Source organism: Crocuta crocuta, unplaced genomic scaffold, assembly GCF_008692635.1.
Source record: "Crocuta crocuta isolate KB4526 unplaced genomic scaffold, BGI_CrCroc_1.0 scaffold317, whole genome shotgun sequence".
NCBI classification, from domain to species: Eukaryota; Metazoa; Chordata; class Mammalia; order Carnivora; family Hyaenidae; genus Crocuta; species Crocuta crocuta.
The window spans coordinates 5,123,693-5,195,781 of record NW_027530984.1 but is presented as its reverse complement, the minus strand read 5'-3'; the positions used below and the strand labels follow the sequence as shown (position 1 = coordinate 5,195,781).

General features: G+C 41.1%; 1 protein-coding gene and 1 long non-coding RNA gene across 2 annotated transcripts; one reads left to right on the top strand and one right to left on the bottom strand.

Moving 5' to 3' along the window:
• Positions 1-18,775: 18,775 nt before the first annotated feature.
• E2F7 (E2F transcription factor 7) lies at positions 18,776-56,359 on the bottom strand. The gene is made up of 13 exons (XM_077770209.1): positions 56,163-56,359; positions 55,352-55,444; positions 48,313-48,588; positions 43,287-43,455; positions 39,167-39,457; positions 37,630-37,788; positions 36,025-36,159; positions 27,678-27,863; positions 27,112-27,184; positions 23,899-24,400; positions 22,105-22,360; positions 20,242-20,663; positions 18,776-18,946 (listed from the first exon to the last, which is right to left on the bottom strand). Exons 2-13 carry the CDS (start codon positions 55,442-55,444, stop codon positions 18,779-18,781), a joined length of 2,730 nt encoding a protein of 909 aa, XP_077626335.1. The 5' UTR covers positions 56,163-56,359; the 3' UTR covers positions 18,776-18,778.
• Positions 56,360-57,224: 865 nt separating this feature from the next.
• On the top strand, positions 57,225-69,163 carry LOC144236601 (uncharacterized). The gene is made up of 3 exons (XR_013336622.1): positions 57,225-57,329; positions 60,295-60,360; positions 69,009-69,163. It is a non-coding gene; the product is annotated as an uncharacterized LOC144236601 (long non-coding RNA).
• The last annotated feature ends 2,926 nt before the right edge of the window (positions 69,164-72,089 follow it).

Below are 72,089 nucleotides of genomic sequence, written 5' to 3'. Positions count from 1 at the left end.
GCATAAGATAACTGAGTTCCTTATGCTCTTGTTAAATGTTTTCAATATTAACTAGATTAACTAGTCTCTTCTAGATCTAGAGTGTAACTCTCAAATTAGTCTCCTTTTTCCATCCACTCTAGGTCTAAAGAAAGGCCAACTACCTTCAGTAAATTGTATGGCATCAATAGCCTGCTGGCCAACAGCATGTGGAAATACTTGCTGACACAGAACAAACATGAACTTGAATAACTTTTCTTTTTTTAATTTCTAAAAGAGACCTTTTAAAATACTTCCGTTTAGAGAGTAACTACCATAAAAGATTCTACTTAAAGAAAACAAGTTTGGATGGAGAAGATAAAGTTTTTAAAAAAATATTATTTTACTTTTTATGAGTTAGAAACCATATGGAATTTCCACTTTCACATAGCTCATGAATGACTTTGCCTGGTTTTCTTGAAACTTGATTCTCCACACTCCAAACTCGGCAAAGTCTGAAGATAAGTTGGTGTCTGGAACTGATATTCCAAAGGCTGGTTTGTGATACAGGACGGATTGTTCGGGAAGGAAGGGAGACCTCTAGATTACAGAGAATGAAACATTTTTTTTCAACTATCAAGTTTTGACCTCATCTTACCTCTCAAAGTCCTAACAACTTTTCTATTTCTGGACTAAAAAAGTACTCTGCTTGTCATTAACTTCTGACATTTCCAGGGAAATGAGAACAATTAGTACACTACTCTGAAAGCACTTGTATGCCATGTTCTATATACAAAGCATGTTCTATATACAAAGTTGAATGAATATAGAGGCTCCCTGGCAATCTAATTATTTGGTGCCTTTTGGATTAATATTTTTTAGTTATTCAGCGTTTGTTTAATGGGGGTGTTGTGGCTGAGAAAAGTAATTTTTGTTTTTTCACAGCATGTACATTTTGCCAGTTACATAGCAAAGATGTGAAACTAGAGGTTGGCACATATTTCCAATGGATTGCTATAATGTTTGGGTGAATCTTTATGGATTGTTGGGTTAGCCAGGTCCTCAATATTATTCTGAATACAAACCTTCTCTTGTATCAGTTAGCAAGTGCTTAGTAACAAACTATCCCCAAATGTGATGAATTAAACACCCATTTGTTATTACTGTCCACTGGGCAGATTGGCTGACCCAGGCTCAGCCTGACTGACATTGACTGGGCTTGTGTATGTGTTTTCTGTGGACTGGTGGAATGGTTGGGAGTTGCCTGGTTTAGAAAGATCTCTGCTGGCATGAATCAACTCTTCACCAAATGGTCTCTCATTTTACACCTGGGTAGCCCAGATTTTTTCTCTCATGGTGGAAGCAGAAGTCCAAAGTAGAAAAAGATCATGCATACAAAGTCTCTTGAGGTATGGCTTCACATGTCACCATTTCTACTTCATTCTTTTAGCCAGAGTAAGTCACAGGCTAACCAAATCTAAGGAGTGGGGAAATGGGCTTTACCAGATGCTACAAAGAACTGCAAAGTCACATTGCAGTGAGCATGGATAAATAAGGGTGAATGGAGAAGTGGGGCTATATTTATAATCCACCTACCATAACCTCTAACAGTAATATTGTAAAGCAAAAGAAGTTTGTCTTTGGTAACTCACTGTTCCCTTTCCTATGGCATATGTTAGTTGAAACCTTAGTGGATTTGAAGTCAAAAGATTCAAGTTCTATTTCTTTTCACAAGTCATTCTGGTTTCTGAGCATTAATTTGTTCATCTTTAAATTGGTACGATGATGGGGTGCCTGGGTGGCTCAGCTGGTTGAGTGTCAGACTCTTGATTTTGGCTTAGATCATGATCTCATGGTCGTGAGATCCAAAGGTCATGAGATCAAGCCCCGTATCAGACTCTGTGCTGAGCATGGAGTCTACTTGGGATTTTCTCTCTCTCTCTCTCTCTCTCTCTCCTGCTCTCTGCCCCTCCCTCACTCTTTCTTTCTCTCAAAATAAATAAACAAATGGTTAAAAAAATGATGTGATGACATAGGTCCACCTGCATTCTGGGTTTTTGCTTTTTCTATATAAACTCTCATGTGTTGAATAAATAATGTTAAAAAGAGACCTTTTCAGGGTGTCTGGGTTGCTCAGTCAGTTGAGTGTCTAATTCTTGATTTTACCTCAGGTCATGATCCCAGGGTCATAGGATCAATCCTCGTACTGGCCTTTGTACTGAGCCTGCTTAAGATTCTTTCTCTTTCTCCCTCTGCCCCTCTTCCCTGCTTGCTTTCTTCTTCTCTCTCTAAAAAAAGAAGTGAGACCCTTTCTCTTAGATATTCAGAAACTTTATGCTGGTTCTTGGCCTCTGAAACATCTCCACCACCACCACCACCCCACTACCCTGTCCCTACTCCATGCAAATATGTTCGCTCTACTTAATTTTGTCTTTCCAAATGCCTCCCACCCTGTTCTGGACCTTCCAAAATTCTGACGTTATTCCTTCATTAAAGTTAACTCTCCTCATGTCTTTTTCTTGCCTCGAAATTGTTTAGCTTGAAACTGATCAACGACTTCAGCCAAAAATGATATTGATTCTATATAAAATTGCCATTTGAACCTCGGCCTTCTGAGGAGAACAGGACTATTTCCACACTTCTGTTAAGCTCCACTGGCTTCTCAAAGCACTTTGCACACACTTCTTCAGTAGTTATAATCATTTCTTGAGCACTGATAAGTACTTTAGGTACATTTTTTCCTCTTCATGTTGACTGGATGTCAAGAGTTCAGCCCTGCCATTGACTAGCTGTGTGATTTTGGGTTCAGTCTTCACTTACATTTTATTTTTCTCACTTCTAAACTGAAGAAATTTGACCAATTGACCTTAAGAGACCCTTCCAACTCTGAGAACTTAGGATATTCTAGAATATTTACAAAGTGAACTGTGGAAAATCCAGTATTGTTTTGAATACTTCTTTATTTTGTGGTTTAGTAAATCAAGTATTCTGTAGCCAGTGATGACTTAGAAAAGAGGAAATCATAATCAAAACTAAAATAGCTAATGATTTAGTGAGTAGACTTAGATTCTTGCTTGGCAAGAAGTTGTTTGCTATAAAAATGATTTCACCTCTGTTTTATAGTCCAGTGTCAATAGAAAAGTTGTCATGCTGTCACATAATCAACGGTTAGGTCTAATATGAGAAGTGCTTTCTCTATAGAGGTGGGATGACGGGAAGAAGGAGAGGGAGGAATGGAAGAAACTAATATTTGCTGAACTCTTACTAGGTATGTGGTAAGAAACAGTTATGTAAACATGATCTTGGCGGAGACAGATAGGTGTTGTCCAAATTCTAGGCCCTCTTCTTCTTGGGCGCTCAGCCAGATTACATCTCCCAGCCTCTTGCAGATGGCTCTATCTGTGTGCCTGAGTTCCAGTCGACAGGATGTGGAAGTGATGTGTTCCGCCTCCAGCTCTGACTTTAAAAACGCCTTGCAAACAGCCTTCTCCCACCCTTCCCCACTTCCAGCTTACTTGGATGGAGATCGTGTTCACAGTGATCTTGAAAGTCATTAGTCTAAGAACTGCTGTTAACCTCTTGCCCTGAATGTTTGAGACACTGTACATTTGGGAGTCCATTTGTTGCAACAGTTTAACATATCCTTGCCCATATATAACATTAAATTTCAAATAATCTCTATGAGGTGGAGACTATTTTTATTTTTATAGAAGAGGAACTGAGGCAAAAAGTGAGAAGGTAACTTTCTTCGGTTATGCAAGTGGCAGAGCAAGGTTTCAACTCCAGTTACATCCAACTCTGTTCACACAGAAGACTGCAAACATTCCATTCATGCATACAGAAAAGCCTAATAGAGTTCTACAGTAGCTATTCCCTTCATACTTCTATATGTTGGAAAGAACATCTTTTTATGAATTAATGAGCTAAGATAGTAATTCCTACAACATTCTGAACTCAAGATGAACAAGAGGCAATGTGCCACAATGGTGTTGGTCTGACATAATCTAAATCTGCCATTTGCTGACTCTCTAACATTAGCAAAGCATTTAATTTCTGTGGGTCACAGCTTTCCTATCTGGAAAGTTAAAGTAAAAATTAAAATGAAAAAACAGTCATTTGTCTGAGAATCAATGAAGAATGGTAATCTATCAAAGTTTTATGTTCCTACTTCCCTTTTATCAATAGCTTTTTCTAAAAAATACAGCATAACTTGTACTCAACTGAATCATAGAAAGTTGCTCTGTCTCGGGATGTAAAAAAACCTTCAAAAAGTAGGGTTGAGTATTAAATAATATTTTGAAGTTAAAAGAAATAATAAATGTGAAGTACCTACAACAGTGCCTTGCATGTAATAGGCGCTCAGTTATATGGTCTTTTTCATAAGGCAGAAATGAATCTTTGTTAGTACGGTGTCTGGTACCGTGTTCAGAGCTGCTTGAACATTCCGGTTTCCTTTTCCTGAATGTATCTATTGGGATATGATTTGCCTTGCTATTAGCATAAGTCATAAGCATCCTGCTCTGTGTTTCAGGAAAAGGAGGTAATTTGGGCTGCAGCCATGTTCTTATTAGAGAAAATGAGGGCAGTTAATGGTTAGTCTTCAGGAACAACAAAGCTCTTTTAGTTGCTTAGCAACCGAAGCTGGGGGTTGGGCAGAGACTATGTTAGCGGTGGAGGAGAAAAACAGAGAGGAGTGTAAAAAGTGAATTTAATCTACAGGTCATTCCCAGGTGGAGGAAAAAAGGTGTATGTGTATGGCTATGGTATTTACAGCTCTAGCTATTTGTTACATGACTGGAAAACGTAATGAAATATTTTGAAATTCAGCAGTGGGTAAGTTAGAGTGGACATTTATTTTTCCAATGCAATATGTAAACTGTTTATTTAACATGCTGATTACAAAGGAAATATGGGAATGATTTAGAAATCATCTAGAGTTGGAAATTTGTCCTTCTCAATAGACACTACTGCCACCGTGTGGACAATGCTGGGAGCGTACGGGGAGCTAAAGGAATGAGGGAGAGGCGGGAGAGGGTCCACTCTGGGGAATGTGGGAGTGGTCGGCAGACGACAGGCTCACGTACCCCTTAGAACAATTTTGAAATACTCTGGTGCATTTTTAAGTTGGAATGTAAACATTTTAATTATAAGTTGAAGTTATTGTTAAGAATATAATCTCCTATGGTTGTAAATATTGCCGTTTAAAAATAAAACTGCTATATCACTCCTTTTAATGTATATCCCATGGACCCTAAATGCCATAGGGATTTGATATATAGCCTCAGCCATTTTAAAATTTCATGAGCAAGCTCTTTTAAGTGAGTAATATTCACATAATTCCTTTTCTCCCTTAAACTTCTATTTGAATTCTACTTTCCCAATAAACTAATGTCCTAATGTTTTATACAAGTATATATACAAATACAAATATATATGTTTTATATATTTTATATATATTATATATATATACAAGTATAGAAGTTTATGCATATAATGCTTTATATATTAAGTATATTTTTTCTTAACAAAACTAAGTATATAAATTAGAATTTAAGTTATAAAATTTTTCTGTGACTCCAAGGCTTTAGTAATCTATATAATTTTTAGTACACAATTGATTAAAAACAAATATATTACAGGTGTTGATCAAGAACTATTAAGCATTAAAAGGTAGAGCTGTATTTGTAAATCTGCATCTCACATAGATGAAATTTTAAAAGCACTAGGTCACTTAACTATGGTGGATATTTGTTATTGCTAGAATGAGGAAAGGATCAGCATCAATATTATATGTATTTATCATGCTTTTTTTTCCAGGTGTAAGCCTCAAGAAACTTCATTCACAGAAATACATAATGGGACTGGAAGAAATTTTATTAGGCAATGTAACCCAATTCTTTAAATGCTTTCTGAGTTGCTTGCCAAAAATGACCTAGTACCCTTCCTATAAATATTTCTATATATATTTATTTATTTTCACAATCAGTGGACAACTGGCTTAGCTTTGCTCCAGCAAAAGAATTGGAAGCTCTCTGACCAGCAAAAGGATTTGGTACCCAGTCATTAGAATTATTTACTTTCTCGGCACTGATAACAATATTTAAAATAATCTCTGTGATGGACGTCCCATAGATTTCTGTACTCCAGATTTCTGTACTCCAAACAGTGCATCTTGGTAATCTTTGGGTAGGATGTAAACTCTTCTTATGGGAGATAGGGCTTAGAAAGGGAAGATGGGAACAGAGTATTATAAAAACACAACACGGAACATCTGGGTGGCCCAGTCAGTTAAACATTGGACTTCACCCTGGGTCATGATCTCATGGTTCATGAGTTCAAGCCGTGCATTGGGCTCTCTGCTATTACCAAAGAGCCTGCTTCAGATCCTCTGTCCCCCTTTCTCTGCCCCTCTCCTGCTTGTGCATGTGCTCGCTCGCTCTCTTTATCTCTCTCTCTCTCTCAAAAATAAAAAATTAACCGCCCCCAATCTCCATAGTACAACCTAGTGTAACATGTCATGCCAGAGTAACAATTGGCCAGAGATCACCAATATTAAGTTTAGAAATTCCCAAGATTATCAGTTATGATATGATTTAAAAATGAATACAAAAGGAATTTGAAGATAGGAGGGAAGTTGATTCCCTTAAAAATTATCTGGATATATACCTATCCCTTGAAAACACTTTCTACATCCCAGTTCAAAATCCCTGGTTTATCTCAAAAGCCACTCTGTGATGACACTTGCCTGAAGTCTTATACCAAATTGGGCTGTGACAGCAGGAGGTCAGGTGGTGTTTTCAGAGTGTTGATTTTGTTGAGTTTAAATAACTCTTTCTTAGTTTGCTTAGTCTTCTGCATTAAAAAGAAGAGAGAGAGAAATGTTAATAGTGATTTTGAAAGCCCATGCTATGTCAATTCCCCATTTATTATGCTTTTTAAATTGTGACAAGAGAGCCTAAATGAAGCTGAGGTAGTAAATGGCCCCAATTCTCAGTGATTTGAGAACGAGTTTTGTTCATGTTCATGCTGCATGGTCATTGCAGGTTGGCTCTGGCTCTGCTCCTTGCTGAGGACCATGACAGAGCAGCTCCCCCTTGGGACGCGTGATTTCTTGGCAGAAGGAAAAACAGAAATAGAAGCACTGTCTTAAAACCTGCTCTAAAGGGATACTCATCACTTTCATCTGCATTTTCTTGGAAAAGTAAGTGTATATCGTCTGCTGACTTCAACATGGTAAAGGTGTACAAACTCCCTCCAGGACAGGGCAGCAGGTTCTCCGACTCATGCTACAACTTCCTGCATCCATGCAGGAGCCATTGACTTATAATAAAGAGATACTAATCATTTTCTAAAATTGCTATATCAAAATATTAAATATTTTACATATTCTCATATTTTATATAAATTTTAAATGTTCTCATATATAAATTTTACAAATCCTCATATTTTATATAAATGTATATATATCACATAAATATAGAAAATATTTATAAAATATTCTAAATATATATTAACATAAATAGTTATTAAAATATTTTATTTTAAAAGTTACAAAGTATTTCCAACATACAAAAGAGATTAATATAATAAAAACATGAGTAGTTATATACTAAAATTACCAATGGTTAAAATTTGCAACATTGACTTCGGATTCCTTTGTTAAAAAAGAAATAAAACATCGTAGATGCAGTTGGAGTACTCCACCAACCCCATCTTATTCTTCTTTTAAGCCTCTACCTTTCTAGAAGAAACTACCCTGATGCAAGAGTATAATCTTTGTATCTATTCTTTTTTATATTTATTACAAAAGTGCTTTAAAAATCTACATAATGTAGAATGTACATGTCTCTTTACATATGACCTTTTCCACTTAATATTCTATATTTTAGACATATCCATGTTGGTGCATGTAGGTCTAAATTATTTCACTGGAAGTATTTAATAGTAGTATGTGATATGAATCCATCACTATCCGTGTTGTATGAACCGTACAGCTTTTTTGTTGTTACAAAAAGGGAAAGATAAGCTTTGTATGTGTTTCTGTATATAAGACAAGAGTTTTTCCAAGATTTATGTCCTCAAAATGATTGAAACGCTTCACTAGAGTGGCCTTGCAGGGTTGAAAAAGCTATTTGCTTTTGCATACCAAGTTGAAGCTTTATAAATGGCAGCTTCAAAGGGCAGACTTTCACAGGAAATGGGGCCCCGTGGTACCTGAAACCATCTGGGCAGGGTCAGAGACAGCGTCACAAGACTTTTCTGGGCCCCCGAGGCATGCACAAAGCAGTGAAAGGCCATCGCCCTAGAAAACCAGCAGTTTTCCTTGGGGTTGCAAGCGGTATGGCGAACGTAGGACCGAGAACCTGCAGACTTGATTGGATGAGGCTGACCCAGCAGGAGATCCCAGGGAGGTGGTAGAAGTGGTAGATACCACGGGTGTCAAAAGCGACACAAGGAAGGGCGCCTGGGCGCTTCAGTTGGTTGAGCGTCCAGCTCTTGGTTTCGGCTCAGGTTATGTTCCTGAGATCGGGCCCTGAGGCGGGCTCTGCGTTGACAGTGTGGAACCTGCTTGGGATTCTCTCTCTCCCTCTCTCTGCTCCTCCCTTGCTCTCTCACTCTCAAAAAAAATAATAAATATTTAAGAAAAAAAAAAGGATACAAGGCACCACAGAGCAAAGGGCAAAATGTACTCAGCTGATGTCAGTTTGAACTGATAAGGACTGAGAAGCAGTTTGTCCTTCCTCATGCAGTGATGTCGTGTGACTGTAGGGAGAAGGGGCGGATGGTAGTGAAATTGCCAGCCCGCATGTATTTCCTGCTTATGATTCTCTAACAGAACCCAAGTTCTGTTCAAGTGTCAACCCCTCCCCCGCTGAGTCCATGTGCATGTGTTGCAGGGACAGGTCTAAATGGAGTAGAGGTAATCCTGCACCCCTTGCTGATAAGTGGTCTGGAAATGCACCTGTTACACAATTTGGGCCAGTAACAAGGAAGGATTTTCGGGGGAACTCTGAGAAAGTTCTTCCTTACTCCTCTGGAAGGACTCTCAAAGCTTTGTTTCCTCTCTTCCTTTGAACTTGGCTGGTGTGGAACTGTAATTGCTGCAGTCTGATAAAACTGGAATACGGAATAAGGCAGAACAAAAGGGATTGGAGTAAAAATGAGCTAGAGTCGTCCTACCTCTGTGCCTCCAGTGGTCGTAAGCCCTGGTCCTTTTTTTTTTTTTTTTTAAATATTTTTATTTATTTCTAGGAGAGAGAGACAGCGTGAGCAGGGGAGGGTCAGAGAGAGAGGGAGTGACAGACTCTGAAACAGGCTCCAGGCTCTGAGCTGGCAGTCAGCACAGAGCCCGACGCGGGGCTCGAACCCACGAACCGCGAGATCATGACCTAAGCGAAAGTCGGACGCTTAACCGACTAAGCCACCCAGGCGCCCCAAGCCCTGGTCTTACAACCAGGTCTTACAACAAGGTCTCTGGTTGTTGAAGCCTGTCTGAAATATGCTTTCAAATACTTGCCCCTAACAATACTGACTCTAGAGAGCAGCAGGAAGTGTGTGGTGGGGGAGAGGGACTGAACTGACTGATATTATTCTCAATTCACTAAAATTAATTTTTGTTACAAGGTGGAATGAAGGTTTAAACTAGGAACTAATTTCAATCACAGAACATATACAAGCAGTCCTTGCTTTGCACAGTTCTGATACGCGCACTTGCCAGTTACCTGGTTTAGTTAAATAACACCGGCCGCCCCGTAACATGGCTCAAATTTCAGTCAGTCTGATATGATATATTAACCATGAGTAATTGCATAGAATTCAAACTTTGCTGCTTCAGCCCACAAATCAGTACATAAAAAGCAGTTGCTCGCCAGGACCAATGTCACTCCTTTCAAAGTTTGTTGTTCACTCACAAAGTCTCTCTGTTCACGCAGACAGCAAAGCATGGAGTCGTGGTGCGTTTTTTTCGCCATGAGAAGAACTTATGACATATTAATAAAATGAATGCTCAAAACAGAGAATTAGCAAAGATGAAAGTGAGGCAAAGAAACAAACAGTGATAATGCTTGAATTGAAATCTAAATTGCATAACCATGCAGTTAGGAAGAAATAGCGGATGGTGTGGATGTTGACACTGCTGCCTTTCAAAAGTCGCTAGATATGTGGTTAGGGGCACATAATGAAGGTGAATTCATCATCATAAGTGACGATTATGATGAAAAGAATGATGATACCCCAGATCAAGTGATGCCTGCAAAAACTTTACCTTAGGTGAACTCTTAGAGATGTTTTATGGAATTAAAAGTACAAAGTATAAAATTGAGAAGCTGACCCAAACTAGAAAGGAGTATTAACAATTCATGAAGACATGGAAAAAGATGATCAGTACTTATCTCATTTATATGATGAGGTGAGTGCTGTTCAACGTATTCTTGATATGCTTTTTATGGAGAAATAAGACAATTCTCAATGTTTCTGAGGTTTTAAATTACATAGTAAACAAATACTAGTTTTACTATTTTTTCATCTGCCTAAATATTTATAGTCAACAGTAGGGGAGTTTAGATGTTTTGATAGAGATTTCTTTTTTTTTTTTTTTAACATTTGTTTATATTTTTAAGGGAGAGAGCATGAGTGGGGGAGGGGCAGAGCAAGAGGGAGTCACAGATTCCAAAGCAGGCTCCAGGCTCTGAGCTGTCAGCACAGAGCCTGACACAAGGCTCGAACTCACCAACTGCAAGATAGTGACCTGAACTGAAATCAGATGCTTAACCAAATAAGCCACCTGGGAGCCCCTTGATAGAGATTTTTAAAGATGGTGCCTGGGTGGCTCAGTTGGTTGAGCATCCCACTTTTGATATCGGCTTGATATGTGGTCATGAGATCGAGCCCCACTTGTGGCTCTGCACTGAGCATGGAGCCTGCTTGGATTCTCTTTCCCTCTGTCTCTGCCCCTTCCCAACTGTGTTCTCAATCTCTCTAAAATAAATAAATAAATGTTAAAAAATAATGATGACATCCATGCCTTTGCACCTCTGCCTAAAATGGTCTTCTCCCACCCCCATGTTTTTGTTCACATGCATCTTCTGAAACCCAGAGCAGATGTTAAGTTCACTTTGCACAGTGTCCACTTACTGTGTGTAAAGAGGGGACTCATTGTGTAATAAAGCCTCAACTTTCTGCACACTCAAGTTTTTGATCTGTAAAATTCACACATCCTGAAAACTGGATAGGTTCATGTGAACGACTCCTTCCACATTTTGTTAAAAGACTTTGTCTCAGCTTGGTAAGTGGCATGACAGAGGGACACGGGTGCTGGATGGGGATTGGGAGTCTTGTGTTCTGCTCTTGCCCTTGTGGTTAAGTAGCTGTGTAATCCAGGGCAAGTCGTTTAACTTGCTTCTATTTCTTCTCTGTAAAATAGGGGACTGAATAAGATGATGTTCAAGATTCCCTTGGGCACTACATTTCTATATTTCTCTACCATTATCAAAGAGAGATACAAGGGTTGATCCCCACCCCCTCACACCCACTCAAGACGACCCCCTTTTGCGTAGTAATGACAAATGTTTATTGACTGACTTAGTGATTCGCAGGACATTGGTGGGGTAGAGTTATTCATGATCTGATGCTGGTTAGAAGCTGTTTTTTGTATTCACCGTTTTCATGTTGCCATTGCACATTAAGCTACCCCAATCACAGGTGCGCTGTTATGTTTCCTTCAGTTTCATTGACCACTTATTCACATATTCATTGAACAGGGCACTATTATGTAGGTGAGAAGAACTTAACTGCTGTCTTAGCTGGCCTCAGTGTGTAGTGGGGGGAACCAGCTTATTCTTCCTGAGGGAGGGACATTTGAACTGGATTTTGGAAGATGCATATGAAACAGCCTGATAGAGGAAGAGAAGTGAGGGTGGAAGGAGGGCTTTTTAGGAAGAGAGGGCAGCTGGGGCAAAGGCATAGATGCAAAAGGCAGTATGAGGAGTATGAGCACAGAGAGGGGCACGACTGACAGAGGATGGGTGGAAGAGAAGGAAGGTGAAGTGGTGGAGACTGCTGAGGTCTGTGTAGAAATTGGAAAACATTCTTGGTATTTCTAGCAGAAAGTCTTTAATACAGGGAATTTGGTGCTTACAAAATTGCTGGAAGGCAGGGAAAGTGGCAGTCAGGGGGTTGTTGTGAAGTGTTTAGTCACCATGGTTACTATCCAGAGGTTGGGGTGAGGCTGTTTCCTCCTGCTGATTGGGAACAGCATGAAACTCTGGCCAGTATCACAGCAGCTACATGGTCCAATCAAATATGGCTGCTGCAAAATCTCAGTTTTGCAGTCTTGAGGAGTAACAGCCCCAGCTTCCTTGCTCTCTACCAAATCCTGCAGGAGAGTAATTAAGTGACAGAATCACAGCTAGCACCTGGTAGCAAGGGGATCTGGGAAATGTAGTTCCCAGGCTCCAGACCCTATGACAAAGAACTTGGAAGAGAGAAAATGAATGGAATCTCTAGCATAGGTGTGAGGGCAGGTTGGGTCCAGACTGTGAAGGGGCTGAAAAGCCCTGCTTACAGGGTCGGGAAAATGCTGCATAGGGTACCCCTTGAAAACCTAAAAGCATGGTTATGGCCACTTTGTTGTGGAAACATTGGTGGTACAGTAAAGGCCATTTTTAAAAACTTGTTTGTTTTTAAGTATTTGTGGTAACTTTTTCCCCCCAATTTTGTATTGTGTGCACGTTTTGTGGCAGGTACTGTGAATATGGCTATAAATCATTTATGGGCTCTAACTTTAAGAAGCTAATATTGATCCCTTTGTTTCTCAGTGAAGACTAAAAAAGTTTTAGAGAGTTATTTGGTGGATTAATTTATTGCTTCTCAAAGTAACTTTTGCCAAACCCTAGTTTTGCACAACACTCTAAGAAAAAAAAATAGTCCCATTCTCAAACCAGTTAAAAAATTTGGTGTATCTATTTCTTCTTGCAAATTTAAGTCTAATAAATCCTGTAGTAAAAATAAATTTACTGTTTAATTTTGTTTTATCAGGATTACCCTCTTATATGTGACTCTAAATAGCTATTGGGGTGCCTGGGTGGCTCAGTCAGTTAAGCGTCCGACTTTGGCTCAGGTCATGATCTTGCGGTTCATGGGTTTGAGCCCTGCATTGGGCTCTGTGTTGACAGTTCAGAGCCTGGAGCCTTCTTCGGGTTCTGTCTCTCTCTCTCTGCCCCTCCCCCGCTCAGACTCTGTCTCTCAAAACTAAACATCAAAAAATGTAAAACAAAAAGTCATTAATAGTTGAGTTTTCAAGGCACAGTTGGGGAAAGAATGAATGCTTGTGCAGAAGAGCCAGTTCACCTGAAGACTACCAGTAGGCTATTTACAAAATGGAATGGAAGGAAGAAAACTATTTTAGCTTTATTGTTTCTTAATTTCTTAAGCATTTCAAAATGCTTAAAAAAGTACACTGACCTGGGGCACCTGGGTGGCTCAGTCAGTTAAGCGTCTGACTTCTGCTCAAGTCATGATCTCACGGTTTGTGGGTTCAAGCCCCGCACTGGGCTCTGTGCAGACAGCCAGCTCAGAGCCTGGAGCCTGTTTTGGATTCTGTGTCTCCCTCTCTCTCTGACCCTCCCCTGCTCACACTGTCTCTCTCTCGCACTCAGAAATAAATAAAACATTAAAAATTTTTTTTTTAAAGTACATTGACCTAATCAGACTGATCTTCACACTAAAAAATTAGCAGCTATCAAAAATTACTTTTATGAGATAGTAAATGCCGTATAAATCATCTAGGAAAATAGAAATCTTGGACAATGGAAGTTTATAACTATAATGACAGGATACTAAATAATGGGCTTGGCTGCAGGACCAAATTGTAATAAAGGCTGCATTCCAAAGGATTGATAGAAGAGGTTTTGTAAATCAGTTATGCAACTATTGAATCACTTCACCCATAGGTCTTGAAAGGGATGAGTAAGTGGAAATAAAAATGGATCTTGTGATTTCTTTGGAGAATTATGCTGTAGCTTCACACCTCTGCCTCCCTAGAACCACTAAGGGGAGGTGTGGGAGGTGTTGCTTGCCTCTCACCCTTTTCTGGTGTCTGACACTGGCCTAGGGGATGTAGGGGAGGTGGGTGAGGCCAGCAGCTTTGGCAGCAAAAGAAAGGAGAGGCGGCTGTGAGTTTGGCTGGACCTCCTCTCTAAGAATCAGGGCAAAGAGCACCAGCCTGGGGCTTTTCTAAATCCCCCCTGCGAGCCCCTGTGGTGCGGACCACCGGAGACTGAAGGTGACTAGCAGCTGGAGGAAACCGTATTCCTGGATCGCAGGAAGTTCAGGCAAATGTTCGCATGCTTTGACTTTGCCGGGGTTAGTAATCTAGGCAAGCACACTGAGGAAGGGGAAATGCTCAGTAGAAACAAAGATCCATGCCTTCCTTGCTCATCTTGAGCCCCAGGTGCAGATGTTTTAAATGCATATCTGCATAAATTGAGACTGTAACCTAAAATGGCTATAGAACTTCTCTTATTGCCAGTAACCAGAGAAATCACAGCACCTGACCTGTTCATACAGATAATATAGGTTACCTTCGTTAACCAGACTTAAAAGGAGCATGGAGAGACCAAACAAAATGGCTTTCATGACTACCTCATGAGTCTTGCACTTACCCCGTGAAAAACAAAAAGGAGGGGCTTCTAGGAAGAAGAGATTGGTAAATGCCTACAATACAACACGACCCCATTATAACATAATATACTGCTAAATATATACTAGTAAAACCCTAACTAATCCTGGTGTATGTGTAGAAGCACACTTAATCCTGCTTTATACAGCTAGCTCTTGAATGACATGGGTTTGGGCTGTGCAGGTCCACTTCCGTGGATTTTTTTTTCGATACATACAGTACTGTAAATGTATTTTCTCAGTAACATTTTCTTTTCTCTAGCTTTATGTTAAGAATACAATGTACAGGGGCGCCTGGGTGGCTTAGTCGGTTGAGCGTCTGACTTTCGCTTAGGTCATGATCTCGCGATTCGTGGGTTCGAGCCCCGCATCGGTCTCTGTGCTGACTGCCAGCTCAGAGCCTGGAGCCTGTTTCAGTCTGTGACTCCCTCTTTCTCTGACCCTCCCCTGCTCACGCTGTCTCTCTCTCTCTCCTAGAAATAAATAAAACATTTAAAAAAATTAAAAAAAAAAGAATACAATGTACAGTACCTATACAAAATGTTTATGTTATTGGTAAAGCTTCTGGTCAGCAGCAGGCTGTTAGTGTTTTGGGGGAGTCAGAAGTTACGCTGGATTTTTTACTGCACGGGGGCAGGCATCTCCTAAACCCCATGTCGTTCAAGGGTCAACCGTATGTATATGTGTTGTGAGAAGGAAGGCTGGAGACTGGGACAGGAAGTGATGTGTCGGAAGAGGCCACAGTAAAATAAGAGAGGAAGGAGCTGACTCTAACAGGCTCGCCAAGGGGCAAGCTCTGTTGGGTGAGATCCTATAGTTCCTCCTTTCACCATTTTGGGGCTTCAGAATACCAAGTCTGGGCTTAATACTGGGGTTTCAACGCTGTGGTTTCCCCCAGTAACTTACAATTTAGCAGAGGTGGGGGGAATGACATAAATGACTGGAGAGATAACAAAGTAGGGAAAATCTGATTAGGTCTGTTTGGAGGTTAATTTGAAAGTGAGGGTTAACAATGGAATTTGGCTTTGAACTCAAAGTAGGCATTTGCTAGGAGGAGGATCATTTAACCTTGCAGATGTCACGAGAAGCTGGGGAAGGGGTCTGCATTCACCGGCGCTTGTTTTAAGTGGATAGGCATCAGAATCATCCGGAAGCTCCAAACCTACCAAGATTCTCCCTCTGTAGAAATCAGACGCTCAAGAGCATAGTCCTCCTACCTTCTCAAGCTCCTGTGTAATTCTGACATATTAAGGTTCGGTGTTTGGGAACCTCCATCAAAAGATCCAATTTGGGTTTTATAGGGGTCTGGTTGGCTGAGCTGCAGCTATTAACGGTTTTGCTGAAATTGGTACACACAGCCCACCAACAAATACAACCAACATCTCATTAAATGAATTGATTTTTATTGCTATTTTATAAAGCTTAATAGTTTTCTAAAAGAAAAACAGATCAGTTTACATGTAGTAAAGTTACAAGCAGACAGCTATAGATAATATAGCCGTTAGGAAAAAGAGCAGAGCTAAATAGGATGAAAACAAAAGCAGTAAGCAGCAATAAAATTAATACCTACACAAAACTAGCAGTGCAATAAGATTAGCTCAAAGCAGCTTTACGTTGAAAAAAAAAAAGTTACTTAAATACAGAAATAGCACCTTACAAAAAAGAATTGAGAAATGTAAACTTGGTAGGTAGATTCAAGTATAAAAGTTCTACTCCCAACTCTTGTACCAGAATGGAAGGGTTTCACAAACCCTGGGTAGTATAGGGCACACACGTCCCTCAGTGCCAACTCACAGCTGCGTGTCTTTAGCAGGGTCCTCAACAATTATTTTTTTCTTTTACTAAGTTATACAACAATAGACTCAAGATTGCCATTACTTCTCTGCTTCCTCAAATATCCAAGTCTAGCTTAGCAGTTCATTCTCATCAGTTGCTCCGTAAGGAACATACGTTCTCCCAACAGAAACAACCCCTGCATCAGCATCATTTTATTTTTATTTTTTATGTATCGCAAAGCCACATGAAAAAGTGGGTACCGGATACATAAGGGATTTGTTCTTAGTTTTCTGCTGCTGAGTATGATCATGGAGTCCTAATATTCTCATTTAGGGGGTTGTTTGCTCCTTAACACCCCTCAAGAACCGTGAATTCTCTGAGGTTTATATGGTCATCGTGTGAACAGGAAAAAAAAAAAAGGAAAGTAAAGAAGTTAAATGAATAAGTGGCGAGCATCCAAAAACAGTGAGGGGAAAATCAGAGTTGGACTTCTTCCAAATGTAGACCTCTCAAGTGAAAATATTTTGTGGAAGTTCTTAAGCAAGGTATATTTAAAAATGCACGAACCCTGTGCAGGTATAGATACTGTGTGTCCTGAAAAGGGCATGTTTATATTTGTGTCAGTAAAAGTATAAAATAATTATTAGCTCATATTAGCTCAGGGTAATCATTACCAGGTGATTGTTGATGATTAGAACCATAATTTTATCCATTTAACACTAGGAAAGGTTGTAAAAAAGAGAAAAAAATGCCATCTTGTAAACTTTAAAAGTTTAGTGTTGATAAAAACTTTATATAATAACAAATTTATTTAATCTGGCTTTCTATGTCAAGTTTTCAAAAATCTTGTGGGGGTAATAAGGCTAATATTATCATCCTGTGGTTAATATAAAGCTACTTTCCTCAGACTCCCAGAGTCTCTTAAATTAATATTTTTATTTCATAGAACATTTTATTGGGTCCAAAAATAAAAATAAAATAGAACCCTACACCAAGATTCTAAATCTTAAGACAGAAGCTTAAAAAAGAAAGGAAAAAAGGAAGGAAGGGAGGAAGGTAGCCATTTACTGGACAAGACTAGAATGAGGTACATATCGATAAATCTAGGGATAAAAGAGCCAGTTTGGCTACTTGATGAAATCCTAAAGCAATATAGTTTAACAAACGAGAATTACATAACTGTTTCCAGAATTGTATTCATGCTAGCACAATGAAACCCCTGCACTCACCACTCTTATTTTCCAGAAAAACTCTGAAAAATAACTGGTTTGCATACTTTTGGATACTGAACATAATGTGTCCATTTTCCCTCTTACCTTTCCAAAAATAAAGAAAAAAAAACACAAAAGAAAAACAATCACCTATCTTCCTACATCAAGTTCCACATCATTATTCTTCAGAATTCTACCACAAGGTCCCACCCAGGTTCCAATTTCCATATAATCACTTGCTACCATCCTGATTTATTTAACAAACAGCAATTCTTTGAAGGCGTCCATACCTGATACTCTATGGTTAACGTTTAAGTAAAACACCCACGGGGCATGTAGTGAAGGGAACTGCACACAGTGGGCTTTTACAAATGAACAGTAACACCTCACTGCTCACACGGGTCGGCTCTCGGGCTGCTGGCGTTCCCCGTGGTTTTTGTGCCCAGACAGGGTTAGCACAGTTCATGACAGCAAGGTGTGCCATTCACAGTTATTTTGGTCTTGACATTCTGTCATGCATATACATTTATCCACATTATTAGCAGGTTGTAAAGTAAGTGCAGGGCAAATCATAGGAAAAAAGTATAAACATTCAAGTCGTCATACCCTGAAAAACATGTGTTTTGCTGTAGTTGTAAACTTTTTGCACTAAATCCCATTTCAGGAACAAAATAAATAATACCATAGGATTCACAACTGGAGTTGGCTTCCTGCTGAAGCCTAAGGAAGCAGTAGCTTTTTGAAACTGCAGAAAGGACGTTCCTCTCCCCACAGATCTCTGGTCAGGGTGAGGGGAAACACATGCCCAGAACGCTCACCCTGGATAAGTGCTAGACGGCTCCCCCTTCCCCCGGCAGAAAAACCACAAGGCTCCAGTAGCCTGTTCAGATCTGCTTCCAGCAATAAGAGGAGTCTTGAAGCAAAACCACAGAAGTCAGTCGGTGCTTTCACTGTGACACATGCGTAGTCTGGACTGTAACTGGTACTGAGTGCACAATTAGTAACCATTACTTTCAGGAAAAGAGAGGATGCATGATGGTGGGAAGGTAACTAGAACCATTGGGTGAAAGAAAGGTGAAAGGAAGGCCGGATGGCCTGCGTTCCCTTTGCATTCGGCATCAGGGCATCGCATGTGACACGGACATTCCGGTGGNGGGTTAGTCAGCCCCGCCGCTGGGGATTTCGAGTCTCCTCTGTGCCGAGCTGGTGTTTCGTGCCGGATTCCTCTCTCTCCTAAGGACCGGCTCTCCTAGGCTGCCAGGCGTCTTGAAAAATGTCTCACGATGTGTGCGTCGGATGCTCTTGGGGGTCACTGGAACTGGTGACTGAAAGAGCAAATAAAAACAGCAGTGAGGTCAAAATCGTCTTCAGTGTCTAAACTAGGTAAGCCCCGTCCTGGCCTGTGTTGTCACTGTGATCTTCATGTAAGTGTCCTCTCCTTTGTGCTTTTCCGTCACACTCATCTGGGTTGATCTTTCCCAGAAATAACTGTTATTTCGCGTGCAGAAAGGCGTCCTAGCAAAGAGGTTAGAAGGATGCCACGGACACAACCATCTGTGTGATCTTGGGCAAATTACTTAACCCGTCTGTCCCTCAATTTTTTCATCCATACAATGGGGGATGATAAAAACGACAACACTAAAGAGCTGCATGAATTAAACAAGAGCATATTTATAAAGCACTTTAGAGCACACGGGGCAAATAGCAAGTGTCTGTGTCTGTCTTGCCTCTTTTTATTTACATGCTAATATGTATCCTCCTGTGTTAAATGTTAAATATTGATCTCTTTAAAGTGCCCTCAAAGGGCAGGGGCCTTTATCCTGTTGACCGGCATAGCTTTATTGCCTAGGTCAGTGCCTGGCACATAACTGGTGATTAGAAAGCATGTTACATTATAATCACCTTGATTAGAAACTAACATGTTTATTTCAATGTCTAGCAAACTTGTAAGCCTCTGATGGGCTTGTCTAAAATATTTTTGCCCACAGCATAACTCTTCCTCTGTGAGAGAAATGTAACCACTCTGAACAGTGCCTAAGGCATAAGAGGAAATCAACACATACTTACTGATTGCTACCAATAGGAGTTTGGGGGGAAATAGGGTACTGATAAATTTATATCAATTATAATACTTATACATGTACATATGTATATATTATATATACCTTCTGTTTTCTAAACACTGCATTTTAAGAAATGACAGATGCTAAGAATCTTTGCATTAGTATCCAGACCTCTATTTCTCTCGATTATTTCTATAGCTGTACAATGAAAATTCAGGGTGGTCTCTTTTATTGAACTAATGAAATGAAAGCCTGGAGAAATCATCTGAATATTCAGCATTCATCACAAATCCCCCTGAACCATCACTAAAAGAAGTCCCTCTAATTTTAAAGAACAGATTGACAGCTGAAAAATATTTTTGTCTTTAAAGCACAACATTTCCTGCCTTAATATCTCCATGCTTTAAAAAATGAGCAGATAACTCTGGGTCTACAGTGGAATCTAGGAAGACCCTGACCTAGAGCCTCTGTCCTACAGTCATGTGACTTAAAGCTAATGAAAGGCAGGCAGACCCCTTCACAGAGTGGTGACCTTCCTGGGTCACTGCAGTACTTACCTGGTTTAATTTTACCACAGGAGCCGGATGCCCCCCATACATGGAGGATTCAGGCTGGACGGCGCTGTGTGATCTCGACATCACAGGGCTCAGGGTGAGTGAGCCCGAACCCTGAAGCTGAGGGTCTGCAGCGGGGAGTGTCGACGATTTTGGAGTAACCATGTTTGCAGGACCGATGAGAAGATGAGCCGTTGATCCGAGGCCAGGCAAGCCAAAATTCACAGGTCCCGCATTTGGGACCGCACCAGAGGCAGAAGAAACTGGCCTGGGCATTGTGGGGGAATAGAGAACGGGAAAAGTGCCCAGCGTTGGGGATGGTAAGACCATGCAAGGAATGCTGAGGGGTGGCAGCTGACCTGAAGATGGCCCCACGGCATGGGGGGTCTGACTGCCAGATAAGAGCACATTGAAACCATTTAATCCTGAAACAGAAGCAGAACAAGGTTAAGAGAACACAACAGGAAGATACCATTCCAGCTCACATCCCACACAGCCCTTCCAAATGAGAACCCACAATGAATGCATCCTGTCTGACCAGCCAACCCTCTTCCAGTGTTCTCTCCACCCTGCACTGCTTCTCCTTAGCAATGGCTGAGAATGAGATCCCACATCCACCTGTGTGATAATGTGGTAGATGCCCGTGGCTCCTGAGAGGGTTGATTCACTTGAGTTCCACGTCAAGGAGGAAAATGAACTTGGATGGGAAAAGTTTTATTCTTACAAACTTCTAGCAAATTTGTATTTCCCTCAACTTGGATCACAGGCAACAAATCCAGCACTGGCAATAGCACCTTGAGTTTGTCACTAGAAAAAATTACTTTTTTTGTTTCCGTATAATTGGTTTCCCTTATAATCTTACGCATTTAATAATTTTACGCATTTGTAAACATTGTGAGGAGGAATCCACAGGCTTTAGCAAAGTGGCAATGGGTCCCTGGCCTAGGAAAAGCTAATAATCCCCGTGCTGGGCTGTCATTTTCATTCAGCAGGGAGCAAATCTGTTTCTTGTTCATCAAGATATCTGCACCACTGAGTACCATGCTTACGTCAAACCCTCAAAAAATATCTGCTAGTGTAATAAAGAACATTTTCTAGATAAGAGAATTTAAAAAAGCCCACTTATCTAACCTGCGAAGTGAATGGAAAACTGAGGAAAATCAATTTAAGTCTCTCTGCATCAAGAGCAGCTTTATGTATACTGTGGATATCTTAAAAATTAGGTATCTATTATATTTCAGCTTTATTTTGAAATACTAACAGCATTTGAGTCTTTCTGCCAGGCACTATAATTGAAGTGCTTTTGATGTATTATCTTATAAAATTTAGTTCAAGTTTGAGACCACCCCCACAGCATAGTGGCCATGGTTAGTGCTGCTTCACCGGTGAGGATGGCCAACTACTTCATGAAGACTGTAAGTGGCTTCAGTGTCCAGCCCTCTTTCTCCAGACCTGGCCCTCGACCACAGTGACTGCTTAGTACCTCTGGATATGCAAGACATGGGTCTGCCTAAATACCTAGTGGCCACGAGGTTCGTGTTGTTCAGTAAACTGAACCAAAGCCACATTTTATAAAAACAGAATGATCTTTTGAATTGTGCTTTTTTAGCAAATAAAGTTTAACTCATTAAAAAAAAATCACTTGCCCTAATTATTTTCCTAGTACCCTTCCAGTTGGTGAGAATGAAGATAGCCTTTGCCTTCAGTTCATAGACGGAGGAAACAAGAGGCTTGAAGTAAAATGACTCAGGCTGTACACAGCGGCTCACTGGTGGGCTCCTTTGGTCAGGGGATATGGACAAAAATTTAATCTAATTCATGATCTGACTACCCCAAGGGGCTCCAAGATGGGGTGACATCCCTTACCGGCCGGCGACTGTACATAAAGATACTGCAGCAAAGAGGGCTCTTTGGTGCTTTCATTTTCTTTTGAAGCCTTTTCCATCTCTACATCTCTTGAAGGATTTCCCCGCTCAGAAGAAACGCGGCAGTTTGCTGAAGCCTTTCCTGAAGCCTCTTCTGTAGCAGAGAGTTGGCTCCCCTTGTGAATGTCTTCGATGGGCGCAGATCCCCGGGGACCCAGGGTCTTGGGAGAAGCGATGTCTGTGGAATCTGAGGGTTTCTAAACACAACCAACCAGGAACCAGAAAAGCATGTAAAAATCCCAGCGGTACATCTCAAGAACAGCTTTCTCAAAACAAATAAGACATAAACCAAAAGGTCAGAGGTCGCTGGGTACCACACTGCCTCGTGTATGTGAGTTGTTTTGGTCACACTTCTGGGAATGGTCTGAAAATCAAGGATGTGTCAGGTGCTTCTGGAGGTTTAGGATTCTGTAGCACAGAAATGATGGGGTTTTAATGAAAATCTGGCAAACGTGTTTAGACCATGAAATAAATGTCTGAGCTGCTAACATTCAGGGTGTGGATGTGTCTTTTGGTGGCCCACTACGAACTGCAGGACTGACCCAAAGCTGCTCTTGATGGTTAAAGACACACCCGGGTCAGCCTTCCTTGCTGTTCTGTGACCCTAGGCTCTATACACAATTAGAAAAATTCACTCTGGCAAGAGAAAGGAAGAGAAGAGAAGGGGTCTTAATTAAGGTACTGATCTCCATGAGTGCCTGGCTGACCCACCACAGACTGTATGGATCATATAGTTCTTCTGCTCTTGGAGTGTTTTACTGGTCATATCTCATTAACCTCGGAGTGGCTACGGAGATGTGAACAGCTCACATTTTTGTTCTCTTCACTTTGTAGCTGGGGAGACAGGATCTCTGAACAGCGATGAGAACAGACATAGACACTAAAAGCCAAATAGCACCCGTATTCCTGACTCTGGGACTCTGGTGCCTCCTGGATTAAGATCGTTATTTCAGTGATCTCAACTTGTTTGAAAAAAAAAAGAAAGTATAGAAAAAGGAAGGAGATCTACAAACATGTTAACAGTGATTGCCTCTGTGGTAGCATTATGGGCCTTTCTTTTTTATTTTTCATATATTGTTTAGCATTTTGTGCAAAGTAGGTATTTTATAGAAATCAGTTTTTTTTTTTTTTAATATTTTTATTTATTTCTAGGAGAGAGAGAGAGAGCGTGAGCAGGGGAGGGTCAGAGAGAGAGGGAGTCACAGACTGAAACAGGCTCCAGGCTCTGAGCTGGCAGTCAGCACAGAGCCTGACGCGGGGCCCAAACCCACGAACCGCGAGATCATGACCTAAGCGAAAGTCGGACGCTTAACCGACTAAGCCACCCAGGCGCCCCTAGAAATCAGTTTTTTAAATAAATTTTTGAGTGAGTCTATGTGCATGCACGCATGCACTGTGGGGAGGAGCAGAGGGAGAGAGAGGGAGAGAATTTAAGCAGGATCCATGTTCAGTGCAGAGCCTGATATGGGGCTCGATCCCACAAACCCTGAGCCAAAATCAAGAGCTGGATGCTTAACTGACTAAGCCACCTAGGCGCCCCCAAAATCACTTTTCTTATGTTACTGATTTATGGCACGACTTTATGGGAAAGCCCGTCCCAGGCTTAGTTATTTAAGTGATACATGAAATACCTTACATTCCAGACTCAATCGCTTACTAGTATTGTGTGTCTTTATTGAGAAGGAATTCTGGGTTAATGGGATGTCACTAAGTACGCCCACCCGAACTCTCTTACCTTGGGCATGACAAGGGCTAGAGGGCTGTCTTCATAGTCCCTGCTCTGTCTTTTAGTGGCTGGCTCCTCCTCCTGAGGTCTCCTCTCCTCGCTTAGGCGCTTCTGAATTGAGGGTGTAGGTGACTGTTCTGCTGCTGTGACTTCCAAGCTTCCGCCATCCCTCTCCGATCCCAAGCCTGACCCTGGGGCCGGTCCCTCCTGTACGTTCCCATACAGCATGAACAGGGAGGTGGAGGGCACGTACACCACGGGCTGGCCGGTCAACAGGGCTGGCTTCGGGGTCTCCCTGTCTGAGGCTGCAGAAGACAGTGAGACACCCGCTTGTGCAGTCAGACTATTCTGCATGGAGAATGCCTGCAGGTCCGTTTGGGCCACGGAAAATACTTGGTGTGTTAACGGATTAACACGACATTCTGAGTCAAGAGATGGGGTAGGGGAAGGAGCAGCGGGGTCCAGGCTGCTTGATGGAGGCATCACTCTCTTACTGGCAAAGGCTTTCCCCCTGAAATGAAAAGAAACATAATGGGTCTCAACAAGTTATCATGTTCCACCAGCTCCTGATGCTTTGCCTTCCTCAAGAGAGATGTACCAAAGCGGAAATGAGATAATGCTGCTCAAGCTGATACTAAAGTGGGCCCCCTGCACTATTAGCTAATCCCAGAGGCAGAGGACCTTGTAACCTGGATGGATGGTTAGGGATGGGGTGGGCAGCCCTTGGGGGATCTCAAGTTAGAGCTCAGCCTGGCTCCTCCCCTGCCTCTTCTACATCTAATAGTTATCAGTTACATAGTACTGTATACCAGACACACAAATGCTGTATGACTGGCATATTGTAATTGGGTTACATACTTATAATGATTACTGTCCACCACCAGTTTATGAGACTGAAGGTCAGAGACTAATCAGCCTCCTGAGGGTCACCGAGCTCTGATGTGATGAAGCTGGGCCTCACACTAGGCACTCTATGCCATCTGGATAGATAACAAAGACTGGACCAGAGTTTCATTCAATTATTATTTTTTTTATTAATTTGTTTAGTTTTTAGAAGTTTATTTATTTTGAGAGAGAGAGAGAGCAGGGAAAGGGCAGAGAGAGAATCTCAAGCAGGCTCTGCGCCTATATAACAGAGCCCAACACAAAGCTCAATGTCACAAACTACAAGATCATGACCTGGGCTGAAATCAAGAGTTGGACACCTAACTGACTTTAGCCACCTAAGCGCCCCTGGATCAGAGTTTCATTTAAAGGATACATCTGGTTTGTCTCACATTTTCTACTGTAACATAAATGAAATGGGCAGTGAGGAAATAAAGTGACCTACTAAGTTATTTTCTACCATTCTTGTCCCATTCTGCTCAATATCACAATTTTTAGGCAGAACACATTCAAAATTAACCCCCATTTAACATAAGAGATTATAAGCAATGTCTGGGCCTTCTCTATGGAAAAATTTCTAAATATTAAAAAAAATTTATATGGGGCACCTGGGTGGCTCAGTCGGTTAAGCCTCTGACTTTGGCCCAGGTCATGATCTCACAGTTAGTGGGTTCGAGCCCCGTGTCAGGCTCTGTGTTGGCAGCTAGCTTAGAGCTTGGAGCCTGTTCAGATTCTGTGTCTCCCTCCCTCTGACCCTCCCCTGCTCATGCTGTCTCTCTCTCTCTCTCAGAAATAAATAAAACATTAAAAAAATTTTTTTTAATTTATATTTCTAGTGTATTTTTGGAAACAGATGAGGAAAATCCTTTTAAGACTCCTCTAAGAACTAATCAGCATGACCCATTTTGCCCAGTCTTGTTGTCCATGTGCTGCTGAAGATAAAATAAAGGCACTGAGCACACCTGTCCAACCACAGCCTCTCTGAAAGAGTGACCGCTACTACTCGGCTGTGTGCAGCTCAACATGGCCATGCTGAGTCACCGTCCTCCCTCTGGTCATCCATCTGCAGTCTCTCTGTCTCCACCGATAACAGCACCACCATCGGAGACCCAGCGTTCTTTGTGATGTCTCCCTACTTTGGGGAGTCTTGCTGACTCACCGTCTTACACTGATTTCTACTCTTCTGTCTGCAGCTGACACAGCTCAGATCTGCAGGATGACATAGCAGAAAGCTTGCAGATGCTGGATCCCACCTGTTACTAGAAGCAGCCAGAGTGCTCTTCTCCACGGAGTCTACATAGTTCGTTATCCTCTGTCTCATAAACCCAAACTCTCCTACCTGGCTTTCAAGGCTTTTTGCCAACTTGACCTATTCACCTCCAACACCCCAAGTTCTTTTTACGAATGATATTTCCCTGTGCTATCCTATTTGGACAAATCATAATAGCTAATCAGTTTAATGTCCCAGTACTCCCTGGCCCCACGTCACAATCTATTTCTCCCCAAATCTGTCCTTAAAAACCACTCTTGTTCCCTCATTAGCATTTCCTCTGCTTCTTTTGATAATATGTGATTTCCTTCAAAATCAGACCCAAAATTTGAACCAAGAGCCTGGGTTTGAATCCTGGCTCTGTCACTTATGATCACTGTGACTTTGGGCAAATTGTCGAACCTCTTTGGGTTTCCATTTCCTTTCTGTAAAATGAAGAAAATAGTACCCACCTTAAACGTTTGGTATGATTAGATGAGTTAATGTATATAAAACTTTTGGAATAGGATCTGGTGGTTCATAAACAAAGTTAGCTATGGTGAACATGAAGGGATTCCTGGAGCTCCAATCATCAGTTCTCAGTGCCATGTTAGTAGTGAGTTGTCTTTTTTCAGGGTATCTGTTTTTATTTTTTTGCCTGTAAGTTTTTACTAGTAAGGGGATACATTCTTCCTGCTTTTGTGTCCTTGATGCTATATCCAGGACAGTGTTAGTCACAAAGGGAAAGAGAAAATTCTTTGAGAGACAGAGAGAGAGAGTGTGTGTGTGTGTGTGTGTGAGTAGGGGAGAGGCAGAGAGAGGTGGACAGAGGCTCTGAAAGTGGGCCCTATGCTGACAGCAGAAAGCCTGATGTGGGGCTTGAACTCACAAACTGTGGGATTGTGACCTGAACAGAAGTCAGACGTTCAACCAACTGAGCCATCCTGTCGCCCCAGAAAATTCTTAATAAACAAATGAATGACTTCTGAGCAAGACTGCTAAATTTACCTTTTGATGGGCTGCATTTCAGTGTGTTCAAAGCTAACACCAGAAAATAGAAGAGAATACAGTTTTTAAAAACTACTTACTCTGAACTGTCTTCTATTTTCTGTCGGTAAACAGCTGCTAGACTTCCAATTTCTAAGGAGTAGCCACCTGGTCCTGAAAAGAAAAATAAAACTCTAACAAAATATGGCAAGAGGCTTACACACACCAATTATATATAGCAGGATTCATTATTCACAGCTCAGGGAATATAAGATTATCTCAAATCCGTTCTGGTTTTGATTCAAAGAGAAATTTCCAGAAGCTAGCTGTTAGTGGAGGAATTCAGGTCTCATCAATAATTAGAAACAAAACAAAACAAAACAAATAAAACATGTGTTGCTTTGTAAACCTGATGAATGTCTGAGGTGCATCAAACAGACCAAGTTGGCAAACCCAGTTGATCTTCATGGCTGACTAGGATGAATTTCAGGCACGGGGCCATGTTCATTCCCTGTGAAGTCAGCAACTCTTTCACCCTCAATCATCCTTTACTTCAGGTAAGTGAAAAAAAGGGCAGGGCCTAGAGTCAGCTCATTTTAAAATGCCCAGGTAGGGTGACTGTTACATGACAGCTGGTGGATTCCGTGGAATAAGAAAAGGCAGATACCTTGTTCTTCTCTATAAGGACTGCTGGGTTCTGAGTTCACTTTCCTCTGGATCCTCTCAGAAGCCTGAACTGTGTTAAAAGAACCATGTCGAGCCAGCCTCTGTTTTGCACAGACTTGAATCTGGCCATATGTTTCTCTTTTCAATTCTGGTAAGACAGATGCAGAAACATCCACTAGTTCTTCATCTAAATAAATGAGAGAATTGGTAGTGTTGTTATATAGCTATAATTCAGGATAATTTTAGCCTTTTTAGGATATAGCTTTGAGAGCCTGTAATTGTAATGGAGCTATCCTATAAATTAAAAACTAAGAAAATCAAAGGAATTTTATGAGCCTTGTCTCAAACCCCAATTTCTTTTGATGTACTAATTTTTTTAAGAGTTAGTAAAAGACTATAAAGTGAGACCGAATCCATATATATTCTAAAATTATCCAAACTGCAACAAAAGTAGAGCACAATGTTCTCCAACCCAAATTAGAATGGACATGACATTTCAGATGCTTTCTTTGGGCAGAGATATCAAAGGAAAACCCAACCATGCTCAGCCCAACACACATATTTAGAGATTTTAACATTAATTGGGATCACCCGCTCATGCCACAGCTCTAGGGCAATGAGTATACGAATCTCTATTTTCTATTATGCTCTATTATGTCTTTCTTATGCAGTAGGAGGCTCAGTTACTAAGTGACCAAGGGAATAAGGTCAGCAAAAATCTCGTGGTTGAAATGCTGCAGAACAGTGAGAATAGAAGGGCCTTGCAGGCCCATTTTCTGTTTAAAGAGGCTGTGTAACACCAAGATAGAATTTCCTAGACAGAACCAGGCGTGTATTTCTACATAGAAATTGTGCCTGTTGCTTAGTCATTCCTACCCTGTTCATCTGTGTAATTTTTCTTTCTAGGTTCAAAGCATGCACATTTTTAGAGTTTATTTGTTTTGAGAGAGAGAGCGAGAGTGAGCGCGAGAGAGAATATGAGTGGGGGAGGGGCAGAGAGAGGAGAGCAAGAATCCCAAGCAGACTCTGCACCGTCAGCACAGACCCCAAAAAACATGCACTTTTTAACAAAATATTTATTTTGAGAGAGAGTGAGTGCAATTTGGGGATGGAGCAGAGAATCCCAAGCAGGCTCCGGACTGTCATTGTGGAGCCCCAATGTGCGGCTAGAACTCACGAAGCATGAGATTATGACCTGAGCTGAAATCAAGAGTTAGACCCTTAACTGACTGAGCCCTCCAGGCACCCCAAAGCATGCCCATTTTAATGAAAAGACTAATAAATTGAAGGGCCCTGCTAGACTTACATTTTCTAAAACACATAAAAAATGAAAAAAATCACTTTTACAAAAGCCCCCCAAATGGTCTTCTTAGAAAATCACAAAGAAAACGGGTCCAGACAGTAACAGGGAACAGATTTACCCTCCTTCCCAAAACAGAATATCAGACAAAATATATTAAAATAGTGGCTCTCAAGACACTGGACAGCAGGATCCTTAAAGACAGGAATCAAATGAGGTGAGATCTATGATTGTCCCTACTTACTGCCTGGAGAATGTTTCCCAGTTAGAGTACAGGGAAGGGAACCTGGACAGAAACTGGAAGTCTTCCCACGTTGAGGATGGAGCTGGGAGTCGAGAAAAGCCAGGACAGTTAGAGTTTGCAGGGCAAAATAACATAGAGGAGAACCATACAAAAAGAATGGTGGAGACCTGCAGAAGGTACTCACACTCTTAAGTATTCCATGGGACACTCACGCATGTGAGAAACCTACCCAACATCACAGAAACAACCACTCAAAAGGAGAAGAAGGAATAGTGTCTGCAGCTCATCCAGGGCTGGGAATAGCGCCTGTCGTCAATAGCCAGCATGGAAAAATCTTGTAATTCATGGGTCACTGGTTACAATGCTAGACAGGGTATTAATTGCCTCAGTAGTGGGGATAATGCACTAAAGACTAGCTGCTGATGGTCCTACCTACCAAAGCTTAAAAACAAGACCTGAAAGGGTCGCTGTTTCCAAGTAACTTCACAGCATCTCAGAACAAAGCTGAAAAACATTTTTAGAAAAACTGAAATATATAGTACCCAACATCTCAGTGTCTGGCATACAATTAAAATTTACCAGGTACACAAAGAATAAGGGAAATATAACTTGCACTGAAGAGACAAATCAATGGAAATGAATTCAAAAGTGACACATGATAGAATTAGTAGACAGGCACATTAAAACTGGTATTATAATTCCGTGAATTCAGGAAACTAGAGGAAAGACTGAACATGTTGAATAGAGACCATGAAAATCTAAAGGCTCAAGTCAAACTTCCAGTGATTAAAAACTGTAATGCTGCAAATGAAAATACAGTGGATGAGACTAATAGCAGATCAGATGCAGAAAAAAGTAAGCCACAGAAATGGTGATTATGTGGTAGATATAAATTTTTCCCCTTATTAAAGTCTTTTAAAAGATAATAGGCTGTTTAAAGCAAAAATAGGGGCGCCTGGGTGGCTCATTCGGTTGTGTCCGACTTTGGCTCAGGTCATGATCTCATGGTTCGTGAATTCGAGCCCTGCATTGGGCTCTGTGCTGACAGCTTAGAGCCTGGAGCCTGCTTTGGATTCTGTATCTCTCTCTCTCTCTCTCTGCCACTCCCCTCCTCATACTCTGTCTCTCTCTCAAAAATAAATAAAACATCAAAAAAAATTTTAAAAAAGCAAAAATAACAGTGCATTGTGGAGTTTATAATACACTGAGCAGTAGAATGTTTGGCAATAATAGTACAAAGGCCAGGCAGGGAGAAATAAAAGTATGCTATTAAAAGGTCCTTATATAAGTAGTACATCATTTGAAGGTAGCCTGTGATAAGTTAAAGATGTATACTATAAATCCTATGGCAGCCATTAAAATACCACAACGAAGAGTTACAGCTAATACGCCAATAAAACTAGTAAAATGAAGCATAAAAAATACTTAATAAATCCAAAAGAAGGAAGAAAAAAAGTAAAAAGAAACAATTAGAAGATGGGACAAATTGAAAACAAGTAGCAAGACAGACTAAAATCAAATATCAATAATCACATTAAATGTAAATGGTCTAAACAAGTCAATTAAAAAGTAGAAATTGTCCAATTAGATGAAAAAATTCTCTACCTACCAGAACTTTAAACATAGGTACCAAGAGTTAAAAGAATGAACAATATACACCATGCTAACTAACTAAAAGAAAGCTAAAGTGATTATATTACCATTAGATAAAATAGATTTCAGAACAAAGAATATCATCAAGCATAAAGACGGGTCATTTCATAATGAGAAGAGGGTCAATTCACCAAGAAGACATAGTGATTGATCTTAAATGTTTATGTACCTAATGACATCTTCAAATACACAAAGCAAAACCTGATAGAGCTGAAAGAACAAATCTGCAACTATTCTTTTTTCTTCTTCTTAATGTTTTATTTATTTCTGAGAGAGAGAGAGCGAGAGAGAGATAGCGTGAGCTGGGGAGGATCAGAGAGAGAGGGAGACACAGAATCTGAAACAGGCTCCAGGCTCTGAGCTAGCTGTCAGCACAGAGCCCAATGCGGGACTCGAACCCACAAACCACAAGATCATGACCTGAGACGAAGTTGGATGCTTAACTGACTGAGCCACCCAGGCGCCCCGACAAATCTGCAACTATAATCAGACATTTCAACATTCCCCTACCAACAACTGAGAGAAGAAATAAACATAAAGTCAGTAAGAATATAGAAGAATTAGACAACACAATCAACCAATTTGATTTAGTTGTCATTTATAAAACATTCTCCTCAACAAAGTAGAATATACACTCTTTTTAAGTGCATATGGGTAGACCATATCTGTAACCACAAAACAAACTTCAATAAATTTGAAAGGATTCAAGTTATATATCAAATATATCATCTGCCCACATGGAATGAAATTAGAAATCCATAAGAAGAAGATCTGGAAAATCTCAGAAAATTTGGAAATGAGCACACATCTAAATGAAAGGAAAAAACAAAAGTAAATTGCAAAATTTTGAACTGAAAGACAGAGAGAAAGCACACATCAAAATTTGTGGGATAGAGACAAAGCAGTACTTACAGGAAAATTTAATAGCACTAAATACCTGGTAGAAAGAAGAATGATCTAGAATAATATCCACTTCTAGATATCTACTTAAGAAACTAGAAAAAAGAGCAAACTGAATTCGAAGTGGAAGGGTAGCTCTACTAGAGATAAACTGAACAGCCCTATAGCTAAAAAAATTGAATCTGTTATTAAAAACCTCTCATGTAGGAAACTGCTTGCCCACACAGCTTCACTGGTGAATTCTACCACTTGAAGGTATGTATATGAATGTTCATCGTAGCTTTATTTATAAATAAATTTCTAGCCAAAAACTGGAACTAATCCACATGTCCACCAACAAGTAAATGAATACAGAATGATAAATCCATAAAATGGGATACTCAGCAATATACAGGAATGAACTATTGATACATGCTACAATATTAATCTGAAAATAATTATGCTGAGTGAAAGAAGCTTGATAAAAAGAGTACACACACTACATTCAATTCTTGTTTTCTTTTCTTTTTTTTTTTTTAAATGTTTATTTATTTCTAGGAGACAGAGAGAGAGACAGCGTGAGCAGGGGAGGGTCAGAGAGAGAGGGAGTCACAGACTGAAACAGGCTCCAGGCTCTGAGCTGGCAGTCAGCACAGAGCCCGACGAGGGGCTCGAACCCACGAACCGTGAGATCATGACCTAAGCGAAAGTCGGACGCTTAACCAACTAAGCCACCCAGGCACTCCGTCAATTCTTGTTTTCATGGTAGTAATGTTCTGTGAAGTTATCACGAACACTGAATTAGCAAATCCTGAACCACTGCTCTTAAAGGAAATACAGGGTTAGGTTCCTGCCAGCCTTCTGTCACAACATTTTCATCAATTGATCAACATATAATATCCCTGTTTTATATGTGTGTCTGTTTAAAGACACCTTATTTAATATACATTGTTGATCCATTAGCGTTGAACTCTTAGCCAAAAGCACTAGAACGCATGCCTGAATAAGCCTTCCTAACATATGTATTTCCTCTGTAAGTCACTTCATGGCTTCTTATACTTAGAATCCTTAGCACTTCAGTAGGACACTTGCGAGCCATTTTAGCAGCAAAATCCCCAACACAAAGCACAAAAATGTGAACACATGGCACAAAAAGACCATGGAAAGGACACTTGTTTACAGCATGAGAGCCAAGTAGGAATAAGTATGAGAAACAAGACGGCAGAGTTGCCTTGTTTGACCGCAGCTGGGAACAAGGGTGTTGTCAACCCCAATTTTTTGCTACTCTTTGCACGTCTGTGAATGACTGAGAAAATTCTGAGTATTAATTTTGGAGTTATCAAAAAATTTTAGTATGTAAATTTGCAAATATGCACTCTGAATGAGCATCAACTGTGTATAATTTCCTTATAAAAATGTTAGAAAACATGTACAAGTCTAGACTGAAAGAAAACAGATCAGTGGTTGCCCTGGGGACGGGATGGGGGCCGGAGGGAGGAATTTCAGAGACAGGAGACTTTGGAGGGTGATGGGTTCATTATCTTGACTACAGTCATTATTTCACAGGTGTACACAATGCAAAACCTACCGAATTGTAATTTTAACCATGTGCCATTTATTCTGCGTCATAACAAAAAAGCTGCAAAGAGGATAAAAAAGGCATGATGCTGGGAAGGAGAAGAGGAAAAAGACATTTATTAAGTTTACCCGTGAGGAATCGCTATTCAAGGAGTGAAGGAGAGTGAATTCAGGAAATCAAAGGTAATATGAAGTTCAGATTGCTGGGTTGATAATGACGATGGTGTTGTCAGTAATGAAACTAAATATACAGAAAAAAGATCAAGTTTCTGTCAGATAGAGAAAGTGAGTTCACAGACCTGGTCCCAAGTCCTGTTCCCCTTATCAGATCGGAGCCCTTCCAGCTGGTTACACAAATCCCTTCCTGAGAATTCTTAACACCAGCTCAGTTCCCCAATTACCTTATTTTCTGCAATGACACTACTCCCCTTGAGTCCCTCTTCTTTTTTAATCTATCTAAAGATCCCTTGTCACTTCTGCTTATTATATCTAGGACAGATTTCCTGGTTTATTTTGAAGCTTTCTGAAATGTGGTCCCAAATGATCAACATTTTATGTCTCATTATTCTCTAGCCCATGCCCTCCACTAAATCAGGGTGGCTGATCTCTAAACAGGCACCAGATTTGTTCTTAGGTATCTGTTCCTTGAACTCAACAGGTCTCCTTCCCTCCAAAACCTAACAGTTCTGTCCATCAGAATGTCACCCATATCTTCTCTGAGTTTTCCCAGAGCCAGGACCACCATATGTAGTGCTTAATTGTTCTCTAATTTTCAAATGTAGGCTAATTATACCTTCGATAGAAGCTCATTAATCAACTAAAGCAAGTAAAGGCACTGATCTGGATACGATAGGTTAATCATGGGTGAATAAAGGCTGAGTCTGCTTTTAACTCACTGAGAATCTACCTCTTTAGAAAATTGTTTTACCATTCCTTAAAATATTAAGCATGGTGCTACCATTTGAGCCATCAAGTCCGTCCCTGGGTATACCCATGAGAAATGAAAACAGATGTTCGTATCAAAACTTCTCTGTGGACGTTCAAAGCGGCATTATTCATAATAGCCCAAAGTGGAAAAAAATCCAAATTTCTATCAACTGATGAATGAATAAATAAAACGTGGCATTTCTATACAATGGGATAGTATTCCACAACAGAAAGCAAGGAAGTACTGATACATGCAATGAGGCTGAAGGACCTTAACAACATTGTGCTAAGTGAATGAAGTTGGTCACAAAAGACTGTATGTTGTGTGAGTCCATTTATAGGGAATCTCCAGAATAGGTAAATCGATAGAGATGGAAATATATTAATTTTCTCCTGGTGCTGGAAAGGAAAGGTTGGGAGGAAGTGGAAGTAAGTGCTATGTAGACAGGGTTTCTTTTGGGGATGGACTGTGTTTTCCAAGCGACTGTGGTGACGGTGGCACAACTCTGTATTAAAAGCCATTGAACTGTACAGTTTGAATTGATGAGTTATGTGAATTATATTTTATGTGAATTATATCTAAATATGGTTGTTAAAAAGTAAAACAAAAAAGACTGAGTCTGGCTTCAAATGCATAGAGCTGAGGCAATGGCATGACATCAACATCACCGAGCACAGCAGCACATTACGACATTGCAACAGCTCAGATGAGACAGTCCTTGCTCTGGGGGATCAGGGAAAATTTCATGGAGGAGTTGACATTCAAGCCAGATCTTGAAAGCTGAGTAGAATATGTTCATGTCGTAAAGAGGAGGGCTTCACAGGGGAAAAGGCTAGAAGCCAAAGGCAGAAGTGTGGAAAATGGCAAAGGCGTGTAATTCATGCAGGCAGAGATGGCGTCGTATGCGTCTTTCAGTCTTTCATGCATTTAGTACGGTAATTACGTGTGCACCATCCACATGCAGTAAGTACTGGCTGGGCTGAATTAGTTATACTTGATTTTAAGTGGCTTCATCTAGATCCTAAGTGAATAATGTGTTGTAAGTGAGGTAGAGAGCTATATCTTTTATAAGTCTGGGTTAAATGGCAGGAATTTATGCCACTAATACCAAAATTGGAAGGGTAATTTAAAAATAACTTTAATGGCTTTTTTTCCCATGCAGCATTACTGTATGTAAAGTAGTTGATATAGTAGGATCCAGTTGCAATTGCTCAGATATTACCTGTCAAATAAGTAGAAGATAATACTCTTTTTTGCTTTAGTTTAGTAAAATTATAACATTGGTAACCTGTTAAATAAATTACCAAAAAGGTGTTCTTGACATTTATACTATATTTAGAAGCCATCTCACCATGTATTAGTTTTGTGATCGTAATTGATGTAATTTTAACATTATCTAGGATTTCAAAGAAAAATAATGCTTTATTCCGCTGATGCAGAAACAACCAGAGTTCATAAGAAGTGTCATTTTTAATCCTCGATCCCAAACTTCCAGGAACTCTGGAATAAGATAAAACATGCTAATGAGCTATCATTTAATAGTTACAGAAACTCCCACATCATAAACTCTCAGGATTTCCCTTCCTACTGTATGGGAGCCGGCCGCACACACCATTTGCAGACTAACACACCGCTAGTCCAATTTTGAATGTGACACGGGTTATGGGAAATAAAGATCAATCTCACTGTGTGGTAGATGCATGAGTTGGAAAAGGAACTGGGGACTGTAAATAAAATAGGTCCCTAGTAAAACCATGCTCCCTTACCGCTGGGACTGAAGTCCACGGGCCCGATCCATTTGAAGGCTGGTTTACGGCCTCGCTCCTCTGTTACATGCACCTTCTTTATTAGAGCCAAGCTGGTCAGAACATTGGCTATGTCATAGAGGCGCCGTACCTTTGCTTGAAGATATAAAACACAATTATGGTCACACTGCTGTAACTGGCTTTAACACCATTACATTTTAGTTTATGTGACAGGTCACTTTTCTCGGCCTCCATATACACCTCAAGCAGAAAGCAGTGGGGTGCAGCAGAGGCCAAGGGCTCTGTCATGCAATCGCCCCGGATTTATGCATCTGATGCATCTGAAGACACACACTATGGGAAGGTCAGTGTGTCTTTCCTTTTCCACAACTTCACACCCCTTGTGAGAGGCACCTGGTGACAAGCAGGGAGCGCCGAGATTGCAAGAACACCAAGGGAGAGAAAGGGGCTGTAATTAAAGGCTTAGTAAATGTAATTCTGATATGTGGCAGGAGCTTGCTCTGAGCTTCTCCCAGCAGGTGGTGGCACCAGCTCCAGCAGGCAGCTGGCCTATGAAAATGACAGGGATTCCCCAGAGCTTCCTGTGAGGCTGTGCTCCTGGGCAGACAAGACCATCTGAGGCTCAAGGTTATTGAGGTTCAACTGTGCTGAAGACAGGCAGCTCCTAAGTGGAATCCTGGCATCTGGCCACCTAGTGGGGAGGGGAGGGGTGGGCATTCCCTGAGTCTTACAAGAGCTGGGGGAGAGACATTGGAAAATGTGGGCACGAGAGAAGAAATTCAGAAGGGGTGGTAAGACATTGGATAGGCAGGGCAAAACCCACAAAGTAATTTCCATTCAAGAAATCAATTTACAGGTAGGAAACCCACTTGACTTTGTAGCTAAGATCAATCAAAGGAGCTTTGATTATGGTCCAGGAACATCAACCCATTCACCCCAGATGCAATCTTCTTCCCAATTCTGATAGAGCTGAATTTTACCTACATTTCTCCCACAGGGTGCCTATCCCTCCAACGGAGACAGAAAACGCAGAGAACGCTGAGCTCATGGCTTCCCAGGGCTCGAAAAGGGCTACTGGCAGCCAAGGGCATTTGGCTCAACCCAGGCTCGACAGAAAAGGAAAGCGCACTGGGGTACGAATCTCGGAAACTCTTCTTGCCCAGTGGCCTTGTCCCACCACCCCTACCCTACCCTGGTCATTCCTCTGGTTCTTACCTGCAGACAACTTTCATCTCCACCCATCAGGAGAGTAGGCAGGGGGTGAGGAAAAAAGGGGAAAGAAAACTCAGACATTCTGTCTTGGAAGCAGCGATACTAAAGAGAAACGCAAGGCATCTTACACCTTCCCTGACCTGCGTTTGTGGGATGGATGGCATTCTGCTTCCACCATCCATTCTAACTGCCGAGGAAAAGGCATCGGACAGAACTTTTATGGGAATTCTCGTATTTACTAACTTACCTCTCACAGCACCAAGAATCTTTTTGAATGCAGGGAGGATTGCACTTCTCAAAAAAATTTTTTTTCACTCTCACAGGCAGAAAATAGCAACATATGAAATCCCACCCTTTTTGTACTGATAAGTGGATTTAGGTGAAGATGCTTACTTTTAAATTTACTATGGTCTGGGGTATCCTGGCTTTCTTCTATCAGTATTTTGGCAGCCACATCAAGAGTAACAATCTTGGTTTTGGAGACGAGGAATAGCATTACAAACTTCTGGCTCATAATTCTCAGAGACTTGTCTTTTCTACTGTTTGCAGATGCTACAAAGGGAATGAAATGAAAGCATCAAAACATATAATTTACCACATGAAAGACGGTGCTTAGAGTTTGCCAGAACTACGGTCTCTACCAGCAGATGGAAAGATCACTCGTTATAGGCAGAAGCCTACTGGACACACAGCACAAAAAGATGGCTTGTGAGGAAATGAGATGGAGTTTCTTTTCTTCTTTTTTTTTTAAGTAACCTCTACACCCAATGTGGAGCTCGAACTCACGACCCAGAGATCAAGAGTTGCACGCTCTACTGACTGAGCCAGCCAGGCGCCTCAAGAAATGAGTGAGTTTTCTTATGGCTTGTAAAATTACTCCGCAGTAGGCATAAACTCTGAAATGCATATTTGAAATGACTCTTAATGCTTTACACTCCTACTTCATAGAATAAATCCATGAGGTAGTTTTCCTGAGGCAACTTTTAGAAAAGATGAATGCAGAAGGATAAATGGAAGGGTAGGCTTCAGGGACTGTTTTCAGAACATCAGCTGTTCCTTCAAAGGCAAGAACTCTGTTTTTATTTCTCTGTGTCCACAATATCTAGAATATGTCTTAAGCACAGTAGGTGCTTGCCGTTCCCCCTGCTTTTCAGAAATAAGAGAAGAACTAAGCTGGAAACGAATAGGAGACACTGATTAGATGTCTGTTGCTGTAGATGGCAGGCAAACCATTCCCGACAGATGGCTGTCTCCTCTGGTTATTAGGATAAGAACTGGCTCATGGGGTGGAGCTAAAAGGCATGAGACAGTAAATCTAATGAAAACCAGGCCCACATTTCCGTCCCTATTAGATCTGCAAGGGAAATGTTGACTGATACTTGCACTTTATCATCATAGCAATGGGGTATAGGGTGAGACTGATGAAGATCAGTCGTTAAAACAGGAAGAGGATCAATAGGAGCTGAGAGGGGAAGAACCATGTAGATATAAATAAAAAAAATTCTGTATCAAATGACAGCAGGGGTTATCCATCTTTCTTATCAACGTGTTCTCCTAACGAGGTTCGTTTCTAAGTAATCTGCCCTAAATAGAGTTTAAAAAATTGAATTCTCTGAAAAGATAACTTCTTTCAAAGTGAAATTTCTTTAAAGGCTCACAAATAGAAATCAGCATGGGGCTGTCAGTCAGAAACGGGAGTGCTGCTAGTGATCTATAGTCCAAACACACCAAATACCAAGTGAACTGCCACCAGACAGGCTTGAAGTGAGGTCGAGCGGGAAGCCCAGTGGGGGAGCCATCTGTCTCCCTTTCTTCAGTAGACAGAATAGGAGGACATCTCCCTCCAGGGCTGTCAATCTGGCACTGCCCGCCTTAGCAGTGAACCTCTGTGGAAGGAACCATCACTCGTGTGGTTTTATAGTGCACTCACAAGAGGGGTAGTCGGGTTCAGAGAAATCCAGTAACTGTTGATCTTGAGAATCTGGACAGCCATCTTTTTTACGTTCTCCAAGTTTATAATCCATCAGCTCTAGCTCCTTCTGCTGGAGATGTGCCATCTGCTCTTCATATTTCTGCTCCTCTCCCAGTCTCTGGAGGCTCCTCAGGGTTTTTGGCAAGCTGTGGCGTCCATGCCAGCCATACTGATTCTTGGCCACCCGGCTGACCAGATGCAGTGATTCCAGCACATTTACAATGTCATAGATACGTCTTCTTTCAACGCCTGTTTGAAAAATAGAAGTTGACCTTCATGTAGGCAAACATTTTTGAGTAAAAATTCCTAGAGGGCCTGGACCATGTCTGTAAGCTACTCTACATGGTTCCCAGGGCAATGCCCAGCAAGTGTGGATGCCCCACAAGCTCAACCTATAAGGATGTTCTTGGGACCTAACCTTTAAAAGGGCTAGGATAAAAAACATCCACTCAGAGATGGATGTTATATCTATTATATAACAACTCTATTATATCAATAGTAGTATGTCTCTTCTTTAGACCTGTTAGGTAAACCATGTGAACACTTCAGCATGTTAAAATAGGTGGGATTGAGCAACACATGTACTAGTATGTCTAATGGACACTTGATGAATGCTGTTTGGTTGATTTTGACTTAGACTCCTCCTAATTATGCAGACTATAAAACAAACTGGGTCCAATGCATGACACCTCATTGGGACAATTCTCTCCTTCCCTGGAGTTTGAATGATGTGAAATAATTATCTTGTTAACTCTCCTAATGGCCCAGGAAGGAAAAAGATGGCAAATATTTTGTTTCCTATTTTGTGTTGGAAACTCAGGCGTCTAGAGCTTGGATACCCTTCTCAAGTTGCTGGAGGAAGCTACAGCCAGAGCTGAACAACATATGAGGTTCCTTTTGCTCATATCTTGGCTCCTGGTAACTGTCCCTGTGCTCTCAGTCATAGCTGTTTGGGCCAAACAGCCCATGGGTAAAGCACAGAGACTCTTCATGCATAATACAGGCTGACCATGAAATTCATCAAGTCCTTACCCACTTTCCCAGCACTCTCAAAATAGCTAGAATTATGGGCTATCACATTTACCAAAAATATTTACAGTAAAGTGTGGGGGCTTTGAGGTCAGAGTGCCTGGACTGGAATCCCTGCTCTATCCCTTATTACCTGGCTAATCTTTCTGTGCCTTAGTATTTATCTCATAAAATAATGAGGATTCCATGTGACCATAAACGTAAAGGGTCTCCAATAGGGTGTCAATTTGTATCTACTGTTAATGTATTATTTTGTAAATACTTGTACACAGCGTTGGAACTGCCTAAATTCCCTGCTAGTATGAGAGGTCACAAAAGGAACAGATTTTAAAACTTTCCTGTGACTCATCCTGTTGTGCCACAGGCCCTTAGGCTTTTGGAACCCACTGGCTTCTTTGCTCTCATCTGAGTACCCATAACAAAAGCCTCTGGGCATCTCCCAGAAAACTAATCCAGCTACGGAGATGCCCTCTTTCTGCTCACTTGCCAGGAGCCATTATATAATCAGCAGTCTCAGTGAATGTAGCTTCTGGCCCTTCAAAGATTTAACACAAGAAATTGACCAAATTCTGATGACAACTTTGGAGGTGAAATGGAGTTCTATCATCTGCAGGAAGAGGTATTTCACAGTCAATCAGAACATTTCAGCTCATGACCCTGAAAAGCTCTTCATCCTCAGAAGCTCAGGCTTTGGTGCCAGATGCCTACTGGAAGGTGCTGGCAGGGCAGCCAACAGCCCCTTGTCCAGATCTGCCTGGCTTTTTATCCCAGTCTGTTTTCATATATTAACACATCTTGTTTAGAGTGTAACATTCTATAAACCTTCCCATTAGAAATGTCATGTGAATGCACCGAGACACCCCGGGGCCAGCCATATGCTGGGCTGTTCTGTGATTCTGTATTCGATACAAACTGTTAAATCTCCATCTAGTGAGTAGACATCCTAAGACGGGAAAATAAAGGAAGATTCTGACCACTTGGAGGGCAGATGAGTATTTAATATGCACAATGGGTGTTTACTAGGCGGTGTTGGTAAAAGCCACTGTGGCAGCTGCCTGTCTAGACAATCATCTTTTCAATCTGGACTGGGTTTATCTGTCTACTGGCCATTGCACTAGAAAGTTCCATTTCACAGGTCTCGAGACTTTCAGGTTACTCTGAGGCTTGCTCTGTCAGGAAGGGTTTTCCTGGCAGCCAGCTCTTTTCTTTTGTATCAATGTAATCCTGTTAATCCTAGTTGTGGCATTATTTACGCCCCCAAGGATTTATCACTTATTACCATGCTTCCCTTAGGCCTCGATGGAGCTTTTGTCTAATCTTTTGTCTTCTGTACTGACATCAGTGCAAGGTCCGAGGATGGAAGTTGGGAGTATGGAGGAAGCTGGTTTCATGAACCTCAGTGAGGACACCGTGTGCTACTGTTTCACCCTCATCCTCTGTAAGGTCAGTTTCCAGGCCTGTGCCTCAAATGGGTGTACACTAAGCCTCCATCCGCTGGGTCACTTTCTCTTTCTTGTTTCAGTGGCACCAATGCCAAATACTGTGTTTTATTTCTGGACTCCCCAATCAGGCACTATACTTCCTTTCTCAGAGGGTGAAAGGACAGCTTGGGGAGGGCAGAGAGAGGTCTAGTAATTTTGAGTAGAAACTGTTCCAGGGGCGCCTGGGTGGCTTAGTCGGTTAAGTGTCTGACTTTCGCTTAGGTCATGATCTCGCGGTTCGTGGGTTCGAGCCCCGCGTCGGGCTCTGTGCTGACTGCCAGCTCAGAGCCTGGAGCCTATTTCAGAGTCTGTGTCTCCCTCTCTCTCTGACCCTGCCCTGCTCACACTGTCTCTCTCTCTCTCTCTCTCTCCTAGAAATAAATAAAAATATTTAGAAAAAAAAAAAAAGAAACTGTTCCACATAACATAAGAGTTACCCATGCCAGGCCCTGAGTTAGGCATGTTGCTGACATTCTCCCCAACTTCCTTAAGTTTCTGCAAGGTAGGTGCTATGATCCTTGGGTTATAGACAGGAAAAGGTTAAGCAACTTTTTAAAAACTCTCAGCCTATAAACTGGAGACCCTCCATCTGACCCAAAGCCCAGCCCGTGGTCCTTGCATCACATCCATTGCCTCATTATCTTAGTTTCCAGCAACTAAAACAGTTTTAGCCATTATTCAGACTGACAATCATCTACTGGGACACATTTCCCAGGGTTAGGGGAAGAAAGAGAAGTAATAAACAAATTAAAAATACAATCTATCATAAAGCCTGTTTATTTGTTTTTTTCTTTTTTTCTGTATGTAAAATCTTATTTTTTAAGGGGATACCCTATACCTTCAAATCACTGTGATTTCTGCTTAGTTAAGATTGTCAATGTTTATCCTGAGACCAATTGCAAGCCATGTCCACTAGGGGTCTCTCCTCTGAGGCAGCCGTCTACGTACTTACAGCCCATACCTCATTGCATATTACACACACCCATGCCATGTGAACACATGTACTTCTCTTTGTTAGAAGGCTTAGATGTTTACGCCCAGATGTGCTCCCTCCAGTTTGGTAGGCTTGCTGTGACTCTCACACTACAGTGTGAGTGACACTCACTGAGTGAGTGACACACTGAAGCCACACTACAGTGGCTTCAAACAGAAAGCTCTTGCTCTCAAATCCTATTTGATAATAGAAGTTAACACCAGGTCTGAACTCTAAGATGCATTTTTAAAAATAAATAGCAAGCTATTTGAAAATATGTTCTGTCTGTCTGCAATAATATGAAATTAAAAGTGATATATTAATTTTTAATGTGAGTCTTTCATACAAATATTTTATAAGGTCAAAGCCCACAAATTCTCATTTGCCCCTCAGGCCTAGAAGACTCCCTGGAATCATCTGCATAAGGATGAGAAATTTGATGACAGAAGGAAGTTTTACTTGCTCCTGCGTTCTTATCCTTCCAGAGCCCACTCTTTACTTAACGAGAAGCTCTCTGAAGACTTTGGCCTGCCTGAGGAAACCAGTTTCCCACTGTGACTGGAGACAGGCCTCCAAGTAATCTGATGATACATACCAAGACTGACAGCAACTTCATCTAGGGAAATGGTTGTTTTCTCGGTTGACAAGGGATAACTTGGATAGCGAGCTAGAAACTTCTGGCACAGGAGTCCTAGACTTTTCTGTTTTCTGCTTGGCCTCTGCTTTTCAAATTCATCCACAGCACTGTCCCCAACAACATCAAGCTGCAAAGGGCAGACAATAGGGAGAGGAGAGATGTCACAGTTAATATCCTTATGGAGAAATTGCATGCAAAGTGCAGAAGAAATGCTTGAACAAATGAGTTATTGGCAAACCTGGGGGACATCCCAGTCCATACCATTCTAGATTCTGGTTAAAATACATTCGTTACCTAATCCAATTCTCTTAACATTTTACTGGATGCTTTCTTTGGACTAATTTTTTTTCTCCTTTGAAACTTGAGGATGAGTCTATTGGTTAAAAGTTTAAAAAATGAACAGTATAGTCATTTATGGCTTGCTACACCCTTGCTATGAATGTGCTCACTAGACCTGTAGATCAGCATCACCAGGATCAGCTCCATCCCAGACCTGACGTATCAGAATCTAGGTCTTGGGTGATTCCTGTTGACAAAAATCTGAGATCCATTGGCCTGCATTGCATCATCAAAGTGTTTTACTTTTTACAACTGACCAACAGTTCATGGAACTGAACAAGGGCAGCTGTCTTACTCCTCCTTATTCTTTCTTATTATAAGGGCACTAAAGCGGTGTCCTTGTCTCAGCAACCCACATCCGAAAAAGGCTCACTTCAAGCCTGAAAATGTAAAAGGCTTTTCAACGAACAGATCCAAGGAGGAAAGTGGTATGATTATCTCAGTGAGCTTCAGAAAAAGCATTTGATAAATTTAACACCCATTCATGATTTTCAAAAATGCTCTTAGAAAACTAGAAATGGAAACTTTCTCCAATAAAGTGTATTCATAAAAACCCAACAGCAAACACATGTCTTTTTTTTTTTTTTAATTTTTAATGTTTTATTTATTTCTAGGAGAGAGAGAGAGAGAGAGAGAGAGCGTGAGCAGGGGAGGGTCAGAGAGAGAGGGAATCACAGACTCTGAAACAGCCTCCAGGCTCTGAGCTGGCAGTCAGCACAGAGCCCGACCCGGGGCTCGAACCCACGAACCGCGAGATCATGACCTAAGCGAAAGTCAGACGCTTAACCAACTAAGCCACCCAGGCGCCCCAGCAAACACATGTCTTAATGGAAAAATCTTGGAAGTATTCCCTTAAAATCTGGAAAATGATAAGGATGCCCATTATCACGGTTCCTTTTCTACATCCTATTGAAGATCCTAGCCAGTGCCTGAGGATAAGAAAAAGAAACTGAGGCACAAGGATTAGAAAAGAATAAGCAAAACTTTCATTCTGCAGAAGACATAATTGTTTACATAAAAAACTCAAAAGTATCTCAGATAAATTATTTAAAATAATAAGTGAAGGGTGTTATGCTGAGCGAAATAAGTCGGGCAGAGAAGGACAGCTACCATATGTTTGCACGTATAGGAGGATTAGGAGGAACTTAACAGAGGACCATGGGGGAGAAGAAGGGGGAAAATAGTTGGGGAGAGGGAGGGAGGCAAACCATGAGAGACTCTTGAATGCTGAGAACAAACTAAGGACTGATGACTATGGGGGGTAGGGGAAGGGGAGTGATGGGCATGGAGGAGGGCACTTGTGGGGATGAGCACTGGGTGTTATATGGAAACCAACTGGACAATAAACTATTTAAAGAATAAAATAAAATAAAATAAAAAGTGAATTTGGCAAAGTAGCTGTAAAGGCAAAACAACAGATTTAAAAAATCAGCTGCATTGCCATATGGTAGTAACAGAAAAATGAAAAGACATTATTTACAATAGCAACAAGAAGTTTTTAGGAACAAATCTAGCAAAAATCTATTTGCATAAAATATCAAAAATTAGGTCTTAGAGAAATATACTTAAAACTTAGAGAAATATACTATCTTCAAGGATAGGAGGGCTCAGTACAGCTTTATTCTTCTGAAATTAATCTACATGCAATGCAATTCCAATTAAAATCCAATCTGAAGGGGCACGAGGGTGGCTTGGTTGGTTAAGAATCCGACCCTTGAATTTGGCTCACGTCATGGTCTCATGGTTCATAAGATCGAGACCTGCACTGGGCTCCGTGCTGAGCATGGAACTCGCGCAGGATTCTCTCTCCCTTGCTCTCTGCCCCTCTTCCACTTGTGCATGTACATGCACACACACACACACATACTCTCTCTCTCTCTCTCAAAATAAATAAATAAACATTAAAAAAATCCAATCTAAAGTATTTATAGAAGAACAAAAGGCAAAGAATAGCCCACACACTCTGAAGCAAAATAAGTTGGGAGTCTTGCTTTATCTGATATCAAGGCTTGTTACAATATGGTATTGGTGTAGCGATGCATAAATTGGCCAATGGAACAGAAGAGAGCCAAGAAACAGATACATACATGAAAGGAACTTCGACATATGACAGACATAGCATTGCCAACTTGAGAGAGTAAGGACTGAATAAATAGTGCAGGGACAATTGATTATAAGAAGCAACATGAAAAAACACAAGCACTAAATTGAAGTGTAATATATAGAACTGATAAAGGTTTATTTTCAAGAATATACAATAAACTCCTACAAATCAATATGGGCAAAAAAAACCAATAAAAATCAACAAAGAACACTGCACAAACACTTCACAAAAGAGGGGAAAAAAACATGGTGGCCAGTAAACATGTGGAAAGGGGTTGGGCCTCATTAGTAACCAAGGAAAAGCAAGTGAATACCACACTAATATACAATTGTATACCCATTAGATTGGCAGAAATTAACAAATTTGACAGTGTGAAGTGTCAAAGAAGATGTGGATCAATAAATGTTCATACATCACTGGGGGATGAAAACAGCACTTGGGAAAGCAATTACTTTGTGAATATTTGCATATCCAATGGCCTAATCACTTCACTACTAGATGTATAACCTAGAGCAGTAGTTCTCAAATTTCTTGTTCATAGAAGCTTTTCATATTCCTAAAAATTACTGAGGAATATCTTCTTTAAAATGATTTTTTACTACCTTTTGATAGAATATTTGGTCATAAAAAATATACTTATGTACATATCTTTAACACCCAAAACTGAACAATGCTATTAATTTACATCTGCCTACCCCACAGAGTAATCTTTCTCCTAAATTTTCATGTATTATTTCATGGCCATTTTCAAATAGTTCTATCACATATGCACATATTTCTATGCAATATATTGCTTATGTTTTGTTTTGTTTGGGTTTTCAACTTTTGTAAAATTGAAACTAGTAGATAGTCTTCTGAAACTTGCTCCTTTCAATCAACATACGTCTTTAAGATTCATCCATGTTCTTGCATATAGCTATGATTTTCTCTCATTGTCACTGCTGTTTGATATTCCACTGTATGAATATACCACAATTTAGTTATCCATTTTCCTAGTGTTAGCCATGTGTGTAGTTTCCAGTGTGCGCTAAATAGGAACTGTGCTGCCATGATATTCTTGTTCACGTCTCTTGGCGTACACATACAGGGGTTTCTCCAGAGCAGTGGTTCTCAAAGTATGGTCAGATTTGTATTTAGTTACGTGGAAAAATCCATTAATTAGTTCTATCACTGCAACGAAGTATAACAGGTTCACTTCATTTTGTTCTATTAATTTCAAGTTGTAATTCGGGACACCTTTTCCTCTTCTCCTTTTTTAATTTCTTCATTTTGGTAACTTTTATAGCATAAAAAGCCTACCAAAAGGAGGAAAAATAGAAGAGAAATAACACTCAAATCTGTAACTTTTCTTAGCAAGCCTGGGAAAATGCTTTTTAAAAAAAATTTTTAAATGTTTTATTTATTTCTGAGAGAGAGAGAGACAATGTGATTTTATTTATTTCTGAGAGAGACAGTGTGAGCAGGGGAGGGTCAGAGAGAGAAGGAGACACAGAATTCAAAGCAGGCTCCAGGCTCTGAGCTAGCTGTCAGCAAAGAGCCTGACGTGGGGCTTGAACCCACAAACCATGAGATCATGACCGAGCTGAAGTTGGACACTTAACCGACTGAGCCACCCAGGCGCTGGAAGCCTGGGAAAACATTTAATGGAAGAGTGAAAATTATTGACCATTGATTTATTTTTTTTTTTTTTAAAGTATAGATACGCTGCTTAAACAATAGCTCTGGTTCTCCATAGGACAGATAATTTAAAGATGATTTACCGTTAAGGTCCCAAAGCATTCAACATATGTAAAAATAATGAAATTTTCCAAGTCTAAAATACACTATTACTCTCAAAATCAGAGTAAAATTATAATTCACAGCAGCATTTTAAAAGGCCAACTCCTTCATTAAATCAAAATTATTAAATGTTTTTGCTTAAAAAGTTATCATTTTTAAATGTGTACTGGGAGTAGTCAAGGGGGTAGCACACAGATGAAAAAAACCCATTCATTATGAAAAAAATAAGATAGAGTGAGAAATCCATTTCAGCTAGTAGTAAGATATTGTTTTGATATATTTTGATATCTGTAAAGAGCAGGGATTTGTGGATGAAAGATACTGCCTGTCTAAAGGTATTTTACCATTATAGACATCTGACATGCCATTAAATCACCCCAATGGCAAAAAGAAAAAAAGAAAAAAAGAAAAGGAAGACATTAAGTTTAATACTGCTTTTGGCTCAATGGTAACTGAAAAATTGAGAATTCTATGACTTTTAAATAATCAAGTAAAGATTTAAAAATTGTATAAAGCCTGGGGTGCCTGGGTGGCTCAGTTGGTTAAGCATCTGACTCTTGGTTTCAACTCAGGTCACTATCTAGTGGTTTCATGGGTTTGATCCTCACATCGAGCTCCATGCTGACAGTGTGGGGCCTGCTTGGGATTCTCTCTCTGCCTTTCTCTCTGTCCCTCCCCCACTCACACTGTCTCTGTCTCCCTCAAAATAAATAAACTTAAAAATTTTTTTTCTATAAAGCCTGAGACACATGGCCTGTTTACCTGCAGAGAGTCTGTAAAGGCATCATCCTTGTTTTCAATGGGTCTGAACAGTCCCTTTTTCTTCTCTCGGTCTCTGATGTCGGGGCTGGCAGCACTAATGAGCACCTTCAGGTTAGCTGTGGGCGTCCACGGTTCTGCCTGCTGTCTGTCAACAAGCTTAACTGGAGTAATGGGGTTTCTTTCTGGAGTGAAGAGTTTTTGCTTTGATAAATCAATTGGTTCATTTTTTATTGGAGTCTTCGGGGCCATCCTTGAGAGATCAACAAATATGTTTTCCTATTTTAAAAAAAGAGACCTTTTAGTAAGAATGAAAAAGGGCAGGTATAAGCTGAAAGCATTGATTCACCAAGACATGAAAATACAAAGAGACCATATGTTCACCACTGAAAAATATCAGACTAGGACTAATGAAAATAGACTGAAGGATTCATGGAATCCAAGAGTGGTTCAGTGAGAACATGATTATCATCTACTGTTTTTAAACATACTTCTTATGGCATCTCTGGGAAAGAAGTTGAGTGTATCTGTAGATGCTTGTAATTGTTGGGGATGATAACAGGGGCAAATGTGGGCTGAGTCCGTATTGCTTCTCTATTTACAAGTTTGCACTAACTGGTGCAGTACTACAATTATGCTTTTGTAGTCTGGTGTTCACCGGTGCTAATGCAGAAATTTGTAGCAGGACCAACCAATGGAAAAATATCCAACAAAATGCCACATTTCAAACCAACCTGGAAGGACTGTTATTCCTTTAGACAGTACTTCTCAAACTATCCATGGTGAAGGGCCAGGGTTTTTTATTTCCAAACTCCCACATACTGATACGTGGTTTTACTTCACAGGACTCATATGCATTTTCCACCACCTGTGACTCTCCGTGTGAGTTTGTCACTCAAACAACCTACAGCCTGTTCAATAGGAAGAGACCACTGATCATGGGCTTAGGTGCCACAGAGGACAAGATCAAATTGTTGCAGAGCTTTCTAAGTGCCTGACTTTCAAATTCAGTTCTTAATTTTTTGCGGTTTAGCTATAGTTTTTGGATTAGCACCTGCCCCCAGTCCACACTTTGAGTAGACTGCCTTAGATAATTATAAGAAAGATCAGTGATGGGTCCATTATGTCCCTTAGTCCACTTTGAAAAAGGACTACGTATATGGAAGCCACATTTGGAAATATCAAGTAATGAAAACAAGTTTCTTTCCCTTAAAATCAGGATCCGTCATTCAAAAATGGAAAGATTCTGTCCTTTCTGTAGCAGAAGTCACCTCCAAGCAATTGTATTTTACATAATGATGAAGGTGGATGAGTTACAGGTTTGTCCCTCCTTCTCTATACGCCTATCATTCTAGAGCTACTGTGTGCTTGGATTTCGGGTGAGCAGTCCTTTAAGAAAAGTGCTTTCCCATAAAGGAGCAACATATGAAGAGAGAGGAAAAAAGGATGGGTGCACCCAGAGCTTGTGTTAGCCGGGCCAACTCTTGTTCCTTGGATCAGCAGAGCTCACAGTGAGGTTTTGCCCCAGTGTCACTGGGAGGGAGGGGGGATGGGAGTGACAGTTTCCTACCACGCAGCACAAACAGCCAGCCTGGACCACTGCATCTACCCACGTGTTGTAACACGTCCCTATTAATGTGCAGTTCTGATGAAGTCTTCTACAAGGGACCTCTGAAGGGAAAGTATTGAGTGTTTGCTAGGCACCGCACCCCATTTTATGTACTTTACATATATTAATTCCTCATCCAACCCTGAGACGTAGGTATTATTATTTTTTCTGTCTACAGATGAAGAAACTGAGGCACAGAGAGGTTAAATAACTTGCCTGGGGTCATATGCAACCTTCATTTAGTATAAAAGTCACCTGTATGCAAGAAACAGGTGATAGCAGAAGTTCCTGAAATCCTGCATCTAGAAATGAGTTTATCTTGGGCACAAACCGGGAAGAAGTGATTTTTATCACAGATCCAACAAAAGGTACCCAGCAGGCCGCTGATCCCTAGTGGCACTGTGGACAGGCAGTATGGACGGGGAAGTAGTGATGCACCTAGGCTCTTGGACCAGCTTACCTGTGTCTGATGCTTATCAGCGTGGGCAAGCTGCTTGTCTCACTATATTTTAATGCTCTCGACTAAAAATGAAGTTCATAAAAATACCAACCTCAAGGGTTATTAAAGTAGATCCTGGCATATAGTGAGCACTCAATAAAACCTGGCTGTTACCTATTCCCCTCTATCCCATTTTATTACTGTCCATTCTGGCACTCAGAGCTAATACAATACAGCGTGTCATACCGTTATTTAGCTTCCTAGGTGTGTGTCTTGACTCCTTAATGAGACTGTGCACTTCCAGAGGTCAGGAATCAAGTTCCATGGCTCATTCCTCATAATTTTTTGGCACAGTGCCCTGCCCCTTATGGGTGCTGACAGAACACTGTGCCTTGATTATCTCGTTTTCTAAAATGTATCCCTGTGATAAGGGTGTAGGCCAGCCTCACTGAGGTGGGCAGAGATCCACACTCCTTTTGTGCTCCCTCTAGGGGACCTGCCTGTTCTCAAAGGAGTAGTACAAAGCTCCTACTTCTGCTCCACGGAGGAACAATTTAGATGGATTATTCCCTCCAACACTTTGATATATTTTCACTACAGTTTAATATTTAAAGTTGGAGTGGAATTAGATTACCTGCTAGGTTCTGATTGTACACACCTCTGCATCAAGAGAAAAAAGAATGCCAAGCAAATTTGTATGCTGAGATCTCAGATGGGCAGAAAGTCAACTGTAATCTAATCGCACCCTGCTTCATCTCTCTGTCCGGCCTGCAGTCCTAACACTGTATAAGTGGAAAGGGAGTTTGAATGAGACTGGAAACCTGGTTTTTGTCTTTTTGATACTGGACAAATTGTTCTGTCTGGACCCCAAGTTTCCTTATCACTAAAATAAGCGGTTCCAACTAAAGTATCTACCTCCAAGGCTTTCCAGCCAGGCTACCCAGCTGCGTGGTAGAAAGGGATGTGCTGAGATCTCGTCAGGAATGAATGACTCATTCCCCTCGATGCTGGAAGCCCTTCACCGGGACTGAGAGGGCGGACTTGTCCGAAATCACAACCTCCCAGGGAGGCCTGGACTGCCCTCGATGCCAGTAGAGGTAGCACTGACATGTAAAAGCCTGGCCCTCCTGTCCCTGCCCAAACTCCCAGTTGGGTAAACTCCACAGTCTTCCCCTGAGACTGTTTCAGATCCACTTCTCCCTCTGTCTAGTTCTGCTGCCTTCCCTTCGTACCCACAGACGTGGCTGCCCAGAGCACCCCTAACAAGCCTCCGGCACCCTACCTCCATGTCCGATCTGCCTGCCAGGAAATCCAAGTGCAACACCCTGGAAGTCCCTTCTTCGATTAGAGACGGCCTGGAGAGGCAGAACCTGTGGAACAGGCTCTCCGATTCTCATACGCAAATGGACACAACATAGCCTGGCTTACCTGCCATCGAGTGGCCGTGAGGACGGGATCAGATAATGAAGGTGAAGGCAGTTTGTCACCGAGCGCAATACAGATATCTGTTATGAATTATACCAACACTTCAACTCTGCTGTATGCCACCACAGAAAGTCTTTGTAGTTACAAGATCTTGGTTCCAGTCTTGCTTGGGTCTCAGATACAGCTTTGATCATGTTACCTCAAAGAATACATGCAGTTATCAGCCTTGCCAGGGCCCTTGGCAAGATGTGGCCAACTGCTTTTCCAATTCTAGCTCATGCATATTCCACATTGTGCCCAAACAGTGCACTTGCTTTTCTTCAAGCCTGCCCTGCACCATTACTTTGTCTTTAATGCTATTGGTGAAGCGTTGCCTGTTGAAATTCTACCTATGGTTTAAGGCTGTCTACGTGTTAGGAAGACGTCTCCTTCTAGCTTTAACTAACAAACTCCCCTTCCCCTCAGAGCACACTTTCTAGAATGAGCAGTCCACACTGAGGGCTTTCCCCTACCCGGTCTCCCAGGGGTTCCCACTGTTCTCATCTAGGTCACCTCTCACTTGCCAAATCAACAGCCAAACACCTCACTTGGCCTACCTCACTGCGGTGGCTGAGACTGTTGACAATTCTTTGCTCTATGAAACACGCAGCCCTTCGGAACACAGCACACTTACTTTCTTGGTTCTCTCCCTACTTCTCAGTCTCCTGCATTGGTTCCTCGTTTTCCGCTCTTAGAACCTCAGCTCTCCAGTCCTCCGTTCGCTCTCTCTGGGACAGGTCCCTCATGTACAGGGCTTCAAAGCCAACCCGAACGTTGACAGTTCCCAAGTTTGTATCTGGCCAGGACCTTTCATGAATTCCAAAATCAGGCAACCGGTGCCTCCTGCACACATTTATCTACCTGTATCACACAGGTGCAGACAGATACTTCAGATTAAACTTACCTTCTTTCTCAATCACTCCTAAAAGTGATGAATGACCTTCAGAGAAAGCCTGTGCCTACTAAGTCTGGGCACTGGCCCCAAATGTACCTGCTCGTTGCTACTTCTTACCAGTTGCCTCCCTGTCTGCTTGCCTAAGTCTTAGCATTCATCCCTTCAAGCCCTTGTTCAGGTTTACCTCCTTCCCAAAGCACCCCAATAGCTCAATCCTTGTTGCTCACCCCTGCATGCCAAACCATCCGTTTTCTTCCTTTGTCCTCCCCAAATGCTCTGTAAACAACTGAAGAGGAGAGTCTTGTTTATTATCTCACAACTGGCCTCAGTAAATGCGGGTAATGAAAGCGAAAACTGTACATTTAAAAAAAATTTCTCAATAAGTAGCAAGAAGACGCATGCATAATACAGTACTTCTAGTTCTTGACCAATGTGGAGAGAGTCAAGAATGAGAAATCCTCTAAATGTCAGCTGACCCACAAAACACTGTACCAGGCATCTCCCAGAGGCTTTCAAGCAACAATTCAGCACCACCAGCTTCTGGCCACGCTGAGTATCTTGAACATTTCTTGTATGCCTGCACTTCGCGTTGTTTCCTCTGCCTCCAATGTCCGTCTTGCTCACTCCTGTTTTTTTGTAGGCTGAATGCCCTCAGCCATGGAGGCTTGGTTAGCCCAGATGTTACCTCCTCTGTGAAGCTTCCCAAATTTCCCGGGATCCCCTGTGAATATATTTCCTCCTCCTTTATTTTGCCAAACATTTTTTTTTCCACTTCTGTGACGGCAGTTAGCAAGCCATAGTACAGTTGGTTAGTTTTGCATCTGAGTCCCTGAAAGTCTCTCAGAGCCTACAATTGTATCTTTGGGTTGTCAGTCCCACTGAGTACAGTGTGAACAGTGTGTGTTGCTGGGTACTTTACAAACACCTACAGAGGGAGGTGCTACTTATTAGCTCCAATTTATGGAAGAGAAATAACAGGCTTAGAGAGGTTAGGAAACTTAAACCACTGTATCTCAGCACCTGGACTATAAATATTTATTGAATGACTGAATAAATACATTATTTTGAGGTTACAGAGCTAATACATGGCAGAGCAGGAAATCCAACCCAGATCTCTGTTACTACAAATCCCATGTTCTCGCCATCCCTAGAAATCCTCCTTCCTTTACTACCCAGCAATGTGAAAAGGAGACAAAAGCCCCATCTTGTCTCTGGGCAGAAGCGCTGTTCTCATTCCTTGCCTTCTCTTTGAGGTGAAATAATCCCTGCTCGTACATTCCGTTCCAAACATTTTAACCACTTTTTCGACCTTTTTGTGGAGTCATTTGAGTTTTTCTCCATATCCATTAAAATGGGAAAGTTCACCTGGACACAGCACTGATACTAACTAGAGTAGAACGCCCTTGTGGAAGGCACTGGATTAAAAAAAAAAATCACTGACCCAGAAGAAAGAAGCGGACGCTAACTCAGGCTTTATATAAATGCATACACGTTCCTTCAAGGCTATTCCAATCCAAATTATAAAGGAAAGCAAAAAGGTTTGCTCTGAAACTCCCAAAGCCCAAACTCCCAATATACATTTTACAGTCTGGGCATTTCCATCCTCATATGGCTTGGTTCATTTTTAGAAAGTCCTCCTGAAAACAACAATGTTTTGGTATCCTTCTTTTCCTAACAAAAAACTTTTGAATGCTAGGGGGAAGAATCTACAAAAATATCCAATTGTACACCTATCCAAAATTCATGGTTGTCAAGTATTCTTCAAAGGTCTACATAACAGGTGCTTTGCAAACAGACAGTTTCATTGTTGATGGCAAGCCTAAAAAGAAGACAAGGAGCCTAGAGAAGTTCAGTGCCCACGTAAGTTGCTATGCTCAGATTGTTATTCAAAGTTTCTGTTATATATTTGGCTTCTGCCTAAAAATGCTTAGATGTTCACGAGCAATTATACCTTTTCAGTAGGGCATTAGCTGATGAGTGCGGCTGTGCTGATGTGGGTATGGTGATAGTTTAGACATTACTATGGCCACTTCGTTATGTTTCTTGAAGATACAACCATGGTTTTAAAAGTCACAAGGGGAGCGAAAGGGAGAGAAAGGCTCAGTACAAAACCAGGGGTAGCACTGTAAAATATTCAGAGTATGCTAGTGGGCTAAGTCATTTTATCTCCCTATATATGGGAGGCACAGGTCTTAATTTTGGGTGAATGAAACAGCCACGAGGAGATACTTCATTGGTATGAAGAACATTTCACAGCACTTTAAATATCCAGCATTTACAGTGTAGAGTCTATATTCCAGGAACCAAGGGGTAACATTCCTGCACAGCATGAGCTAATTCCACTCTTGACAATTGGAAGTATTATAAACTTTTGGTTGCAGTGTCCAGCACATCTTCGATTCATATAAATTGGTTGCGACATTACATCTAACTTAGCCTCTTTCTACTGCACAATGAGTGAGAAACTTGACAATAATGGTTTGGATGCAACCATTTAAAAAACATATATTTCTATAATGATCATCAACATTATTACGTTTATAAGACAAATACAAGTGACATGTCGGAAGACTTCATTGAATTAGACACCACCATCCTAAATATGTTAAAGCTTAAGGTATTTAAGTGCACTTACCTTTTGTGCATTTTCCCCATCTTCAATTGAAAAGTCTAGTCTGGGCTGCCTGGGGTTGATCAGGTCTTTTAATGTTAAACAATTTACCTCCATCTGTAATGCACAATTACAGTAGAAAGTGATTTTACAATTGGATGTTTTCTCCTCCAACAAAAATATTTATTACTTGCTCGTGAACATGAACTTCCCCTCTCTAAACTCATTCTCGGAATTTCCAGGAGTGTAGCCACTACCCCCATCTCTAAAACGCACATGAATAACACGAACACTTAATAAAGTGTGTTTGATAATTACTAAAAACCTGGGAAGGCAAAAAAGAAAAAATGGACAAAAACTGGTAATTGTTTATGAAAAGCAACAGCACAAAACAAAGTTACCAAGTCAGTAGAGTGTAGGGCAAATCTGTCAGAAAGTACAGGGTCTCCTAGGTCAGTTAATTTTGGCGCAAAGAACTGAGAGGAATTCGGCTTTGAGGGGGTTTTGAATCCGGGGGAGGGAAACCTGATCGCCAGACCAAACCCACTCAGCTCTTAGCGCAGCCCCTTCCCAGGCCGCCCAGCCGACCCCAAGGATAAACTCTTCCAATGAACCCCCCAGATCACGAGGAAGAACCAGTCCTCTCTACTGCCCCGCGGGAGGGTGAGGTGTAGCCAGGACACCTCACATGCGCCTGGTCCGGCGGCAGAAATGCCTCGATCCCCGCCAGCGAGGGAGAGGAGGGGAGGCCGGCTGGCAGCCCGGGCAGGGAGGGGGCTCCCCTTTCCCCCCAATTCCCGCCTCCACGCAGGGCTTAGGGCCGCACGCTACTTACTCCTACTTCGAGAAGGAGGCTTCCTGCCTCTGTGGGGACCTTCACGACCCCACACCGGCGAGGAACCAGCGGGGCGAGATCAGCAGACGCACGGCGACATCGGGCGGGGAAAGTGAGGCGCGCAGATCCCCGCTCCGAGCGCCCAGAGCTGGCGGGGACCCCGCGGTGTCAGGGCAGCGCCAGCGCTCCAGCCCCGGATCGCAGTCCCCGCTAAAACACCACCTCTGGCGCCTTGAGACCGAATTTGAGAATCGGCCAATCAGCGGCGGCCNGAGACAGAGGGCACAGCCAGGGGAGGGGAGTGCAGATGGAGTTTGGAAAAACGATATACACGCTCTGGACGCCGCCGCCGCCACCCCCTCCCCTCAGCAACCTGCGCGGAAGCGAAGTTGTCCAGGCTTGTTGGGGCAAACTTCCTAACACCGCACGCTGGTGTGACACGTGAACCATGGTTACCACTCTATGCTGCGAGCAGATGGCACGCCAGTTAGTCCTGGAAACTAGACTGCAAGCACAGCCAGCTGTTTCTTGTTTTCCCTTCCCTTCCCTTCCCTTCCCTTCCCTTCCCTTCCCTTCCCTTCCCTTCCCTTCCCTTTCCACTTGTTAGGTCTGGGAATGTTTTTTTGGTGTTGCTTTTTAAGAACGTCGCCAATAATTAAGAGGCAGAAGCCTTATTAAATAATTCTTTGCAACATGCACTAGCATTCCGGGAAGTAGTCGAGAAAATTTCCTCGACTTACTGATTTGTATTCAATGTTTCACTTCCTTCAACTTTAGTTTCTTATTTGAGATATGAATGTTGATAGAGACAGCTGTGTGCATATGTATATGGTGTGTTTTAATAAGACTAGCGCTTAGAACAGTTTTACGTTTGCAGGAAAATGGAGAAGATAGGACACAGAGTGCCCATATATCCCCACTCAGTTTTACCTGTTTATTAACACCTTATATTTGTATGAAGCTTTTGTTGAAATTAGTGAACCGGTCATGGTATACCCAACTGAAGTCATTACTTTATTCAGATTTCTTTAAATTTACCTAATGGTTTTATGTTCTAGGATACCACATTATATTTAATGTTCATATCTCCTGAGGTTCCTCTTGGCTATGATGATTTTTCATATTTTCCTGGTTTTTGCCGGCCTCCATGGTTTTGAAGAATAACTGGTAAGTCATTTTGTAGGATGTCCTGCTATTGGTATTTGAGACCTCCTTTTAAAACCAGATCTACAGACACTTCCCAACAAATCGTATAGTTTACACAAAGGCTATCTTCTTCTTTCTTATCCTTTCCTGTCTAGTGCTCTGCTCTCCATGTCTCACATCCGAAGCAGAATTTAGAATGCTCAATTAAGTCCTTCACTTTGTACTCTATTTAGATTGCTGATAAATACAGCCTAGAAATCACTTAGATGGTATCAAAGAGACAAGCATGGAAACGTTAAAGGTATAGGAAAATAACAATAGTAATAAAAATTTGACATTTTTACGTTAGAAATAATATTTTGAACTGAAATAGGTAGAAGCATGAGGAGACAAGTATAAAGAATAAAATTGCCATTTATTAAATTTTGCACTTATATAGAAGCAGAAAATTTTGATTAGGAAATACTTTTTTTCCAACTGTATTAATTTCCTGTGGCTGCTGTGACAAATTACTAGAAACTGGTTGATTTAGAAGAATAGAGATTTATTTTCTCAGAGCTCTGGAGGCCCGAAGTCCGAGATCAAGGTGTTGGCTGATCCGCATTCCCTCTAGGGCTCTGGAGGAGAATCTGTTCTTTGCCTCTTCCAGCTTCTGGTGGCTGTAAGCTATCTTTGATATATGGCTGCCTCACTCACGTCTCTGCCCACATGGTCATATTGCCTGCTCGCCTTTGATCTGTTAAATCTGTCCTGTGTATCTCTCATAAGGACACTTGTTACTGAATATAGGACTCACCTAATATTCAGGATGGTTTCCTCTTAAGATCCTTAACTTAATTACATCTGCAATTTTTTTCTTTTTCCAAATAAGGTAACATCCATGGGTTCCACGGATTAGGACGTGGATATTTCTTTTTGGGACCACCATTCTGCTTTCTAGACCCACATTCAAATGATTGAAACCCATTCATTTCTCTGATATTTTAAAATAACAATGGTTGTTTCTTTGAGATTAAGGAGTTTCATGTTACAGACTTTTCCCTAGCATTTTCCAAGTGGTTTTTTTTCTATCTACATTTCAAATGAAGCCACTATTCAGAACAAGAATAACTCAACATGTAGCTTCAGACTCTTGTAATTTCATCTCTTGCTTGAAGTAACAGTGATCTTAAATTTGGAGGGAAACTGGAAAATGAGTGAGTGATGGGCAAATTGGGAGACATTCCTCTAATACGCTTACTTTGCTGCTTTCAAGTCCTAGAGTTGGTAAATATTCTGTCAATCTCTGTTACTCAGTGGACGCTGATGGTGGCTGGGAACTTGGGTGGGGCATCAAGAAGAGTCCTTGCATATGGCTTCTCAGTGTAGCTTGATCTTCCTTACAGCATGGTGGCCAAGGCAATTGGACTTCTTTCAGGCGCTCAGGACTCCACGATGAGTACCCAAGTCCACAAAGTGGAAAATGTATTCCTTTCATGATGTAACCCTAGAGCTAAGTTAGCATCAATTCTGCTGTATCTTTTAGATGAAGCCGTCAAAGATCCACCCCATACTTGATAGGAAAGGAAAGGACATACACTCTATTCTTCTTCTTCTTCTTCTTCTTCTTCTTCTTCTTCTTCTTCTTTGTTTCAAGTTTTTATTTAATTTCTAGTTAGTTATAGTTAACTTATAGTATAATATTGGTTTCAGGGGTAGAATTTAGTGATTCATCACTTACATATAACACCCAGTGCTCATCATAAGTATGCTCCTAATGCCCATCACCCATTTAGCCCATCCCCTGCCCACCTCCTCTCCAGCAACCCTCAGTTTGTTCTTTGTAGTTAATAGTCTTTTATGGTTTGCCTCCCTCTCTCTCTCTTTTTTCCTTTCCTCCCCCTATGTTCATCTGTTTTGTTTCTTTTTTTTAAATTTTTAAAATGTTTATTTATCTTTGAGAGAGAGAGAGAGAGACAGAGTGTGAGTGGGCAAGGGGCAGAGAGAGAGAGGAAGACAGAATCTGAAGCAGGCCTCAGGTTCTGAGCTGTCAGACCAGAGCCCAATGCAGGGCTTGAACCCACGAACTGTGAGAATGCTTATTTGAGCCAAAGTTGGATGCTTAACCGACTAAGACACTTAGGCACCCCATCTGTTTTGGTTCTTAAATTCCACATATGAGCGAAATCATATGATACTTGTCTTTTTCTGACTAATTTTGCTTAGCATAATTTACTCTAGTTCCATCCATGTTGTTACAAATGGCAAGATATCATTCTTTTTAATGGCTAATATTCCATTGTATATATATATTACCACATCTTCTTTATCAATTCATCAGTCAGTAGACATTTGGGCTTCTTCCACAATTTGGCTATTGTCAATAATGCTGCTGTAAACATCAGGGTGCATGCCCCTTCAAATCAGTATTTTTGTATCCTTTGGGTAAATACTCAGTGGTGAAATTGCTGGATCATAGGGTAGTTCTATTTTTAACTTTTTGAGGAAGCTCCATACTGTTCTCCAAATATCTGCACCAGTTTGTATTCCCACCAACAGTGCCTGAGGGTTCTCTTATCTCTGCATCCTCGCCAACATCTGTTGTTTCCTGTGTTGTTAATTTTAGCCATTCTGACAGGTGTGAGGTGGTATCTTATTGTGGTTTGGATTTGTATTTCTCTGATAATGAGAGTAATGTTGAGCATCTTTTTATGTGTCTGTTAGCCATCTGGATGCCTTTTTTGAATAATGTCTATTCATGTCTTCTGCCCATTTCTTAACTGGATTACTTGGGGTTTTTTGGGGGGAGATATTAAGTTTGATAAGTTCTTTATAGATTTTGGATACTAATCCTTTATCAGATATGTCATTTGCAAATATCTTCTTCCATTCCATAGGCTGCTTTTTAGTTTTGTTGATTGTTTCCTTAGCTGTACAGAAGCTTTTTATCTTGATGAGGTCCCAATAGTTAATTTTCATTTTTTACTTTTGTTTCCCTTGCCTCCAGAGACATGTCAAACAAGATGATGCTCTGGCTGATGTCAAAGAGATTGCTGCCTGTGTTCTCCTCTAGGTAATGGTCTTTAAACACATTTAGGTCTTTCATCCACTTTGAATTTATTTTTGATACACTCTATGTTTCACTGGAAGAAATGTCAAACAATTTGGGGCTCTATTTTAAAACTGCCACACCAGGTTTCATGCTGATTGAATTATTTTGCAACTCTACCTCTATAAACTCTGCCTGAAAGGTCACTGACTTGGGAACAGTATTGTACTGCCCACATGGCAGCAGTCACCTGGGCTCTGTACTGTGCCAGTCCTGTGGTTCTCAACCCTGTCTATGCTTTAGAATCCCTTGCAGGGAGATTTTTTAAAATGCCAGTACCTGAATTGCACACCCAGAGGTTTCCTAGTTTACCTGATCTGGAATTGTGCATGGGTGTTTTTTTTTGTTTTTGTTTTTGTTTTTTCCAATGCCTAGTTTCTTGTGCCTTAGCATCATGCTGGTTGGGTTGTACGCTTATTCCTTGATTTGGGGGGATGCTTCTGACTCAATGATTTCAGAAATGGACCCTCTTGTGCCATCAATGCAGAGAGGAAGATTTGAGCCGGTGGGTCACCCTCTGGAGTAGGTGCAGAATTCAGAAGGGTGGGTCTTGCTGGTTCATGGCTATGTCCCTGAGTTTTGGAAGGAGTTGGGGTTGTAAATGAGAACTCATGGGTGAGGCAGAGGTATAACAGAAGAATGAGCAGCAAGGGCTGTGACCAAAAGAAAATACACAGATGATATGTGACATTCCTCTGTGCAAAGACTTATTCCACAGCTTATCAATCTTGCAAATAGTTTTTTATCCCTTTAGGGTTCCAAATCCCAAGATTTTTTTACACCTTACGGTGAAAATACATGGTAGTGAAATATTAATTCATGTCAGTCAGACAGGTTGAGTTGTCCAGTTAATTTTTAAGCTTCCTCAGATATTTTCTTTTTGTTTTTTAATTTTTAATGCTTATTTATTTTTGAGAAAGAGAGAGGCAGAGTATGAGCCAGGGTGGGGCAGAGAGAGAAGGAGACACAGAATCTGAAGCAGACTCCATCCTCTGAATTGTCAGCACAGAGCCTGATATGGGACTCGAACTCACGCATCTTGAGATTGTGACCTAAGCCGAAGTCAGACGCTTAACCGCTTAACCGACTGAGCCACCCAGCCACCCCAATGTTTTCCTTTTCTTCCATTCCCACAAACAGTCATCTGGGTGTAGCGTCTGTTCTCAAAAGTGCAGTTGCAGTGGGAATTAGAGGCTTTTTTTTTCTTCACACGGGCAACAGAGGGAACTTGGCTTCACATCCTGGAAATTCTCAAGTCTCTTTTGTGTGGATCAATTTAACAGTTCTTAAACCGAGGGCTTAACAGGCCCTTGTCCTCAGCCATTCATGGGCCTAATACATTTGTTTCTCTAACTGCTAGCAAGTTCAGAGAAGTCAGAAGATTTATTGTTGGCTGACCATAAGCAATGTCAGGAGAATAAGTCCATGATTGGTTCCTCCTCATAGCCTTAGCAACAACAACAACAAAAGATCATATTAATACCAAAGAGCAGTTATGGCTCCCATCTCAAATTGCATACAGATGTCCAGCTATTCTAAGAGAGGTACCTAAGCTGTGATTAAATGTCCCATAGGGAACAGAGGAATTCATTCATTATCTTTATAGACTTCTTGTCATCTTTTAGCATTGTGGAGCAAGGTCATTTTACTTAGAGATCACATAATTTGTGTTCTCACTAAATGAAAAAATAGTATGTTTGGTGTGCACGTGTGTGTGTATGTGTGTACATGGATGCATGTTGAGGGCCGGGGTACGGAGAGGGGTTTGTGCTGTAACAGACATTCCAGACCATAACAGGTAGGATGAATTTAGAGATGGGTTAGGTATTTCTAGAAATGTGATAGTGGAGAGTGTACAATGGGGCAACCTTTACGAGGCACCACATCTATGCTGCCGCTCTGAAGGGACCACAGTGGATGGGAGAGTAAAAATGGAAAGTGACCACTGCCCTGAAATTGAGATTTTGGAGAAAATAGGGGACAAGCTTCACCTCAATTTCCAGAGCCTTACAGAAGGGAAGGAATTCACGTTGAGTAGAGAAACAGGTTTTAGCCCAGGCTTGGCCAGAACTTGCTGGGTAACCTGGAACAAAAAAGTTTTGCCTACCTACGTCTCAGTTTTCTCTTGAAAGTTGTAGGGCTAGCGTGCCACCTAAAGTGGGTGGCCCAGTGGGTTGAGCACCTACCTGACTTTGGCCCTGGTCATGATCTCGCGGTTCTGGAGTTTGAGCCTCGCATCGGACTACCTGCTGTCAGCACGGAGCCTTCTTTGGATCCTCTGTCTTTGTCTCTCTCTGGTGTGCACACAAGTGCAACTTCTTTCTCTTTCAAAAATAAATACACATTTAAAAACAATTAAGTGGTAGGGCTGATTTGGAAAATCGCTGAACCTGCCAATTTGGTCATTCTAAATGCTTATTGGACACTTCGGTTATCATCTTAAAACTACTCGCTACTGAGTCCTTATCATTTAGTGTGGATATATAAGAATATTACTGAAATAATTTTTTATTTCCATATGTAGTGAAACTGAATACCTCCTTATTATATTACATGATGTACATACATTAATAAGGAGAATATTAAAAAATATTAGGCCAAAGGCTGTCCTTTGTAATCTTTATTCTTCTAAGATTAGAATTAAATGGCTACATGGATTTCTATACCAACCTAATAGCATCATATTAATAGCATTAATTCATTGTGATCCTTTGTAGGACCACATGAAGATGTTTCCATTGTGCAGTGGAAAGAGGAGGTTGGGGTTGGAAGTGGTGGAAAGAAGGCTTGGGGTTAGCCACTCAGGGACAGGAAACCTATGCTTGAATACTACAGATATTATGTTTCCTAACCCAGAACCACCTCATCACATGCAAGGCCTTCTGCCTTAGGAAAACTAGAGAATTAGAATATTGAGCCCAAATGGAGATGTATTAGCCCAGGTCTTCTCTAAACAATCAGGGGGAAATGTTCGTGTACAAAGGTTAATGTATTGTCTACAAGAAGTCCCTGTTAAAATGCAAACTGTTCCTGGAAAGAGTAATCATTTAACCACCATCGCCCGTGTAGCACAATAAGACATCTTTCTTCAACCCATTCCTGGAGATGGAAACAGTGTTAATTCCTGTGTAATACTTCATGTAACACACGGGACTTTCTAGCTTGCTCAGAGACTCACCCCTGCCTCGCCAGTGAATTTTGAGAGTCCCCAGTCATACCTACTCTCAAAACAGGTTCTTTCAGTCTTCTCTGATACCCGAGACCTCCCCTGCCCATACGTTGGTTTCTTTCTGCCGTTACTAGTGATGCGTGACATCAGGTATCTCCAGGTAGCATGGCCACCTCTGGCCAGCAAAGCCGTTGGCACTCAGGTCAAGGATACTCTGTGATGACACTGGGCCCCCATCAAGGGTGCCAGCTGCCGCTGCTGCCACCTTATGAAACCAGAACTGGATTTTCACTGCTTTTAGGACCGGTGTTGCTGCTGCTACTGCTTCTGTGAGGTGCTGTTACCATGGAGTATGTACGGGATGTGGGCTGGTGCCGTTTCGCACTCTCCTCTCACCCAGCAAAGTCATACTTCCTCTTACCCAGGCCATTTCTTCTCTGTGCTGAAATATGGAGTCAGAGAACAATCTGTGTTGGTAGTTACTTTTTATTTCTTATCCCTTTTCTAAGCATGGGGCCTATGCTGGTAGCCAAATCTGGGTTGTAGGCACTCATAATTCCTTCCCTCCCGCAATAGCAGAGGCATTGTGATTGGGCCAAAGTTTGGTCTCTCTCGATGAGTATTTCCCAAAATGCTCCTCTCCTTTACTTAAAACCAACATGGCCACTTCTTGGGCATATTCAGTAATGGCCTCACGACTCTTGGAGGACTATCAGTGTGTCTGTAGAGAATAGGACCACGAAGGTATAGGCCCTAAGAAGAAAGGGCCCAGGGTAGGTGTATTAGAATGGTACAGATGTGAGCCGAATCAGGTAAGATTGGGGCAGGAGTTGATCCTTCCTCCAGGAGGAAGGCTTGAATGGGAGGTGACCCCACGTTCCTAACAGGTTTGGAGAAGAGAGTCTCCTGATAAAAGGAGAAAGATTCACAAAATAGTGCAGAAAACAATAGTCTGTATGACCAAACTAATAAAATTGCTTGGGATTCCTGGATTATTATTCTTGTTAAAGATTTAAAAGATAGGAATATGAATAAAATCTTCCCTGGTTATCTAGAGTATGCCTATCAAATAAACTGGTGCTTCTGAGATGGTAGAACAGAGACTTCTGTCTTCTATTCAGCTGCACACACATGATACCATATCACACAGGGCCCCACGAATTAGGACATACTCTTTTGATCTACATTCTAATGACATACTTTAATTAACTTTTCTTTCTCTCTTCTCCAGATGTTCTCTGTTTTAAAAGTGCCATCAAGCGTGATCGTGTTTTGGCCAAAGGAATGCCAAAAAATTGTTTCTTCTGTGTGATGTTATTTTTAACCCTTGTAGGTCCTTATCCACAAGAGAGCATAGTTTCTTTTATTTTATCTTGCACTTTATGTAATTTACGTAAGCAAAGTAACAATGTTTTCCTATCCTTATGTGTTTTGGTTTTTGCGTTTTGCATTATTTTATTGCATTTATTTTTCCCTGTAGACCTACACCGGCTTAGTAAAATAGTCTAATACCTTGTGTGTGCCTGCACATGTGTGTGTGCGTGTGTAATTCCTCGTCATTTCAGTTATTTGATATTTTTTTGGCTGATGAAGTTAAATTTTGCCTATCCTTTTGACTCAAGGAGGATTTATGCCCATCTTCACACCTGGTTTTACTGAGTTTCTTATTGTTTAATTATGTTCCCACGTGGCCATTTCTGTTTTCTTAAGCTTGCTGAAATTTACTCCGGAAATGTGTTTTTCCATTTTAATGATTTCTTTACTTGTCTCCTGGATGTTAAATACTTTATTGATGTTTGCAGTCATGGTGACATGATGCTGGAGTATCCACTTAGGATAATTTGTGTCTGCTATTTCCTAAAATTTTGTAATCTTGCAATTCTTTTTATAGTGAAAATTTTTGAAAAGCATTCACCTTCATCAGTGTCAACATAAACGAAGCAAAGTTGCTAGTTGAGGAAAAATACAGTTATGTAAATGATTTACCTTTTTTCCAGTGGCTCTTCTAAAGGCATAGAAAAAATCACAGACTCAGCTGAAGCATAACTGGGACATTTGAGGAGAGGAAAGCAGACCATATTGCTCGTGGGGGATACCACATGTGGCAACTATAGGGCAAAAATTAAAAATATGAAAGCAAGAGATAAGTTAAAATTTGTGCAATGGTAAGAATAATCTTGCTTTCACTATTTTCTAATGATTCTCTTGTTAAACATGTGAAGAGAAAGTAAGAGAATCCTCTATATAGCTTGTGAGGCAAGCTGCATTGAATTTCATGGCTGTAAAACTGACATCTTGAGAGTTTTCCTATTTAAAGTAGTAGCTGATTTTTGTTTCTTTGTTTTAGAACAATCACAGTTTTCTGTTTAAAGGAAGCCAAAGCAACCTGCCTCTCAAGCCAATGACAATCTCGTGGTTAATACTAAAGGTGGCACTGAAGATGCATATATTTTAATAGCATTAAATCTTGATGAGAAGTTCTTTATGGGTTGGGTAACTCCGACTTTTGGACTTTAATTATTTATACCTATACTGAAACAATAATACTATTCCCCTTTCACTACCGAGGAAACGAAACACTTTATGAGCTGCTGGGAGCCAATTTCTCGTCTTGATGCATATATAGTTCTCTGACCTGAGCCACTGAGAAGCGTACGGTTCATTTATGCCTGAATTTCAGACAGCGAGCTTTTGGCACTACCTTAAAAGTATATCCAGAATCTGAACACCGATTACCACCACCTCCACAACCTCCCGATTCGAAACCACCTCCATCTCTCCCCTGGATTGCTTTCATATTCTCTGAGCTGATTACCCTATTTGTTGTTCCCCTGTAATTTGTTCCTAAGCACCAGCTACAATGATCCAAATTAAAATGCCAGATCATGTCCTCCTTCCTCTCCAAATACTACACTGGCTTTCCAACTCATTTCAGAGTAAAAGCTAAAATCTTTCCGGTAGCCTACAAGGTTTTAAGGATCTGGCCTCTTTTTTACAACTCTGATCTTATCGCCTTCACTTTCCCCCCTTGTTTGTTTTGCTTCAGCCATGCTCAGCTCCTTGCTAATCCTTGAACACATTTGGTATTCTCCCGCGCAAGGGCCATGCATTTACGTTCTGTTCCTTCTGCCTGGAATGCTTTTCGTCTAGAGATGTATAGCTCTCTGTTTCACCTCTTTCAGGGGCACGTTAATTAGGTTCACTGAGGTACTATAGCAAAGAAAGTTTACAATTTCAGTGCTTTAATAAAACAGAAGTCAATCTCTCTCTCATGGAACAGTCTGATAATGGTGTCTGTGGATGCCAGGTAGATTTCCTGTAAGTGGCAACTGTGGGACCCGGGCTCTTTCCATTTGTGTGTACTGTCTTTAGACAGCCCCCTGAGACCTCTGTTTCTCATTGGTGGAAGGAGAAACAGACAATAGACAAGGCATGTATCGCTTCTGTTCACATACTTTAGAGACAACAGTTAGTTACTGCCTCTGCAGCACCTTCCCAGTAAGAGCCTAACACTAGAGTCAGGGAGTAACAACTCTTGAGGCAGCTAGCTAGATCTGCCCAGGACTGCCTCCTGCTCACCATGTATCTGTGTGGCCTCTTTCCTGAAGGAGACAATCCAAAGTTCCACCCTGGTGCTGCATCCAGGAAACAGTCTAGGCATTCTGGGTAATGTGTTCCTTTGGTTCAGAGACCTATGAATTCAAAGGCAATCTTGTCTGCCCACCTCCCCCACAGCAAGCCTCACATAAAAAATATGGGTCAAGAACAGGATAGCAATAAACTTCTTCTTTTTTTTTTTTAATTTTTAAAAAATGTTTTATTTATTTCTAGGAGAGAGAGAGAGAGAGACAGCGTGAGCAGGGGAGGGTCAGAGAGAGAGGGAGTCACAGACTCTGAAACAGGCTCCAGGCTCTGAGCTAGGTGTCAGCACAGAGCTCGACATGGGGCTCGAACCCACGAACCGCGAGATCATGACCTAAGCGAAAGTTGGACGCTTAACCGACTAAGCCACCCAGGCGCCCCAGCAATAAACTCTTCTTTGGAAAAGGGCAGAGACCCATAGCAGTAACTGGTTCCCAACAATGGTGAATCTAACTGGACAGGCATTATGAAACCTCCCTGTCCTTATGGTGTAGGAGGTTCTGCTTGATGGGAGGAACTTGCTATTTCACTCTTGTCTGTGGTCCTTGGCTCTGCCCTCTGGGGCATTCTTTTCCATCCATTATCCTTTCTGGTGATATCTGAGAGCCGCAGTAAAGAATCTGACTTCCTTGGAGCGTGTACAGCATTAAGAGCCTGCATCCTGCTGTTGGATACTTGAGGTCCCTTTGAGGATATTTTAGTCACAGGCTTCTTCAGGCTCAGATCACTGTTCTTTGGAAACATTATTCCCTTGGTTTCTTTGGAAACATTATTCTCATGATTTCTAGTCAGTTCCATGTGCCAGTAACCACATCCAAAGTTCTTTCTTGAAAATTATTTTTGGGGCACCTGGGTGGCTCAGTCGGTTAAGTGTCTGGCTCTTGATTTCAGCCTAGGTCACGGTCTCATGGTTCACGGGTTCAAGCCCAGTGTTGGACTCTGGGCTGACAGAGTGGAGCCTGCTTGGAATTCTCTCCTTCTCTCTGTCCCTCCCCTGCTCATGCTCTGTCTCTCTCTCTCTCTCTCAAAATAAACAAACATTAAAAAAATTAAAAATAATTTATTCTTAGGCCTGCTTTCTTTCTTTCCCTCCTTGCCTCTATACTTGTTTTTCTCTTAATTTCATAGGGCTAACTTGAGGCCCCCTTGAAGAATAGGCTTAGCGGGAAGAGAATAAGTTACCCATGATCTGTGTTTTAGCCTCACAAATCTCTGCTTAACCAAAAACAACTTAATGGGCACTTTTGCTCAAAGCATTTCAGATGTTATCTCCTACTGCTTAGTATGGAGAAGCAGTCAGCTTTCCAAACCTGCAAGGCCCCAAATGCACCTTAATTTCTAGATTCTCTTCATTCTGTTTTATTTCTGCTGCAAACCAACTGAATCTTTTCTGAACACATTTTTTTTTAATGCTTATTTATTTTTGAGATATAGAGATAGACAGAGTGAGGGGAGGGGCAAAGAGAGACACACACACACAAAATCTGAAGTAGGCCCTAGGCTCTGAGCTGTCAGCACAGAGTCTGATGTGGGGCTCAAACCCACAAACTGCGAGATCATGACCTGAGCCAAAGTTGGACACTTAACCAACTGAGCCACCCAGGCGCCGCTTTGAACACATTTCTTACTTGTACTCTGTTCACTACAGAGAGGAGCATTCAGCATCTTTTATGAACTGAATTGTGTCCCTCCAAATTCATATGTGGAAGCCCTAACCCTCAAGTTGTCCAGATTTGGAGGTAGGGGCTTTCAGGAGACAATTAAGGTAAAAGGAGATAATAATGGTTGGAACCTAATCCAGTAGGACTAGAAGAGGAAGAGATACCAGGAGTAAGGACACACAGAGAAAAGACCATGTGAGGACACAAAGAAGGCAGCTATCTGAAAGCCAAGGAGTGAAGTCTTACCAGAAACTAATCCTGCTGGGGCTGATCTTGGACTTCCTGTCTCCAGAACTGTGAGAAAATAAATTTCTGTTGTGTAAGCCACCCTGTTTGTGGTATTTTGTTATGGCAGCCTGAGCAGACTACTACAGCGTCTGTTGGCATTCTTGCTTTTTTCTTTTTAATTACTGTAATGTTACAGGGTCATTACTTGTCCCTGTTCTGTCTCACAAGTGTGCACAGTTAATAGTTCTATCAGCACATAACATGAGTCTCTGATTCCAACTTCTAATGTCTCTTTTGTGCTACCTGTTACCTGATCTCTAAGCCAATGCTCTATATTTTAGTTTTTTATTTTCTACAGCACTTCAAGGAATCAGTTTCTGTAAAATGAATCTCAAACCTTTGGAAGATTAACAGAAAGGAAGTTTTTTTTTTTTTTTTTTTTTTTTTTTTTTTTACAAATAGTTTGTTGTCAGATTGGTTTCTGGAAGTTTATTTTTCATGCAATGATGACACGTGGGTGTTCCTGGTTGATGGGTGGCTGTTCTCCATACAGAGAGCCGGGGTTCCACCTCATTTCATCTTCTATGCTCCACCATGTTCTAGACTTGGCACTGTCCAATGTGGAGCTACATGTGGCTACTGAGTACTTGAAAAAGGGCTAGCAGCACTTGAAATGTGCCATAAGCGTAAAACAAACACTGGATTTTGAACAAAAGAATAGAAAGTATCTCATCAATATTTTTTTATCTTCGATACATGTTGAAATAATTTTTGGAAATATTGGGTTCAAAGGTGTATTATTAAAATGAATTTTACTCATTTTTTCCAAACACCTGTTAATGTGGCTATTGGAAAATCAAAAATAATTATATTTCTCTTGGACAACTGTTCTGAAGCCTCCGAGTCCTCTTCTTCAGTCGGCAGAAAAGGGAAGAGCCAGTGGAGGACACACACCAGATTCCTAACAACTCTGGCTTAGAGGTAAGAGAAAGCACATCTGCCCAAATTCCCTTGGTGAGATCAGTTTTGGGGCTACATAAAGATGCAGAAGGGGCTGGGAAATGTCCTGGCTCAGAGGCCACATCTTAGTTCTTCTCTAAGATGGGGAGCGCAGAGCTAGTCCTCTCTAGCACAAAGTCTTTGCTCAAGAATTAGTAAAATTAGTAAAATTTCCCTGACCACTGCAACCGCCTCCAGCCACTTTCCCCAGCATTCTCTGCCTTCTTGCCCTGTTTTGTTTTTCTCTAGAACACTCTTAACCATTTGGCCTAGCATATGTTTTGTTTGTTCATTTCCTGTCTTTCCTATCCGTAAATTCCCTCAAGGAATTTTTTTTCGAAAAAAATTTTGTTCTAAATTTTATTTGAGAGAGAAAGAGACAGTGTGAGTGGGGAGAGGGGGGAAGAGAGAGAGGCAGAGAGAATCTCAAGCAGGCTCCATGCTGCCAGTGCAGAGCCCAATGCGGGGCTCAAATCCGTGAAACTGTGAGACCGTGACCTGAGCTGAAACTAAGAGTTGGACACCCAACTGACTGAATTCGCCACACAGGCACCCCTCAAATTTTTTTTATTGTGGTAAAAAATACACATAAAATTTACTATCTTGATCTTTTTTTTTTTCTTAATCACTTTTAAGCGTACTGTTGAGTGGGATTAAGAACATTCATGTTGTTGTGCAGCCATCACCATCACCATCCATCTCCAGAACTCTTCATCTTATAAAGTTGAAACTCTATACTCATTAAACATTAACCCCCATTCCACCCCTTCTCCCAGTCCCTGGCAACCACCAGGCTTTTGTCTCTATGATTTTGACTACTTCAAGTACCTCATATGAGTAGAGTCATATGGTATTGGCTTCTTTTTGTGATTGGCTTATTTCATTAGCATAATGTCTTTAAGTTTTGTCTATGTTGTAGCATGTGTCAGAATTTCCTTCCATTTTAAGGCTGAATAATATTCCAATATATGTATATATCACATTTTGCTTATCCACTCATCTATCTGTGTACACTGCGTTGCTTCCACAGTTTAGCTAATTTAAATAATGCTGCTATGAACATGGGCGCACAAATATCTCTTCCAGACTCTGATTTCATTTCTTTTGAGTGTGTACCCAAAAGTAGAATTGGTGGATCATATGGTAGTTTTATAGTGGCTGTTCCATTTTTTTGAGGAACCACTACTGTATTCCACAGTGGCTGCACAATTTTCCATTCCTACCTATAATACATAAGGGTTCCAGGGTCTCTACATCCTCATCCTTATCAGTGCTTATTATTTTCTGGTTTTTGTTTTTTGGTTTTTGATTAGAGACCATCCTGAGAATGTGAGATGGTATCTCATGGTTTTGATTTGCATTTCCCTAATGATTAGTGATATTGAACTTTTTTTCATGTGCTTATGGGCTATGTGTACATCTTCTTTGGAGATGTCTGTTCAAATATGAAGGCATTCATTTTTGTCAGTATATTCAAAGCTGTGTCCTTAATGACTGGAACTGGGCTTCCAGGTACTAGGCACTTGAGGACTCTATGATGACCAGTGAGACAGTGGAGCCATTGATACTGGTCTACTAAGCCACAAGTAAAGCATAGAGGAAAGAATTTAGGGTACTTAAGATGACATAGTTCTGAAACTGATTATTATAGTCAAGGTAAATGAAATATCATATTTTATCAGTATGCAGGTATGAGCAAACCAGAGTTAGACTAATGGCAATGTCAGCTTACACCATAGAATATAAACTTGAGCTGAAATTTGTGACCCTGGTGTTTTGTATGCTCTGCACAGTATTGAAAGTTTTTTTTTTCTTGAGAATTTAAAATTTTTGTTTATTTATTTTTACTTAGTGGCTAAATAAAGATTTCACTTTTAAAATTTCTAGTTATTTAAGTTAAATGCTTTATTTCTACTTTTTTAGTGATTGCTATTTAGTTTGTATTAAATCAGCATACCAGCAATAATAATTGTAATAATGATAATAAATACTTT

What these genes read in the sequence shown, in the direction of transcription:
- E2F7 (XM_077770209.1), bottom strand. Translation starts at nt 55,444, where the DNA reads ATGGAGGTAAATTGTTTAACATTAAAAGACCTGATCAACCCCAGGCAG. An exon ending in ATGGGGAAAATGCACAAAAG is followed by an intron (nt 48,589 to 55,351) that starts GTAAGTGCACTT and finishes TTTTTAAAATAG; the next exon opens with GAAAACATATTTGTTGATCT. An exon ending in TGAACCCGACTACCCCTCTT is followed by an intron (nt 37,789 to 39,166) that starts GTGAGTGCACTA and finishes TTCCCTTTGTAG; the next exon opens with CATCTGCAAACAGTAGAAAA.